Source organism: Chrysoperla carnea, chromosome 4 (assembly GCF_905475395.1).
Source record: "Chrysoperla carnea chromosome 4, inChrCarn1.1, whole genome shotgun sequence".
NCBI lineage: Eukaryota > Metazoa > Arthropoda > Insecta > Neuroptera > Chrysopidae > Chrysoperla > Chrysoperla carnea.
Genome location: NC_058340.1, coordinates 36,854,537 through 36,926,625, shown reverse-complemented (window position 1 = coordinate 36,926,625; position 72,089 = coordinate 36,854,537). Strand labels below are relative to the sequence as shown.

The 72,089-nt window shown below is 28.3% G+C and overlaps 4 protein-coding genes across 5 annotated transcripts; 3 read left to right on the top strand and 1 right to left on the bottom strand.

Moving 5' to 3' along the window:
* Positions 1-11,205: 11,205 nt before the first annotated feature.
* LOC123299055 lies at positions 11,206-12,071 on the top strand. Its single transcript, XM_044881202.1, has 2 exons — positions 11,206-11,309; positions 11,762-12,071. The coding sequence occupies exons 1-2, from the start codon at positions 11,234-11,236 to the stop codon at positions 12,016-12,018; spliced, it is 333 nt and encodes a 110-aa protein (XP_044737137.1). The 5' UTR covers positions 11,206-11,233; the 3' UTR covers positions 12,019-12,071.
* A 5,006-nt stretch (positions 12,072-17,077) lies between these two features.
* Positions 17,078-19,001, top strand: LOC123298635. The gene is made up of 2 exons (XM_044880726.1): positions 17,078-17,178; positions 18,502-19,001. Exons 1-2 carry the CDS (start codon positions 17,103-17,105, stop codon positions 18,792-18,794), a joined length of 369 nt encoding a protein of 122 aa, XP_044736661.1. The 5' UTR covers positions 17,078-17,102; the 3' UTR covers positions 18,795-19,001.
* A 6,921-nt stretch (positions 19,002-25,922) lies between these two features.
* LOC123298702 lies at positions 25,923-27,391 on the bottom strand. Its single transcript, XM_044880794.1, has 2 exons — positions 27,316-27,391; positions 25,923-26,260 (listed from the first exon to the last, which is right to left on the bottom strand). The coding sequence occupies exons 1-2, from the start codon at positions 27,389-27,391 to the stop codon at positions 25,974-25,976; spliced, it is 363 nt and encodes a 120-aa protein (XP_044736729.1). The 3' UTR covers positions 25,923-25,973.
* Positions 27,392-53,740: 26,349 nt separating this feature from the next.
* On the top strand, positions 53,741-67,917 carry LOC123297604 (toxin Tbo-IT2-like). 2 transcript variants are annotated; one of them, XM_044879344.1, is made up of 3 exons: positions 53,741-54,131; positions 64,150-64,219; positions 67,520-67,917. In XM_044879344.1, exons 1-3 carry the CDS (start codon positions 54,035-54,037, stop codon positions 67,680-67,682), a joined length of 330 nt encoding a protein of 109 aa, XP_044735279.1. In that variant the 5' UTR covers positions 53,741-54,034; the 3' UTR covers positions 67,683-67,917. The 2 variants fall into 2 exon arrangements, with proteins under 2 accessions (XP_044735279.1, XP_044735280.1); XM_044879345.1 differs by having other exon boundaries at positions 53,747-54,131; positions 67,547-67,911.
* Positions 67,918-72,089: the final 4,172 nt, after the last annotated feature.

Here is a 72,089-nt window from a genome sequence, read left to right as displayed (position 1 = left end):
TGTGTTTTACGAGAACAAATAAACTTTGACAAAAACATTAGTTTTATGTAAATAAAATGTATTATTATGGCCAATAGAAATTTTGAACATTTTATAAGACTCAAAATAAATAGTGGTATATATTTATGTGCGTCACACAATAGTTTTGTTTATACTTACTTATGAAGTAAATAATAAACCATTACAAATAATGTTTCAATTGTTTTATATACAGGGTGCCCACGATGACCGCATATTACAAGTTTCTGGAGAACCAGGCATTATAAATATGAAAAAATTGGTATTCCACCATAACTGATATATATCCGCCTAAAATATTTTCAAATTTGTGGCATTTTCGGTTATACCAGAAAATGACCCTAAATTGTTATTTCAAATAGAATGCCCTCTATAAATTTACATAACTCGCTTAAGTCAATAATTCTGAGTATCTTTTGCAATAGATTGACTCCCCTTAATCGTTAAGGTCTTCGAGTTTTTTATTACATTACGATATTTATTAAAAATTTTGCAGCAAATAGAGGTGTTGTAAAAATGCTTCCATAATAATTAAGGTAAAACGTTCATATTCAGCTTATTTAAGAGTTGAAAGGTGCTGCGACACGTGCAAGTTTCTCTTTGAAGTATCTGAAATATCACTTTCATTCAACAAGTGTTAAATTGGGTCAAAATCATTTTTAAATGGGACCGCCAGTTTTTTATTTGATAGTTCGATTTTTTACAAAATTACCCTATTAAGCCTAATTGGAATCTCCTACCTAATGTAGTATGGAAGTTACAGCCTTTTCACGTCTATTTGCTGCAAAATTTCTAATAGATATCGTTTATCTCGAAAACCTTAACGATTAAGAGGAGTCAGTTTATTACAAAAGATACTCAGTATTATGGACTTAAGTGAGTTATGTAAAAATAAATAGGGCGTTCTATTTGAAATAACGATTTTAGGGTATAACTGGAAGCGTCACAAATTTGAAACTGTTTTAGGCGGATATATACCAAGCAGTTATGGTTGAATACCAATTTTTGATTTCTATAAAGTTTGGTTCTCCAGAAACTTCTAATAAGCGGTCATGGTGGAGCACCCTGTGCATGCTTATAGATATTTTCTTTTGCTTTAGGATATTTAATACATGAAACAAAATTTTCAATAAAATATAATTATATAACTTGTAAATCTTACTATGTATTGTTTTATTAATCCCACTCAAATAAATACTTAAAATAATAGTAAGGTATGTGGGGAATTGTATTCTAATATTATGCTTTATGTGTTGGCTGTGTTTGATGTTAAACTAACGTATTTCTGCTTACTTCACTCAACAATTTCAAGTCGATAAGTCTAATGAAACAGGTAGAATTGAGTTTCAGTTTAAATTGAAAACACGGAGCCGAATAAGCGTGGAATGTTCTACCTAAGTTGAATCATCCACCATACCTACTATAAAGTTTCATAAAATGGTAAACTAACTTCATTTTCAAATTTTTATTAATTTTGCACATTTTGAAATGGATACTACACTTGGATATCTTAAAAAAATTATTAGTATCTAAGATAAAAAAAGGAATATTTGGTTTTGTGCCAAATAATTTTTTTAAAAACGTATTTAAATATTTAACTCATAAAAGTTCAGTTGACAGATAGATATATGTCTAAGAGAAATGAAGTGATGTTTTCTCAACGAACCACAAATAAGGTACATAAAAAACCATTTCATAAAGGACACTATTGTTTTAAGTAGCATCATGTTACATAAAAAGAATCTTGCCTTGAGTGTTAATTTTTCTATGAGTTACTAGAGTCTCACGTATTTATATAGGACAAACAATATACACATTATATATCGTAAAGTGTTGTTCCTTGGTTTCTTTCCTTTCTGAGACTGTTTGAAAGATGACAACTCTATATGAAGACAAAGTTTGTTTACGAGAAGCGTAAACAAACGTATTATTTCGTTCTTTGTTGTAGGCATGTACCGGTTAGCGCAGTAGAAACTAAGTTCTATTCAACCGAGTATCAAAAAAAGAAATCGAAGTAACTGCACGCTAGGGTGAAAGGTTGCCTATAAGGGAAACTTACAGACTTTCCTATGTTTTAATCACATCTGCAGTTATTCATGAAATGAACTAAAGAACGTTGAGTATATCTTGTAGCTGAATTGCTAATGATTATCCCAGGTTCACTAGGATCATGCTCCATGATACATCTGACAGTAGATTTATTATATAATCTGAGTTTTTATCGATATAAATTCGAATATATAAATTGTCAAAAAATATTCTTAGTTTGTGAAAATAGGTACGTTACTCTTCCATATAGCTCGTATATAACTCATAAGAATCACACATATAGGAAGACATTATATTCCTTCATTCTACAATGTAGTTTTTTTATGATTGTTTTCGCTTTTATTCATCATAATGTCATCCGTTATCACACATTCATCATAAAATGAAGTATGGACATCATCAAAGTTAACGAGACATCCGAAGGAATCTTCAAAACACACACATTTAAAGAAAAAACTATATAAATAATATACATTGTCTTAGAAAAAATATACACCGTACTGGCAATCATATTGCAAATGAAAGTAGTATCTTGATATAATCTCTATCTATATCTCTAATATCTCTATTGAGCACCTAGCAAAAAATATCTGCGAAATGAGATCCGTGGAAAAATATTTCTTCGAAATAAAATATATTGATTTGAAGCGATTTGATTCCAAAACGAAAGTGTTGTCAAAAAACTGAAATTTTGATTACCATAAATTAGTTATTAAAAATAGCCCTTTTTACATGATGGTATATGAAGAAGTCATAATAAATGTTGATTTTTATTCAATAAGTGCTTTTAAAAATGTTACCATTAGCATAAAAAACTTTTATCAATAGTCCTTATGTTTTAAACTTAATAATCATACCAAAATTAAGGACTGTGCATGAAAATGAAAACCCTTTTTTTTAGTAAAAACACTGACTTTCATAGTTAATTTCTCATAAACCGTACAGAGAATCGATATGAATTTTTCACAAAAGACATGATTGATTGATATATAAAATTTCAAATTTTTGGTATCATTTTCATTTTTACGGTATTGAAAGATCATAATGTCAGGATATTGGCTCGACACAGGACATTTAGTTGAAAATTTCCAATACTGTCTTCTTATAGATTTTGTAAACAAAAAAGTACTCATAAAATATAAGGATGGAACATGTTTAAGTAATAAAATACAAAAACATAGAAAATATTATACCGGGATGTTTTTTAAGTAAGTACAAAAATAAAGACCATAATCTTGAATCTTGAATCAATTTTTTGAAAAAAAATGTCATATGAACACTAACCCTACTGGTACACTAACACATGTCCACTAATGTCACTGGTAAAAATAAAAGTATTTGTAAAATTTATCGATTTTTTGCGATTTTTTAAGGGTAAGTGGTACCCCTTTGAAAAAATCGAGAAAAACGAAAAAAAATTTTTGCTTTGGAATTTGATGAAACTCGGTGGATGGGGTAATTTTGATCCAAAAAGTATAAAAATCAGGTAAATTTAATGATTAAAAATGCAATATTCGATTTTAAGAAAAATATGTTATTTTTTCAATCTTTGAGGGAATTCGATTAGCTAACGCAGAGTCAGGTTATCAGCAAAAAATTTTCTGTTCTGGATATTTTGTTTACGAATATTAAGCCATATTTTTATTAGCATATTTCATAGAAAATGATATAAAATATGATTAAACAGCATATATATTATGAACGAATCATAAATCAATAAAATGTATATATAAACATTTATACTAACTACTTATAAAATAACAATTATGACTGATTAAGCGAAAAAAATATACAGTTATTATCGTATACGCTTGAGCTACACAATGAACTTTTTATTATATCAATATTACTTTCATACAATTTCAATTATGTTTATGTATGTGAAAAATGATCATATAAAAATTGTACTGAATGTACCAGAATAGGGTATATTCGGTAGTGAAAATTAAATTATGAAATTTGATAAAAATTAAAATTTATGTAGAAATGTACTTAAATATTTTGATTTTGAGTCAGAAAAGCATGTAATTGTTTTATTTTATTAAAATTAAAAATCGTAATTTTTAAACTGTGACCTAAAACACGAGCCAGCCCTGATGTGATGTCATATAGGCATTAACTGCCAGTTCAGTGTAAACACTGATGAAGGCAAAAGTATTGATACAGTGGTAGAAGATTTTTTGACAGAATCAAGGAAAAGAAAAATTACTCATATCAATAGTAGTGGATTATGGTACGAGGTCCGCTATGGGGAGAATGAATTACAGCTTCGAAATGTTTTGAAGGAGTGACTGTTGATAATACCAATATTACGTCACCATAATGGATGACAGCGTTTTTGACAGAATAACAAATGCTTAAAATTTAATTTAATTTTATGGCAAGAAAGCGTGTTAATTTTGCTAGAATTAAATTTTTTTCAAAGCGGAATGCTTGTCGCTTTTGAGATGACCATCCAAACCATGATGATTACCAAATTAAAATTTTTACCCTTTATTAAAAAAACTCTTAAAATAAAATCGACAAATCTAAACGCGGCAAAAGGAATTTCAACATCAAAGAAATAATGTACTATATCCATATTGTTTGTATACCTATAATCATTTCACGGCACTTCCACCATTTTGTAATTTGAATTTGATTTTTATATATACAGGCAGGCACGATTTATTCTGAAAAAGGAGGTAACCCTTTATAACTTTCTATAAAAAAAAATTTTTCATCAAATTAGGTGAAATTTCATTTCAAATTATTAGCTTTTTACGTGTATAATTAAAAATTTTCATATGCGCAGAAAAAAAGGGTGATTTGGGAAAAATCAACGATTCATCACCTTTTTCCTCAGATTTTGCAATTTATTCAAAAATCGTGCATTTAGAGAGTAAAAAGATCCACCCAAAGTCATAGTTTTTTAGTTAATTGAAAAATTGAAAAAAATTTTTGATTTTTTCGAAATTTCACCTAGTTTTATTGGAGTAATATGCATGGGCGCAAAATCATAAAATACCTATTATGACGATCCTGTCAAAAAGAAATTCGAAGTCATCGATAAACCCGATATATCAAATACATTAACTACGTATTGACATGTCCTGTATATGAAAATCTAATCATTTACAAAACAAACAAAATAAATATTATACAAATTGAAATGTGAAGTCAAGTAGGCAACAACAGAAAATATAAGTCGATTCACATCACATCATATAATGAAAAAAAAATTATATTTATCCTTCATACTAGCAATAATAATAATATAATTAATTATATTAAACTAAATACAGGGTGGGACAGAGAAGAGTGCGAATTTGAACGCAAAAACCCACGAACCCATCAATTTTTCCAAATTATTTGTTATTATCTTAAAATGTAAAGAAGCATTTAAGAAAATTAGATAACTGTTATTCAAAAAATAATCATCCAAGTGCAATGGGAGTTAGCATGCACAATTTTAAAATTTAAACACATGGTTAAGAGTCTTGGGAGAAAAAAATGGGAGAAGTATTTGCGTTACTATAGGTTCGCATTCCCATTTATATTAGGTATTAAAGAACTGCCGAAGTATCTTTATTAGTATTTTTCTCAGCATGCTCCAAATACATTCATATATACAACATACCCAAGGGAAAATTATATGTACTGATGTTTCAAAAGGAAATACACACTGTTTCTTTATTACAACGTTAGTGTAAATCTACAAATAAAATTATAATTAAAACTAACGGATTTATTTCAATATATGAATCAGATTTTTTAACCAATTATTTTTTGGACTTGAGATTTTGTGGACAAAAGAAATTATCATAAAACTAATTAATGCAGCAATTATAAATTTAAGATCGATTTCTGTTATGAATGAAAATAAGTCATTTTATTTTAAAAATTATTTTATTTTTATAATGACACTTTTAATGCCCTCGTGTACCTCGAATCACTGCAGTACGTCGACTTGAGGCTCAGGTGGGTAAATTGATCAATTTCTTTAGTCGTTAATTCTTGTTTAAATAGGATGGTTTACTGTACCAGGCTACTACTAAAAATAAAGCGCTGGATGATTTTTATTGAACAATTTTTCCAAGAGCGTCAACCTAATAGGATTGGAATGTTTTAAGCTAACTTTATTGTGTCGTCTACACTATTAACATAAAACCTTGTTGTTAAAATCATAAAAAATCATTATTTTGCATTTTAATGTAATGAGAATCGCCTTTGATTATATTATAATCATGTAGACAATTTCTTCTGCTTCTGTATGATTTGTCTCATTAAAGTCTTGTTTATCACAAATATAATTTTATTTTATTATTACATAATATGATTACTTAATTTAACCACAAGTAAACAAACTGAACTAACTCTCTGTGTGAGTAATCAAATTTAAATACTCACATAGCCTCCATGCTCAACTATCATTATAAACATAAATTTTCTGGCAAAACAAAAATTTATTTAATACTATCTGACCCCGTGAACCTCGGTTTCACGTAAAATTAATTTATTTGATAATATAACTTTTTTTTTGTTAATTCTAAATTAATACCTGCAGTTCTAATTTTTCATTAATAATAAGTTAATACTATTGCTTAGCCCACTCGCTTAGCTCACCCGTTAGTCAACCCCCACTTAGTCTGCCCGCTAAACACAAACTTTACTCCTATTTCTAGGACAATTAGACATGTTTTCTAACTATTACAGTGCTTATATATAAGGAATTTGTGCACTGTCAGTTTTGAACTTTTAAGTTTTATTTTCTATCTATGGAAGCTATAGTTAAATAAGGTTACAAAAAATTTGCGCCTTTTGTTTTCCTAATAATGATCCAACTCATACAAACGATACAAACGCAAGTTAAATAAAAGCTTGAAAAAGTAAATTCTAAAGCCAGACAATGCTTGTGAATTTAAAAAAAATTAGTGAACGAAATCCAGATAACAAATTCTCAAGATTCTGATTTTGATAAAATGAGTGAACGATATATAATTTGTATACAGAGGCAAGAAAACTAAGCAAAACATTAGAACGTTTCCATGTAATTGTGGATCTCATAAACGATAGCTTTGTTGTATATGTACTGTATATGTGCATGTTTATTATCATATTTTTTTAATATCACAGTCCTATGTAAAACGAAACACTAGCAAAATGGTTATAAAAAATGATACTAAAAATATTAATAGACTAGAAGTGCCTGCAGCTTCGCTTGCATAGTTTATATAGGAATGAAATGATTTCCTAAGGTTAAAAATCTAATAATCGTCTCAACATGTTCTTAACATGATGGCTAATAAAAGTTTTCTTGGTTTAAGAAAATATTTAATTTTTAAGCGGTCAAATAATTATTTCTTTGAATTAAGTATTGAGATCGTTGATTCAAAAAATATTTACTTGTAAGAATATGAACAGTCAAGAAAAAGGGTTTGTTTTAATTCACTAATTATATATTATCCTTTCACGACAATCCCGTGACGTTTTACTGGATAAAGTCGATTCAGCTCAACTTATATTCCTGTCTTACATTCCTTATATTGCATTTGCCCATTTACTCATATAATCGCGAATAATGAGAAATCTAGGGATTGGTAAGCTTGAAATGTTTTTGCTAGATAATATAAAATTATAAACTTTCTTCTGGCGTGCTTATTAGGGGAATTACAGACAATTTTTACAAGGTTAGGCACTTCAGCATCGAAGGAAATTGAAATGTTTATGAGCGTTCATTAAAATTAAGGCAAATTTGCTAAGAAACCGTATAGCTAACATAAAAATTTCCATTCTATTATCGGAAAACGAAGAAGTCGTATAAGTAAGTAAGAGCTGCAAGCGGGTATAGATTTCAAATGAGGACGCGATCTTTTAAGGATGCATGGAGACTTTCTGAGTTGATTCCATTCCAATTCAAAGTACGATAATGATATCGTGAGTATCTACTTCACAAAATATTTAATTTTACTTATTTGCTCTTAACCTTATTACTCTATTATCTATAATTCTCGAAATTGTATTTCTTGGAGGGTTGTTAAAGGTAAGCATGTTACTAAAGAAGATTGCTACTGAATTTAACACTCGCAAAGTTTAATCAATTTTTACTTACTGCATTGACAATGTTTTTCTATTAAGGTAGACAAAAAAAATCGCCGAAAACACATAAAAAACTCGATTTCTATAACTAAAACTACAATACAACTGCTAAAACTGCAATTTTTTTTATCAACAAACTTTTATCAAATCACCAAAAGGTTGACAAAAAGCATAAAATTCCTACTTCTTTATGAGCGCACGGTCTATTAAATCGAAGGAATAATTCTAAGATAGAGTAAAAACAATAACAACAGAAACAACATCAGATAATAATAAAATATGATTCAATGGGATAAAAAATAATATTGACGCAGGGTTACAGGTCACATACATGCACTCATGGGACTTATCTACAAGTCCTCTGGATTGGATACACTATCCTATATAGATATAGATGATATACGTGCATTGTTTTACTGATTATACAATGAAGTTATCCTGTATACTTTGTACACAGTAATATAAAAAAGGTGGTAGAAATGGGCTGTTCTGAAACAAGCACTTAAAAAGAGCAGAGTGATATTGGAATAATCATTAATGGCGCCAAGCAGTCATAGGCCATAAGTGGGCTATTCGGTATAAAAGAAATGTGAAAAAAAAGCGCGGATGTTTTGTTCTATCTCCGACGGTTTAAAATAAGCAAAACTCAAAATTTTAACATTTCTGAAAACCATGTAAACTTTTCAAGCATTATATCTCAAAAGCTATTAAACATATGGAGCTGTGAGTTGGCTTCAATTGTTTCAAATTTGATATATTTTCAAAATGATAGTAGCAACTAATGTCAACAACTCCAAGTTTTTGAATTGAACTGCAAAAACTGAAAAAAGTTCGAAAATTTTGCTGTTTTTCACGGATTATGCAGGTAGCACAACTTTTTTTGCTCCCCTAAGGGGTCCAGATAACATCAAAAAGGTCATGGTTTAGAAGGTAAATTGTTATAAATTTTATTTTCTACAACTTTGGTTATTGAATAGATTTAAACTGGAAATTCTGATTAATACAAAGGTAAGCTAATGGCTTTTTTTCTTAATGGTACATCGGATCCATAAGCAATTGGCCTTCTCTAAAGCAATAGTTTTGAGACACATTGTATATATACTGGTTTGTAGAAAATACTAGATAACTCTACAAAATGTAGCTATAAACAATATAAAATAATTACTTGAATTGTGTAAATAAAAAAATAAAAAATAGAATAATGTTCAAGTATTATACGAACGTAACTGTATGAATGGAAAGAAAATCAGGAAAATTCCAGTAAAACTTCTATACAATACTTTTTTAACATTCCAAATTTTTTATCATTTTACTAGCTAAGCCCTGCTATGTTTCTCTTTTGCTTTGTCTGATATTAATTATTAGGGGAAGAAATAATAATAGTATAGAATCACATCTGACATTTAGTTATTTTTAAATACTTTCCGTTCTCGTGGAAATTTTGGGGTATCAAGTATAAAAGTATTTTTCTAAAGTAAGTCAGTTTTTTAAAGTAAAACTGTTTCAAAGAAAAATTATCAAATCGTATCAAATAAACAGCGTGGATTGGACCTTGACCTTCAATGCCAGTTAAAGGTCGTTTTCGTTATAGGTAAGAATTAGATTTAATGAAGACCCTTGTTTAAATTAGAAAAGTTGTTTCTTATGAATGTAAACATGAATGTGTTTCTTATGTGTGTTTTTCTAATGTAAAACGCTATTTATACATGAAAGTTCCTGAAAATTTCGGAACTTTGTTTGGTCATAACATAAGCTTTTTGGTCATGGAATGCTCTTGTGATTGGCAAAGTGAGTTATATCTAAAACGTCTTCAACACCGTAAATTGCCGCAAAAATTTTAAAATTTAATAGTTCCATTTCCGCCGAAATTATTCGTATTTTTAAAAAAATGTTTGTACTTTTTTGCAAGAAAATTGGTATTTTTAATGATGTGACTTTCACCTGCTGCCGTTTATCATTTGTTTTTTGTAAATACAGATAAAATTGTAGCAAAGAAAAAAAGATATATTTTTGGAAAGTTGAAATTCAATTGGTTAAATTCGGAAATTCTTATATAGGTAAATTTCAAAGAATAATTAAAGTATTTTAAGAATTATTTGCCATGAACATGTTTTACTGTACTTTATTTTCATGGAAAATTTTCTACTTCGAGTTTTATATGTAATGAGTGCATGTTGATTAATTTTAAAGTAAATACAAACAAATCAGAATACCATATGGAATCCATAAAAAAGTAGCAAAAATCTTTTTAAAAGAAAACAAGTTTTTATTTAATACATTGAACCAGAAAGTAGAAAATAATTATTCTCACTCAATTTTCCATATAATAAAGCTATACGTGATTGTTAATTCAAGATAGGATTACTTAATGCTATTAATCGATTGATTAAATTTTTTAGTTTTACTTTTGGGAAAATCATTTTACCATGCAACAACAGGTGGCTTAAAAATACAATAATAGGCTTGTACTGGCTTTTAGTAGGCATTGAATAAACAGGTGAATATTAAGAAGCCATAGAAATTTATAACAATACTGTTCAAATGAATGAAAGAACTATGAAATTAAAAATATCGTATTTTTATAATAGTTTAGTCATTCCAAAGATCGCTTTTTTGCTTAAGACTTTACCCTACGTAGACTGTCATAGGTCTGGTCGAGCTTTCGCGTAGGCGCGTAAAAGTCATACCAAGCGTTGTTTATGTATGATGGAGTTTTTTATCTCAGTTTTGATTAAAACTGAATTGAACATCATTAATAATGGAAGAAAATTTTCTTGAAATCAGAGTGGCCCTCCCTGCATATGAACAGCGATTTAACGATTTTTTTAAAGTTTTTAAATTGATAAAAATGTAAATTTCGTATTTTTAATGCACTAATTACTAGAATAATATGGTTACCTTTTTTTTATTACTTTTTAATTGATATATTTTTAGCGGATATTTTAATTTGCCAAAAAGCAATAAAAATTACTGCTAAAATAGGTTTAATGGGTTTAACGAAATCGTATATAAAGAAAGTTGAATTGGCAGTATCACCAAATTCACAGTTTGTTATATTGGTGAAAAAATTAAAAAAAAATTACCAACAATGTTTTCGATTGTAAAAAAATGGACTACTTTTGTTTTTACTGTTAGCCTTTTGGTAGTTCATTTTCAAGGATCAGGTAAAAAAAATTCCATTAAACGCTTATTATTTTACAAAATACAACTGCTATTGTCCGACAAAATCCACATTATCAGCGGAAACGGAAACCGAACTTTTGTTGTATTCTCTTATTCCGACCGAATCAAAAACCGAAGTCTATCAAGGATGTGTTAAAAATGATAATATGCAGTCTCGGATTTTAGGGGGCCTCGAAAGAGTCTCTATTTCGATATACTATCTAGAGCTATTTTCATAAAATTTTTCACTTTTAATAGCTATCTTGTTGTATACTATGGAATAGTTAGAATGTAACAAAATCTTTTAAAAGTGTTGTCCATGAAATAAAAAATTTTCACCATTTCCTAGGCAAGATCAGATATCGCATAACTGTCTCGACTACAGAGATATATGTTTTAATTTAAAAACTTTACATTGCAATATTTTCTGATTATACCTGATAAATATTTTCAGATTCTTCCGCTATGAATGTTGAAGTTGAAAGAAATTTGATTGAAGAACCCGATCAATTATTACCTTCAAATGAGTGGAAAGGCAGAGGATCAGATAATTTGGCAGGCATACTAAATGAAAAACTTAACGATCTAGAACAAAATACTGAACCTGTCGTAGAGGGCGCAGCTCGTGGTCTAATAGATGTAGATGTACAAGCTCAGGTAACTGAAATACTTGATGCTTTAAGTAAAGTAGTTCAGCAATTATTAGGTTAGTTAAATAATTCGAAATGGAAATTGAGAATGTAAATTTTAAATAATGATGTGTAACCAACAAATAATTTTTATTTTAATATTGCAATAAATAAATAAATAATTTGAATGAAATCCAAGTAAATTTTTTCTGTTTTATTTTATCAACGGTATACGGTACAACGGTAGGGTGAGGCATATTTTGCATATTTATTATTACTAATGTCTTTGCGCTATTGTTATTTCGTCCATAGGAGCATAAGGATGTACCCAAAGAAGGATTAAAAAATGATGTTTTCTTAGGATCGTCTTTTAATAAACAGGTAATTTTTGTAATAACCAGTTACGGTGCTAAAAGTATTGATTTCGGCTGTTAAAGTTAGCATTTTTGAACATACAAATAGTATACCTATTGAAGTTATACCTGTTAAAGGGATGTTTTATTTTGTCATAAGAATAACTTTCATAGGATTAATTTGGAAAACTAATATTCATTTGTTAAAAACATGAAAAATATTTTCCTATAAAGAAAACTATAACAAGCGAAACACGTTTTTTGATAAAATACATTTTGTGTGTTATTTTTTCTGAAAGTGTGTATCGAAAAATTTTACTCAAGTTTCGCCTAATTTTCCCATGTACTTACAGATCTACCATAAAAATTTGAAACGAAAGTCTCAAATAGTGACAGAAATTAAGAATTATGTTCGAGGTGAATGAAATGAGTTGATATACATTCATTATCACAAAATGCACTAAATTTATCAAAATTTAAAAACATAATCGAAATCAAAATTTAAAACATTGAAAACTTATTAGCCGTTGGTTTTATGTTTGAGATTAGTAAAGTACAAATGTTATGCTAATCATCTAGAGATAAATAAGTAAGCTGAAGACTAGATGAGTTTTAAATCTGATTTTGCTTTCAAAAAAATAAAGATAAAATTTTCTTGCAAAAAAGTAAAAATTTTTTATTGTTTTGATTGTCTATTGTTGACCATTGCATAATGTTTTATAAACCATATTAATCGTTAACCATTGTCGATTAATTTGTTATACCATGTTCCTGTTTTCAACGCTATAATAAGGTAAGGTTTGCCATATGAAAAGTGATGTATCTTGAATCTAACAACATGATTATTGAATAATCATTTTAATTCTTAATGGATTTGAAAATATAGGTAAAACGAATTATAAGCGAGAAAAAGAAGTTTTATTCACTTCAAATCATTAAAAATACCAATCGATGCAGTTGTAGGCCCATCGTACTGAATTGCGTGTAAGGGAAATTTCAAGGGAAATTCAATTACAAACCTACATTCTATGATGCTGTCCATTAGATTGAAATATAACGGTTATATTTCGAAGAGAGTAAATTTAGGTACAATCTTTGTTGCATAACAATGTGATCAATGGTCAATAACATTGAACCATGGATCACACTCCATATACCTCGATTAACCCGTTTTTATATAAATTCACAAAAAAATACACTCTTTTGAGGAAGTGCTAAAATTGACAAAATTATTGACTAAACTAGATTGGCTGATATGCTAAATATTTTAAAGGATTTTCCTAAATAACTCAAAAACCGTTCATTTAATCCAAAAACGTGTGATATCACAATAAAACTCTAAGAGGTTCAATTGTTGTAAAAGTAATATTATCCGAGCTAATTATTTGCATTATTGCTCCCCGAATTATCGCATAACTGTCTCCAAGAAATAATATTTGATTCTTCTTTATTATTAAACAGTTTCAATTGGTATTTTTATTCATTCGGGGAGAATGCGACTTCTATTTTTTTATAACTTATTACAAAGGAAAAAATAATTCTAAAATTTACCATCTAAGGTATACCTACCTATTAAGGTTGTTAGATTAAAGGTGTGCCATTTACTTTGTAGGTATACTTGTTACGTTTAAAACTGAAAAATAGCAACAAAATACCCACTAACATTCAATGAAGTGATTAACATTTTCTGCAGTGATTTAGGTACACAAAAATTTCAAAAGGTGAATTCAAAGCTTAAAGCTTTTTTCAAAAATTTATCTTATGGTAAATAAGAAATTAAAGAATTATTTTATCTAATCGTAAATTCTAATATTTTTAAAGAATTATTTTATCTAATCGTAAATTCTAATATTTTAGTTGAAAGTTATAAATTATTTTTAAAAAATACAAAAAAATGAGTATATCCATGCACAAACAAACATTTCTGTTTACCTACATTTCCGACTAAGCCAGGAAAAACCTTTATAAAGATTTATAAAAACATACATCAGAAAAGGCCAAAATACCAATACATTTCTAAAATAGGCTAGCTTAGTACCCGAAATGTTATAATAGGGAATATTTATAAAATTGAAATTTGGTTTAAATATTTAACTTTATTGGCTGCACATTTCAACTAAACCATTATTTTAGTAATTAATTACGTTTTTATTACTTAAAATTAATTAATAAAAGTACAAATTCAGTCAGAAAAATTCAAAATTTCTAAAACGGGAAATTTAAATTTTTAAACGGACGTGGCATCATAGTACTGGCTTGTCAAATTTGTTGACATACTGTATGGTATTAATTACTTAAGTATTTTATTAGAAAACTTAATGATAACGAGTGTAAATTCTATGTCGTAAATTTATTTTTGTAAAGTGTAAATTATACATTGAACTGTCACCAATTGACAGATCACGTACTTATACGTCATCAACAGAGAGCGCCAAAAATCTGCGTTAAAATATTTCAAAATTATAATGTATTTTAAAAAATTTTTTCACTTAAATACAGCATTTTTAAGCAGTATTTATATTTTTACTTTGTTATAACGGTGTAAACAATGAATTAAAAATATAAAAAAAATACATGAATATTCCCTATTTGGATATAATTGATTTATAAGTGCTGATTCCTCAGCCATATTTCGGTCTCTTCGGTTCCGTTTTCATTTAATTAAATCAATATCCTAAAAACCTAAAATTGATCATTTAATGCCAGGGCCCAGTATGATTACCTTTAATGGATACTGGATTATTATGATAAGATTTAGAAAAAAAAATACATTATTGGAGTTTATAGAATATTCTATTCATTCTTTAAATATTAAAAACAAAAATCGAATGTTGTATATATAATATCATTCATTAAAATTTCCATTTTCAGTTTTTTATTTCCCACCTGTAAGTTGCCCCACTACAGGTGCCAATCCTCCGCTAAGTATTTGAGTTAACTGGGCAGTTACATTTGCATCTACCAAAGACCCCATTCGTTGGGCACCGCTTTGAGGAGCTTCTTTGGACGGTGATAAATTACCAAGCAATCCTTGAATAGTATTCAAATCATCTAGTCCTGGCCTTTCCTTGTCATTTGCAGGGGTTGAGTCTGAAAACAATTTTTAAGAAATAATAGAAAATTTTTTATGAATGCTTAGTTAAGTATAAGGGTACTTTAATCTTACGTATACACCATGGTCCCGGGTAAATGAAGAAATGAGTAGAGGTGGGAAATCGCTGTTAATAGCCCAGTCGATCGGGGCAAAGTAAAAAACTATGTGCCTCACGAATCCACGCTTGAAAAGTTTTTGTTTATTCATGCTTGATAAAAACAAGTGTTTTGTAAAGGGGTTCTATGAAGAACAAAGGGCGGATGGTAGTTTCACAATTAAAAAAAAAAATGTTAGGTCCTCCATAAGCGACAAAGGGTCCCCGTTAGATTAACGACGACTAAAAACATAAAAAAATGAGTTTTTTTGGTGGCATTTGAGGAAATTGGTAAGTAGATCACATACGATTTTGTCATTAAACAGTTAAGGATCTAATCAAATTGCTCAATCTCTGTTTATAGTGTGCAACATTATTTGAAAAAATATTTTAAGGTGAATTCCTTGCAAAAATTAAAAGTTATTTTTTTCAGATGTGCAATTTGAAAATGAAAAATTTCGAATAAAAAGATGTTTATGAAGTTTTTTCTTATTTGTATTCAAGGAACCTCAATTTTTTCAATATTATTGTTATAACTTTTCATTTAAAGCTTAGCTTAGCTAAATAAAATCTGAATAGATCAATGAATTATTTTTTACCTGATCCTTGAAAATAAACAACGAAAAGGCCAACAGTTAAAACAAAAGTTGACCATTTTTTTGCAAGCGAAAACATTGTTGATGACTTTTAAATAATTTGTTTTCTCTATAGTAGCAAAATGTGTTTTGAGTTTGAAAATATTGCCAATGTGATTTCTATATATACGATTTCTCTAAACACATTAAAGCTATTTGGAACGAAGTTTTTATAGCTTTTTTTGAAAATTTAAATATTTACGACAAATGTATCAATTAAAAGGTAATAAAAATTTGACCATTCATTAAAGTAACTAGAACATGCCACAAAGGATATTTACTAGAGTGATACCCACCCGCTTCGCTGGGTTTAAAAGTAAAGATTGATAAAGATTGCTCTCGCTTATTCCCTTTCTATAACACTCGAAATAATGGTAAGGATTGTTTTACACAGGTAAAAAAAAAGTATGGTTTTCTATTTTTTTAAATGTATAATAGTCGTAATTATTCATTGAGTATATCAGAAATGGTGGCCGTGAAATATTTTATATTGACCATTTTTACAGAAATCTGTAATTTTTGGAAATGTCAAATTAATTAATTTTTATTTATTTTTTATTAATGTATCTTTATAAATTATATCTCATGTGTTATTCTTAAGTATGAGCTATATTGCTGTACGGCTTTATTAAAAACCATTCGCTACTTTTATCGTGCAAGCGTAACCAGCAAACAAAGAAACAAACAGACAAACATGCTTACTTTTGCATTTATAATATATAGAGATAGAGATAAGAGTCATCAAGGGTCATCAAACACATTATTTGAAATTTTGTGCCATTATCTCTAAGTCTATTAGTCATTTGGATAAATTTTTTTCATTGCTTTTTAATTAAAACATATTAGTAAATATTTAAATTAGCAAAAACAATAAAAAGAGTTTTTGGGGATATGTACGAGTTTAATGTGTTAATGAAATTGTATATAAACAAAAAATTTTCAAACACAAACGACAAATTTGTTATTTTAGTGAAAACAAATATACCAACAATGTATTCGATGAGCAACAAATGGGCAATTTTTGTTGTCATTGTTACCATATTACTGGTTCAACTTCAAGAATCAGGTAAAATTTCATTTGTAATTTGGAAATGTTCAGCTGAAAATGAAAAAAAAATTTGAAATATTATTAATCAATTTATCATCTTTTTATACGCTTTTTGTGAAAAATTCATATCGATTCACTGTACGGTTTATGAAAAATTAACTATCATAGTCATGTTTTTACCAAAAAAGGGCACATTTTTCATAAAGCGTACCGAGAATCGATATGAATGTTTTAAAAAAAATACCTATACAAGGGTGATTAATTGACAAATAAAATTTTAAATTTTTGTTATCATTGATTTCAACCCTTTAAGATATTTCGATACTTTAAAAATGTAAATGATACAAAAAATGGTAAATTTTATTAATCAATTCATCATCTATTTTTATACGAATACTAATTTCATATCGATTCTCTGTACTGTTTATGTGAAATTGACTATCAAAGTCAGTGTTTTTACCGAAAAAGTTTTTCTTTTTTATGCACAGTTCTTAATTTTGGCATGATTATAAAGCATAAAATTTGAGGAATCTTCATAAAAGTTTTTTTTTTTTTAAATGTAAATGGTAAAAAACATTTTTAAAAGCACATATTGGCTGGAAAAACAATAATTATTACCATACTTCTTCATATACCACCATGCAAAAAGGGCTGTTTTTAATAATTAATATCTCGGAAACCGTACAGAAAATCGACTTGAAATTTATACAAATGGAGAATTAAATAGTCATTAATTGACACACAAAATTTAAGTTTTTTGGTAAGGGGCTGTACTTAAATTACGTAACGCATTTAGAACGACTTTTCAACCCCTACCTCCCCCCTATGTAACAGATTGTAACAAAATATTGAACCCTCCCTCTATGTAACTGATTGTAACAAAATATTGAGCTCACCCCCTACCCCTGTTTTGTACGTAATTATGTTTATTAGTATTATGGAAATTAGGGTTAAAAATCTTAAACCATTTAACCAGGTTGAAAAGGAATTTGTGTGTTGAGTAATCTCTTAATACCAAAAACGGTCGCAACGGCTACTTTCAAAATATTAAAAGTAAGCTACAGTCAAGTCAAGCGCGCGAAATTTGTAATTAAAATTTTTTTTAAATCATCAAAATTTTCGATAATTACGTACAAGCGTTGAAGGACCCCCTCCCCCGTACTATAACAAATAGTAACATTATGATTTGATCCCCCTACCCCTAAATTTGTTACGTAATTTAAGTACAGCCCCTAAACACTTTCGTTTTGATATCGAAATGCCTAAAATTATTAACGATTTTCTTAGGAAGTTTATTCTAGTTTATATGAAACCTTTGTACAAATTAAAAATTATTTTCAGATTCGTCTGCTTTGAATAATGAAGTAAAGAGACTTTCTAGAAATGAAAGGTCTTTACTAAATCTAACCGTAGGTCTTAACGATGAAGTTCCCAATATCCCTTCCAACGAGGTAGCAGGTAGAGCACTTAATTCATTAATCACAACTTTGCTAAATCTGGAAGATGAAGTACAAAATGCTATTGATAGTGCAGGGTCAGATAGAGTAGCATTTGGATCGGCAGTAGAGGATCCATTAGCTTTAAGCGATGAAGTACAGAATGAAGCGGGTGCAAATGATCTCGCACGCAACTGAAAGCTTAATAAGGTTTGGCAATGAAGAACGAAATACAACCGATAATAATCAATCCTACCTGTTCTTGTTATTAATTGTTTTGCATAAATTGTTGTTAGCTAATGAAATAAATGAAAATTATTTCTGATAAATGGAACTATAATCTAATAATGTCTATAAAACCATTTTGTTTTAATCTTTAATTGTAATAAATAAATTAATATTTTATCGATGTGTTTTTAACTCAATGTTTGGTGATTCATTTTAACAGCTTTTAATAGCTTCCTATACAAATAATCGAATGTGGACAACGCACACACACGGGAAGGAGTACTAAATATATTCTTACTACATTCTTACTTACTCTATTTCTCTACAGGATTGTTCAATAGAATGTTATCACGTAAATGGTAGAAATTTTGTTTAAAAAGTGGTTATCACAGAAATGTGAGAGACACGCTGTCTAAAAAGATGAAATCACGTAACTATGGTGAGACAAGTATTTGAAGAACATATAGTTATAAGAGTAATTTTTAAATATAAGAGTAATATTATACTATACAGTGTGTTGTACATTTTAAAAGTATCCACACTTAATAACTCTTGACCTGATGTGATTATTGTTTTGAGAACGGGAACGGAAACTATGGGAACGGGAAATATTTTAAAATACCTTAAAAAGCGATGACAGTTCGTACGGTAATTTTATTTTTTAATCGAGTCAAAATAGCCAGAACTAATGGAAACCTGTCGCTTTTGTCAATTATTTGCAAGTGTAATTTGGCAAACTATTTTAGGCAAAGATATTTTTTAACGAAAAAATGTCGATTCTGATTTGCAAACTGTAAAATTAAAATCCAATGCTTACTCGTTTGAAACAAAATGGTTATTCGAACAGGAAATAAATAGCAAAAGTTATCTAAATTTTCTATGCGGAAGTTTTCGAGTTCATATGATAATTTTCAAATTCATTTTGTTTTATCAGTCGTCATGCTAACCGTTGTCATCTCATGGTAAAAGCCAAATTATCAGTGAGTAGTAGTGATTAACAAGTCCATTTCAAAAAAAAAATTATGAGTTGTGAACAAAGGGATAAGTGAAGACAGGACAAGGGAAGGCTAAAACGCGGTAGTCTTTGTTTTTAATGGAGAAATTACCCAGCAAAGCGAGTGAGTAACTGCCAATTAATCTAAATTCTTTGTATTTTTTAAAATCCACCTCATCACTCATTTTTAGAGGATCGCGCTACTTGGCCACTAAAGACACTGGATTGTGCGTTATTTAAATGAAAACCTTGTTGTTATTTATAATGCAATTTATTTATTTATTAATTGAAGTAAGACAAAATTTTTTGTCTATCTACATTAATTATAGATATTCTGTTTACATTCCCATTCCTCCCATACCCATCATCATCATTTGTTGCATCATATCTTTAATCTCTTCTGATATATCATTCTGAGCACTTGCATCACTTGTTAGATCTTCAACTGTGGGAAGACTACCTATACCTGACATGGAACTTTTCTCATTGCCATTGACTGGGGATGAATCTGAAAATAATTTTTAAGAATTATTAGTAAAATGGCAACCGAATTATGCAAAAATCTGAAAGAGAAGAATTTTCATAGATAACAATGCTCGTACCCATAGGCCTCCCTAGGATCAAATTATTCGGGGAGGGGGGCACCAGTAGTATAAAAAAAGGAACGTTTATTGAAGAAAAAAGTTGTAGTTAAATAAACATGTATACATTTATAAACACGTATAAAGTATTTATTTATGGAAATTAAACAAAAAAAGTATAACAACACCATTAAAAAGCAAGTGAAAACAAACAATTGACTGATTTAATTGTTGAAATATCATGTATAAGTATTTATTTATGGAAATTAAACAAAAAAGTATAACAACACCATTAAAAAGCAAGTGAAAACACACAATTGACTGACTTAATTGTTGAAATATCATGTATATACAGTATTGATGATGCAATCGTTTGTTTTTCGACGTAACGTAAATGAAGAAAGATATCCACTCTTAGATAGGCACACAGATATTCCCCTATAATATATACTATAAAATTTGCACCTAATTTGCGTCCTCGTGGGTAAACAGTCATATTCACAAAAAAATTATAATATTAATTAGAATAATAAAAATGCAGCATTTCTTAAATTATAAGAAAAATAAAAATTAAAAATCTGCCCATCTTAATGTAAATCAATTCGTCTAACATGCATATCAATGACCATGATGGCTTTCAATGGCCATTAAAGCCAATCCTGCTAGCCTATTCTCTCTCATTTTACTCCTAAAATAGATTTTCAGACGTCTTAGTGACGAAAATGACCTTTCAACCGTTGCTGTGGTAATTGGCCAGGAAAGACTAATCTCAAAAAAATGTAGTATGCATGGAAGAGTTATAATTAAATCATAATTTAAAAAAAAGACCAGCATGCTTGCAAAGTGACGGTTTTTCGTGGTGGTATCTTGAGAGTTCCTAAAACAAGTTATTGCAAAGGCTCTATATATTTTGTATCCATTTAATCGGTAGAAAGAATATGATTCATTTGAATTTGTATAGTACTTGTTTTTGTGGGTTTGATCCTTGTGTGCATCCTCGTGATGCACAGGGATCAACTTGTGCATCCCGAAACATTTTTTGTCCATAGGGGCATCTGTATTTTTGTTCATGGAATCTCAAATTAAATTTTTTTGCAATATTAATGTTTCACCTTGCGTAGGGGCAGTTAAAATAAAACCTCATCTGAATAAAATTAAAATTAATTTATGAAACATTAACAAGAGAATGGAAAAAAGACCATATATAAATATATTATACATTATTAAAGAAAACAACACAAATAATAAATTATCAAATTTTTTTACCTGATCCTTGAAAATAAACCACCAAAAGGAAAGCAACAAACACAAAAGTTGTGCATTTGTTAAATATCGAAAACATTGTTGTTGATGTTTTTAAAAATGTTTGTTTTCACTAAAAGAACGAAATGTTATTTGAGTTTGAAATTATTGCCAATGCTAGTTCTTTATATACGATTTCGTTAAACGCATTAAATCAATTTTGATGGAATTATTTTTGCTTTTTTAGTCGAGTCAAAATAGCCAGAACTAATGGAAACCTGTCGATTTTGAGGCAGGTCGACGAACCGATTTCATTTTTTTTAGAAAATACGTGTGAATATGTGTAGATAATAATCTCCATACTTTGTAAGTGTAATATGGAAAACTATTTTAGGCAAACCTATTTTTTAACGAAAGAATGTTGATTCTGATTTGCAAATTGTAAAATTAAAATCCAATGCTTACTCCTTTGAAACAAAATGGTTATTCGAACAGGAATATATAGCAAAAGTTATCTTAATTTTCTACGCGGAAGTTTTCAAGCTTGCTAATTGCTATTATAGTGTGAAATATTAAAATTTAAGAAAATCCAGGTGGATCCAAGAAACACGTTAAAGATGATAAGGCAAAAGTATAATAATTTTTTGTGAATCTGAAATAAATTTATTTTTTGATGTCATATATTTATTATTAATCCAAATTATTATACATTAAAATGAGTACATAGCCTACAATTTTTTTAATATTATATTTTCGCATACTTCAGCGCAATGGCAGATTGTTCATCTACGATATAATTTTAAAACGATAGTTCAAGTCGGAAAACTGCCTAGAACAATTACTAACGCGATTTCACGTGTTCGAAGAAATAAAGAGCTAAAAAAAGAACTTTATCGATCGATTTTTATTACGGAGGCGCTAATTTTTGAAACTGCTTGAATACTTTAGTTGATAAGTAGTAATATTGAACCTACATTTTGCATTTGCACATAATTGTGATCAGCGTTTACTTGTATGGTTTTATTGACTGATTAATTATATATTTTAAATTTCCTTTTAAAATACCATCATTTTTTCCTTAAATATATGTCATACTTGATCTTTTATTCTGAATTATCCAATCGTCATATCCGAATCGAAGATATTATCGAACTTGAAAGCCCTCTCGTGGCGATTTTAGGCCACATTCGTGGTTTATTTTTGTTAAATATAACAATTTCCAAATTTAATAATTTTCCATATTGGATCCGTGTCGGTACCCATATGGGGTTTTACCACTGGGCAGTGCATCGGCCAATATCGGTGGCCGAGCTTCCGAGCCTCGGCCAAATTCCGGCTGAGCACATTACCAGCTTATGGCCGATGTTCGGTTGTCCATTTACTGTATGATTACCAATTTACTGAATTAACCTAAGTTTGTCAGTTGTATTAATTTTTGAAGTATTAAATACACTAGATAAAGATACCTAAGATAAGCTATTTTAAAATAGCAAAATAAAAAACATAAATTTTGTTAAACAACTTAATTTTTTTACTCTTATCTAGGTCCTAGGAACTCCAGAAATATGTCATTCTTATTATTCATTGAAAAAAATTTTTCTTGTAAAACAACATCCAATTTTTAAAAAATATATAAATTTTGACGTTATTTTTTACGGTTTCAAAAAAATTTATAAGTTCAACTTATGCATAATACTTTAACAATAGAACCAAGAGAATTTTCACAGTATGTTTATTTCTACTATTAAAATCATGGTAATATAAGTAAGGTTAGGCATACGAACGACAGCCGTGACTCGAGTATACTCTCTATAGAGAAAATTGTCTCTGGCGCCACGGTATTAACCGAACTTCGGAAAATCAACGGTAACCGAGGATCGCCCAAGGTTCGGTCTTCGGCAAAATACTCGGTCACCCCATATGGGTATGAATTTTCAAGTTCTTATGTAGAATTTGACTTATTTACAGATGTTTTCTAGTGCACTTTCAGAAGAAATCAAGTCGATTTGTAAACCTACCATAAAATCAGCTGCTATTTTGGCACCACTATTTTGCAAATTTAAATTTTTATTAAAAATGTATCAATTAAGAGACAGTAATAAATTTTTCCACTCATTAAAGTAATTATAACATATTCAAATGATATTTACATTTTTATCAATTTAAAATTAGAAAAAGCATATCAACTGGACACCGAATATTATTTACTTAATTTATAGATGTTTCATACACATATACAGGATTTAAACGTTACGCTCGGAAGCGTCATGACATGGAGGGTGTCCTATATGGTAAATTTTTAATTATCATTTACTTCAAATAAATAATTACGATCTTTAAAATGCATGTAACATATATTCTTAAGTAAGAATTTAGTTCCAGGAATGTTAGTCAAAAAGTTCGTGTGTAAATAACTTTAAATAGTTTTCTGACGAGATCCTTAAAAAAAAAAAAGAGAAAATCAAGGAAGCGAAAAATCAAAATCGATTATCGAGGAACAAGTGAAAGGTTTGTTATTTGTTGTACGATATCTAATCCACAAATATTTTCATTAAAGCTATGTATGAAATATTGCAAATTTTTATAACATTTTTTCTGAAAATTTTCAACGATAAAAACATTTTCAATATTTTTTGCGAAAAATTATTTCTATTGCTTATAACGAGTTTTTTTTTGGCACAAAATAGTAATGTTAAATATACAAATCCAAAACTAACGGGCAGGGTATCAAAATAAAGGAAATTAAAAGGAGATTTATAATAATAGATACAAGTTATATGTTTAAATTTAATTAGGAATAATAAATTGGATTAAAACGTTTTAATATAGTGTTATGCAAGGGTTTTTTTAGTGCAAGTATACTAAAAAGTATAAAATAAAATAAAAAACGAGAGGTGTCGTGGGACATCCTAAGTTCCACGGTAGAAACTATGTTCATATCCCATGGAAGAGCTATTTTCCTATCGCTTACTATTTTACTCAGATTTGCTTTGATTATCTTGCTGGTTTGAATGATTGATTGTGTTATTTCTAATTTTTAAGATAATTTTGTGTTTTTTTCTTTAGCCGATATTTTAAAAAATATTCAGCGCAACTTGTAGCCGAATTGTTTAAAAAAAAAACACACACAATTGAAATTTTCTTGTACTTGCTTTAAATTATATCTATTAAGTTTAACTTCTGATAACTCACTTTTTTTAATGAAAAAACATAAATTTTAGACCAAAAAAACAAAAATTGTCAGATTTTAAAATATTTTTGCATATTTTTAAAATTTATGGCAAGCTGAATCGATTAAAAAAGTTTTTGTTTCCTCTTGTGGATGGGCTTTAATTGTCTCAAATTTAAAATACTTTCAAAATGATAGTAGCAACTTATGTAAAAAAATTGTGCAGTTTTTCAAGGATTACGCAGGCAACAAAATTTTTTTTTTTGGGTTGCAAAACGTAGTTTTACACTTCTTTAAAGGGTCCAAAAAAGTGGCTTTACAACGCGTTTCTCTAGGTCATTGAAAACGCACCAACGTTGAAACATTCTAATGGTTTACTAGAATACGTGATGAAAATACTAAAAATATAAATCTAAATAAAATTAAAATTTTTTAATGAAACGTTTTTTTATTCTTTAGGAGCTGGATTCTCATTTTGATTCACATCTTCTGATAGAGGGTACAGCATCACCATATGTAATTTCTCCAACTACAGAGGGTCAGCAATAAAAATATTACCAAAAATACTCGTGTTTACAAAAAGTACATTGTTGGAATTTATAGAATAACTATTTTAAAATAATAAGACAAAATTCTATTGTTGTTAAGGTGCGTATAACATAAATTAAATTTCCATTCAATTATTTAATTGTTTTTTATCTTTGTAATAATTCTCCAACTAAAGGAAGGCTATCTGTACAACCAAGAATTTGGTTTTTCATTGAAGCTCTTTTTGAACAACGCCCTTTTCAAATAAGACAATTTACCTACGAGAGCGAGAAATATTTTAAAATAACTGAAAAAAGAGATGGCAGTTCGTATGAAAAATTGATCATTTTCAAATTCATTCTGTTTTATCTGTCGTCATCCTAATCGTTGTCATGATAAAAGCCACATTATCAGTAAATAGCGCAGGCTGTACTTTATTTAAAAAATTTAGGGGTCCACGTAAAAAAAAACCATGAATTGTGAGCAAAAGGGGGATAAGTGAGGACAGGACAAGTGAAGGCTATAACGCGGGAGTCTTGTTCTATGTTAAAAAAAAAACATTTATTCTTTATAGAATAATTTATTTATTTATTGAAAGCAGACAAAAATTTTTGTCTAACTACATTTAACCTTAATTACATTCCCATTCCTCCCATTCCTCCCATTCCTCCCATCATTTGTTGCATCATTCCTTTAATTTCTTCATTTATATCATTCTGTTTAAATTCTTCATTTATATCATTCTGTTTAAATTCTTCATTTATATCATTCTGTTGCATTCCTTCTGGTGCAATTGTCACAGAGTCGTCACTTTCTGGACTCATAGTATTACCACACAGCTTCCCCTTCATACCAGTAGGATCTGATTGCATCATATTCATAGTACACATCTTATCCATCATCCCATCCATAGGAGCTGAATCTGAAAATAATTTTTAAGAATCATTAATAAAATGTCAACCGAATTATAAAAAGTGTATGGGAACAATCTGGAAGAGAAAAATTTTGTAGATTGTAATGTCCAATCGACTCTAAGTTTAGTAATCATTGAACAAAATATTATCCTGATTCCATTAAATCAGTCCCGGATCGAGAGCAGGGTGGGAGGGCAAATCGAGATAGGTACTTTATGCTACACAATTTAAAATTCTTTGAAAATAGATACTTAAAATAGAATTTAAGCAGGCTGTACATAAGTTAAAAGAATAATTTTCGAAGCGGGGCATGCTATGTTTCAACCACATGAACAAATTTATCCTGGATGTATTCGACGTTTTAATGTTTCCCTTAAAGCCACACAAAATACCCAGGTCATTGTGAAATACAATCGAATACAATTCAGTCGCATTCTAAATGTTGTACTTGTGATATTTTAAGTACCTGGGAGACTAAGGTCTGCTCGTTATTTATTTTAAATAAAACCTATCTAAATCGCTTTTTCGCACTCGAAACTACCTGCATACTAAATTTAATGTAAATCTTTGGACCCGTTTCCGAGAGAAAACGACGTTTTCTTAAAATGAAAGCTAGCTAGATCGATTTTTCGCACCTAAAAACCCCTACATACTAATTTTCATGAAAATCGTTGGAACCGTTTCCGAGATTGATGATTATACAAACACAAAAGATTATACAAGCCTTAGATCAATCAGTTTTTTTCGAGATATACGATAGTAAAAATTTTTGAAACCAAATTTATAAATTATCGAAAATAAGAAACCATTGTTATGAATGGAACTTGTGAATGGAGAAAAAAAAACAATTATCTAGAAACCAAACTCTAGGCCATTAAAAACGCGTCAGTTGAAAAATTCTAATTGTTATTACTATAACACGTGAAGAAAACACTAAAAATAAGAGTTGCTGTTACAAAAATATGGCCTACGGTTACAAATATTAACTCTACAATGCATACGAGAAGTTGAAATGAAAGCTCATATAACTAAAATTATAAGTTTTTAATGAAAACTTGTTTACCTGTTCCTTGAAAATAAACCACCAAAAGACCAACAACAAACACCAAAGTTGTGCATTTGTTAATAATCGAAAACATTGTCGTTGACGTTTTAAAAAAGTATGTTTTCACTAAAAAAACAAAATATTATTTGAGTTTGAAATTATTGTCAATGCTAGTTCTTTATATACGATTTCGTTAAACGCATTAAATCAATTTTGATGGAATTTTTATTACTTTTTTAGTCGTGTCAAAATAACCATGGGTTTTGGAAACCTGTCGATTTTCAGGTCGACGAATTTTTGTGGCAGGTCGACGAATCGACTTGATTTCTTTTAGAAAATAATAGTGAATATGTGTTGATAAAATTGAAAAAATGAGAAGGCGAAACAAAAAGAATAAAGTAGATGGTTTTTTAGATCTGGAATTACGATTGGTGTGCAAATTGTAATATTCAAATCTGATGCTTCCTCGTTTTAAGGAAAATGGTTATTTGAAAAAGAAATAAGTAGCAATATTTTCTAGTGTGAAAAGTTAATAATAAAGAAAATTTAGGTGCATCCAAAAAGCACGGTAAAGATGAAACAGCGATTTTATAATATTTTTTTGTGAATTTGAAATAAATTTTTTCTAAAGAGTTTTTTAATGTCATCTAAAACTTTGTTAACCTTATATTTCTGCATACTTTAATACAGAGCCGTGAAAAACCAGCACGATTTTATAGGTTCTAAGAAATAAAGAACTATAAAAAGGCTTTATTAATCGATTTTTATTACGGAGGTTCTAATTTTGAAACTGCTTACAAGCGTAAAATTTATTATTCCACTTTTGCTTCAGCGTAAAATTGAAAAATTTATTTAAAAAAAAAATCAAGTGGATTAGAGGACCTTCCATAAAATCAGCACAAAAATGCTATCTTGACAGTACTATTTTGTTAATTTAAATTTTTGAATTAAAAATGTATCAATTAAGAGGTGATAATAAATTTGGCCGCTCATTAAAGTAATCATAACATTTAATATTTACATTTTTATCAATTTTTAATTAGAACAAGTCAAAACAAACAATAGACTGATTTAATTGTTGAAATACCATGTGTAGATAGTGTTGATAACGCAATCGTTTGCTTTTTAAGTCATGTAAGTAAATAAAGATAGTCACTCTTAAACACAAAGTAATAAGAGTATCTTGCTTTTCATTTCCTCAGTAGGAAATATTAATAAACAACCACATACATAATAACAATAATTATATACTTGATATAATACAATACATGTACTAATGCTTTAACCTTATTTTCACTTTTGTTCTATCTCAAACGGATTACAATATGGGTTCTATCGTCTCAAGATCCAATTCACCTATGTTGCTCATTTAAGAACTTAGCCACACTTTTTACATCCTGAGCACGCTTTAAAACCTTCACTTTAATATATCTTTTCGTTTTTCAAATATCGTGTCCACACACAGAAAATGGACTAATTAATCTTACAAACTTGGGACTAAACTATGATACTTTGATATTTCATATATACATGGTATAAAAAGTATATCTACTGGACACCAAATATTATTTATTTAATTTATAGGTGTTTCATACACATACCACATTTAAACGTTACGCACGGAAGCGTCATGACATGGAGGGTGTCCTATATGTTGATCAATTTTTAATTATCATTTACTTCAAATAAATCGCTGTTTCTAAACTAATTACTTTAACATATAATTTTCTGACGAGGCCCTTTACTGAAGAAAATAGAAGAATCGAGATATGGAAATTGTTTATCGAGGAACGAGCGAAAAATTTGTTATTTATTGTGCGACATTTTATCCATAAATATTTTCATATATGCTATGCATGAAATATTGAAAATTTGATCACATTTTTTCTGAAAATTTTCAATAATACAATCATTTTCAATATTTTTTTGCGAAAAATAATTTTTTATTGCTTCTAACGGTTTTTTTTAGTACAAAATAGTAATGTTGAATAAAAAACCAAAACTAACGGGCAGGGTATCAAAATAAAGGAAATAAAAATGAGTTTACAAAAATAGATACAAATTATGTGTTCACATTTAATTAGGAATGATAAATTGAATTAAAAAGTTTTAATATAGTGTTCTACAAGGTTTATTTTTGGTGCCGGAATACCAAGTATAAAATAAAATAAAATAAAATACGAGAGGTGTCGTGGGAGAGCAAGCTGAAACGACTAAAAAAGTTTTTTTTCCTCTTGTGGGTTGGCTTTAATTGTTTCAAATTAAGATACATTCAAAATGATAAAATCAACTCATGTAAAAAAATTGTGCAGTTTTTCACGGATTAAGAAGTTTCCATGGTTTCTTTTCGAGATACACGAAAGCAAAAATTTTTGATTCGAAATTTGTAAAATAGAAAAAATTTTGCTTTTGTTTACTCCTTTCATAGACACTAAAAGTTGGACATTTAAATATTCTGTCGAAATTGAAAAGCCAATATTATGAAGAAAATTTCAAATTAAAAAAATAACGAATTATCTAGAAACTAACTCAAAATCATTAAAAACGCACCAACGTTGAAACATTCTAATTGTTATTACTAGAATGTTTGATAAAAATACTAAAAATATGAATCTAAATAAAATTAAAATTTTTTAATGAAACGTTTTTTACTCGCTAGGATTTGGTTTCTCATTTTGATTCACACCTTCTGATAGAGGGTACACCATCACCACATGTAATTTCTCCAACTACAGAAGACCAGCACCAAAAATCACGCGTGATATTTACAAAAAATACATTGTTGGAATTTATAGAATAACTATTTTATTTATTTCTTTATAAATATAAGACAAAATTCTATTGTTGTTTAGGTTCGTATAAAATAAATTAAATTTCCATTCAATTATTCGGTTGTTTTTTATCCTATAACCCCTCCAACTACAGGCATGACACCCAATATATCAAATTCTTCTGCTGGAATTGTCACAGATTCTCCATTTTCTGGACTCATAGTATTACCACACAGCATCGCCATCATACCCGTAGGTTCTGATTGCATCATACTCATAGTACACATCTTATCCATCATCCCATCCATAGGAGCTGAATCTGAAAATAATTTTTAATAATTATTAGTAATATGGCAACCGAATTATCAGAAATGTATGGGGACAATCTGAAAGAGAAGAATTTTGAAGAGCGTATAGCTCGTACGGCTCTAACTTTAGTAGTCAATAGTCATAGAACAAAATATTAGCCTGCTTCTATTCAATCAGTCCCGAATCGAGAGCAGGGTGGCGGGAGGGGGCAAATCCTGATACTTTATGTTTACACAATTTAAAATTCTTGAAAATAGATACTAATAATTTTAAGCAAGCTGTACCTTAATTAAAAGACTAATTATCGGAGCGGAGCATGCTATGTTTCAACCACATGAACAATTTATCCTGAATGTATTCGACGTTTTAATGTTTACTTTAAAAGCCATTCAAAATACACCGGCCATTGTGAAATACAATCCAGCCGCATTCTAAATATTGTACTTGTGATGTTTTAAGCGTTTAATCTATAATTGTTCAATTCATCAAACATATAAAAAAGTCATATATCATATATCATTTAGGTTATAATAATATTAAAGAGTTCTAATTTATTAGACAGTTTTTATTTTTCCAAAAAAATTTCACGTATTATTATATTTGAGAGATTTTTTTACAAATTTATTTCAAACGCCGAATAGAGGGAGCGCCAATATCATGTTCCTGATCCGGTAAAAAAAAGTAAATTCAAATTCAATTGAATGCAATGAATACTTCTATTTAGTTGTTTTTGAAATCAAATTTATTAAATAGTAGAAAATTTGTTTTGTACACTCAGAGCATTTAAAAAAAAAAAATAAATAAAATTATCTAGAAATTAAACTTTAGGTCATTAAAAACGCGGCTGTTGAAACATTCTGTTATTATTAGAACACGTGCAGAGAACGCTAAAAAATGACTTACTGTTAAAAATATTAACTCTACAATGCATACGAGAAGTTGAAATGAAAGCTCATATAAATAAAATTATAAGTTTTTAATGAAAATTTGTTTACCTGTTCCTTGAAAATAAACCACCAAAAGACCAACAACAAACACAAAAGTTGAGCATTTGTTAATAATCGAAAACATTGTCGTTGACGTTTTAAAAAAGTATGTTTTCAATAAGAAAACAAAATATTATTTGAGTTTGAAATTATTGCCAAGGCTAGTTTTTTATATACGATTTCGTTAAACGCATTAAATCAATTTTGATGGAATTTTATTGCTTTTTAGTCGTGTCAAAATAGCCAGAATATGTGTAGATAAAATTGAAAAAGGCGGAATCAATTCTAGGGAAACAATTTTTTTTAACGAAAGTAAACAAAAAACATAGAGAATAAAGTAGTTGGTTCTTTAGATCTGGAATTAAGATTCTGTTGTGTAAATTGTAATATTCAAATACTATGCTTCCTCGTTTTAAGGAAAACGGTCTTTCGAAAAAGAAATAACTAGCAATATTTTCTAATGTGAAAAGTTAAAAATTAGGAAAATTATAGGGGAACCAAAAAGCCCGGTAAAGATTTTGCCCGGCAAAAAACAGCGAATTTATAATCTTTTTTGTGAATTTAAAATAAATTTTTGTAGAGAATTTTTTGATGTCATCTAAAATTTGAAGCCTTATATTTCTGTTTACTTTAACATAGAGTCGTGAAAAACTAGATTATATACCCGAATAATTCTGATGATTTCTTTTAATGGAAAAAATGGTTAAATTGAGATCATAATAGATATAGTTATATCTTATAGATGTACACTTGATCGTCTGTCTACATCACAATTGATGTACAGTAGTTCTTTGTACATCAGAGTATGTATGAACATCAACTTACATAAGCGTTAATCAGTATTGAATCATTTATATCAACAGACGTAGTATAGTTCATCTGTAAGCCTTGGAGCTTACAATAGTCAAAGAAAATGAAAAGGAGGATACGAAAGAGAAACCTCATTGCAGGAGAATCTGACGAAGGCATTACTTCTTCATAATTTGGTCAGGAAACATTGAGAGGTGTCAATAAAATGTCTCTATTGATCGATTTTTATAACGGGGGTGTTAATTTTGGTAAACTGCTTAAAATTTGTTAAATCACCTTTGCTTCGGCATAAAATTGAAAAATTTAGCTGATTAATTTGTATATCCGTATAGCTATCATCGAACTTGAAAATTCTTTCGTGACGATTTTAATTCTTTTTCGCCGTTTATTTATGTTAAAAATAACTATTTCCAAATTAATTAATTGGGCATATTGGATCTGTGTCATTATGAATTTTCAAGTTCTTATATTGAGTTTGACTTACTTTCACTGTAGAATTGTCAATTTACAGATGTTTTCAAGTGTACTTTAAAAGAAATCGATTTGTATACCTACCATAAAGTCAGCTGCTATTTTGGCACCACTATTTTGCAAATTTAAATTTTTATAAAAAATGTATCAAGTAAGAGGCGATAATATATTTTTCCACTAATTAAAGTAATTATAACATATTCAAATGATATTTACATTTTTATCAATTTAAAATTAGAAAAAGCATATCAACTGGACACCGAATATTATTTTCTTAATTCATAGATGTTTCATTTACACGTAACACATTTAAACGTTACAGGCGGAAGCGTCATGATATGGAGGGTGTCCTATATGGTGATCGATTTTTAATTATGATTAACTTCAAATAAATTAAGATCTTTAAAATGCAAGTAACATATATTCTTAAGTAAGAATTTAGTTCCAGGAATGTCAGTCAAAAAGTTCGTGTATAAGTAACTTTAAATAAGTTTTCTGACGAGATCCTCCACAAAAGAAAGTCGAAGAAGCGAGAAAGCGAAATAGTTATCGTGGAACGAGCGGAAGGTTTGTTATTTGTTGTACGATATCTAATCCACAAATATTTTCATATAAGCTATGTATAAAATATTAAAAATTCTTATAGCATTTTTCTCAAAATTTTTAAGGAATGATAAATTGTATTAAAAAGTAGTATAATACAAGGTTTTGTTGTATTAAAACAAATTAATATGCACTAAAAAGTAAAAAATAACGATAATATAATGTAGTATCAATTATTGTTATTTTAGGAGTCGGTGTCAAGATGCCAGACAAATAACTATGACAAAACAGTTTTCTACCTTAAATTGGCTGAAACCGACTCCAAAAATAACAATAATTGTAACTACATTATATTATCGTTATTTTTTACTTTTTAGTGCGTATTAATTTGTATTGAAATCGTTTTTTTTTTAAGTAGGTTTTCTAGATTTGAGTTGATTTTTTGATTTTTGCTTAACCTGAAATACACTGACAAATTTTTCACTAAAAAAAGCATAATTGAAATCGGTTGGCGTGATAAACGATGTGTTATAGGTAAAGTCTAGGCTAGGAACTATAAATTTAAGATATTTTGTAATATATATTATTGATGATAAATTAAACTTGCTATATATATGCATATAAAGTTCTATACAAATTCATTATTTTCAAATTCTAACGTTTTGTTGCTAACCGTTGTCATGGTAAATGCCACATTGTGAGTGCTAAGCGCAGGCTGTATTTTCAAAAGAAGGTGTCCACGTGAAATTGCCCAGCAAGTGAGTAACTGCTAATTATTCGTAATTCTTCGTACTTTTAAAAACCCACCTTACCACTAATTTTTTAGAGGATTCCGCTGTTTGCCAACTAAAGGCACTGGATTGTGTGATATTAAAAAAAATACATTGTTGTTATTTTTAGTTTAATTTATTTATTTATTCTTTGAAATAAGACAAAAGTTTTGGTCTATCTACATATAACATTTATTATAGCTTTTCTGTCATATCCATTCCTGACATTCCCATACTCATCATTTGTTGCATCATATCTTTAATCTCTTCCATTAAATCATTCTGTTTGTCATTCACATTTGCATTTGTAATAGATGCATCACTTACTTGAGGAAGATTAGCCATACTACTAAGACTACCCATAGACATTAAATTTCTCTCATTGCCATTGACTGGGGATGAATCTGAAAATAATTTTTTAGAAGTAATAGAAAAACCGGTCTTTGAATCCATTAATTAGTTAATTTACAGAGTTTTTTATTTCTAAATTTCTTCGATTTATTGAATGTTGCTAAAAATGTAAAATCTATATATATAAATGTTATGTTCGTTTGTGTATTGCTTATGAACTCAAAAAATTCTACATCGATTGACCTCAAAGTTTTACACGATATGAAACCTGCTTCGAGGATGGTTTTTATCTATATTAAACCCCTAAGATTTTTGAATATTGATGTTACGTACACCTTGCATATGAGAAGTTAAAATGATAGCCCACCTACATAAAATTATAATTTACTAATTTATAAACATTTTTACCTGCTCCTTGAAAATAAACCACCAAAAGACCAACAACAAACACAAAAGTTGAGCATTTGTTAATAATCGAAAACATTGTTGTTGACGTTTTAAAAAAGTATGTTTTCACTAAAAAAACAAAATGTTATTTGAGTTTGAAATTATTGTCAATGCTAGTTCTTTATATACAATTTCGTTAAATGCATTAAATCACTTTGGATGGAATTTTTATTACTTTTTTAGTCGTGTCAAAATAGCCAGAAGTAATGGTAGCTTGTCGATTTTGTAGCTGGTCAAAGAATTGATTTCTTCTAGAAAATACATGAGAATATGTGTAGATTAATATTCTACATACTTTGGAAGTGCAATTTTCAAAATTGAAAAAGGCATAGATAGTATGGCAAAATAGTTTTTTTAGATTTGTTATGAAAATTTTGAGTGGCAAATTGTAATTTTCAAAGGAAAATGGTTATTCGAAAAGGAAATAAATAGCAAAAGTTATCTTCGGAAGTTTTGGAGATTGCTAAGTACAATTATGTGAAATAATTAAGAAAATCCAGGTGGATCCAAGAAGCACGGTAAAGATGAAACAGCGAATTTATAATTTTTTTTTTTTTTTGAATCTGAAATAAATTTATTTTTAAGAGTTTTTTGATGTTATATATTTATTATTATTCCAAATGAAACTATTTTAACCTTATACTTTTTGCGTGCATACAATTGAATAATTTAGTTGATAGGTGGTAACGTTGAATTTACTGTTTTGAATGTCCACATAATTGTGATCAGTATTCAATTTTATGGTTTATTTACATTTCAAATTGCATTATTTTTTCCTTAAATATATGACATACTTGATCTATTATTTTGAATTATCCAATTTTCATGTGCGAATAGATATCATCAAACTTGAGAACTTTCTCGTGGTAATTTTAGTCCACTTGTTAGTAGTTTTTTGTTGTTGATATCCCTTTGAATTTTCTTGTCCTTAGACAAATTCTGCTTTACTTACACTTATTTACAAGTGTATTTTAGTAGGAATCAAGTCGATTAGTGGGCCTATCATAAAATCAGCACAAAAATGCTATTTTGGCACCACTATTTTGCAAAATTTGAATTTTTTTGAAAAATGCATCAATTAAGAGGCGATAATAAATTTGGCCACTAATTAAAGTAATTATAACATATTCAAATAATATTTACATTTTTATCAATTTATAAATAGAAAAAGTATATCTATACTGGACACCGAATATGAATTACTTAATTTATAGATGCTTCACATTTGCCACATACCTTAACGTTACAGATCATCTGAAACAAATGGCAGAACTTCACAATACGTAAAATGTATAAAAACTCTCATATGGTGATCAATTTTTAATTATTATTTACTCCAAAAAAAAAAAAAAAAGATTTTAAAAATGTAAATATTTTTTTGAATAAGAATTTCGTACTTTAAAATTGAATTTTCTGACGAAGCCCTTTACTAAGGAAAATCGAGGCATCGAGAGATCAAAATTGTTAATCAAGGAACGAGCAAAAAGTTTGTTATTTGTTGTTATTTTCAATTCGCAAATATTTTCATATATGCTATGTATGAAATATTGAAAATTTGATCACATTTTTTCTGAAAACGATTCAACGATAAAAGTATTTTGGTACAAAATAGTAATGTTAAATCAAAAACCAAAACTAACGAGTAGGGTATCAAAATAAAGGAAATAAAAATGATTTTACAAAAATAGATACAAATTATATGTTAAATTTAATTAAGAATGATAAATAAGGAATGATAAATTTTAATATAGTGTTATGCAAGGGTTTTCTTTTGGTGCCGGAATACTAAAAAGTATAAAATAAAATAATCAAGATAAAACAAACAATTGACTGAGTTATTTGTTGAAATACCATGTATAGACAGTGTTAATTACTCTGTCACATTATACATTCATACATATCACACAATCATACTGATATTCAAATATAATACTTATACAATTTGCGCCCTCACGGGTAAACAATGATGTTTACGAAAAAATGTTTCAAACAAAAATTATTAATTTTTGTATAAGAATTTAAAGTTTTGTTCTATCTTTAACGGTTTACAAGATGGGTCCTACGGACTCAATTGACCCATATTGCTCATTTACGAACTCGACCTCAAATTTTACGTCCTAAACACGCTTTAAAAATTTCAGATTGATATTTCTTTTCGATTTTGAGCTATCGTGTTGACAGATAGACAGTCGCACAGACGGACAGACAGAAAGACGGACAGACAACCGGAAATGGGCTAATTAGGTGATTTTATGAACTATAACAAAATTTTGTTCGTAGCGTCAATATTTTTAAGCGTTACAAACTTAGGACTAAACATAGTATACCTTTATATATATTACATATATACATGGTATAAAAACGGTAAGTGTTGTGGGACATCTTAAGTCCCACGGCAGAAACTATGATCCTATCCCAAGGTAAAGCTTACTATTTTAGTCAGATTTTTTTTGATTATCTTGCTGGCTTGAATTGATTGTGTACATGTACAATTTTGTAAGATAATTTTGTGTTTTTTTCTTTGGTCTTTATTTTTAAAATATTCAGCGCAACTTGTAGCCGATTTGCTTTAAAAAAAAAACACACAATTGAAATTTTCTTGTACTTACTTTAAATTATATCTATTAAGTTTAACTTCTGATAATTCACAACTTTTTTGAATGAAAAAACATAAATTTTGGGCCAAAAAAATGAAAATTCACAGATTTCAAAATATTTTTGCATATTCTTAAAATTCATGGCAAGCTGAATCGATTAAAAAGGTTTCTGTTTCCTCTTGTGGGTTGGCCTTAATTGTTTCAAATTTAATATACTTTCAAAATGATAGCAGCAACTAACTTCAAAAATTGTGCAGTTTTTTACGGATTACGCAGGTAACACAACTTTTTTTTGGCTTGTAAAACGTAGTTTAACACTTCTCTATAGAGCAAATACCATTCCAAAATAGTGGCGTTCCAACGCGTTTTGCAATTTTAGTTGCTTTTGTTTGGAAGATTTTAATGGCGTGTCATGGATTTTTGAATGGAATATACAAAGGTTGTACAAATATTAGGTTAAGAAGTTTCCATGGATTCTTTTCGAGATACACGAAAGTAAAAATTTTTGATTCGAAATTTATACAATAGAAGATAATTTGCTTTTTTTTACTCCGTTCATAGAAACAAGAAAATTGGACATTTAAACATTTTGTCGAAATTGAAAAGCCAATATTATGAAGAAAATTGGTAAGTAAGATAATAAGAAATTATCTAGAAACTAACTCTAACTAATTAAAAACGCGCCAACGTTGAAACATTCTAATTGTTATTACTAGAATACGTGATGAGAATACTAAAAATATGAATCTAAATCAAATTAAAATTTTTTAATGAAAGGTTTTTCGTCCCTAGGATTTGGTTTCTCATTACTTTCTGATAGAGCGTACAGCATCACCATATGTAATTTCTCCAAACACATGCGTGATATTTACAAAAAATACATTGTTGGAATTTATAGAATAACTATTTTATTTATTTCTTTATAAATATAAGACAAAATTCTATTGTTGTTTAGGTTCGTATAAAATAAATTAAATTTCCATTCAATTATTCGATTGTTTTTTATCCTGCAACAGTTTCAACTAAAAGAAAGCCAAATTATTTTGCTTTATCATCCTGTTTAATTTCTTCTGCTGCAATTGTCACAGATTCTCCATTTTCTGGACTCATAGTATTACCACACAGCATCGCCATCATACCCGTAGGTTCTGATTGCATCATACTCATAGTACACATCTTATCCATCATCCCATCCATAGGAGCTGAATCTGAAAACAATTTTTAATAATTATTAGTATGGCAACCGAATTATCAAAAATGTATGGGAACAATCTGAAAGAAAAGAATTTTGTATTGCTCGTACGACTCTAAGTTTAGTAATCATAGAACAAAATATTATCCTGATTCCATTCAATCAGTCCCGAATCGAGAGCAGGGTGGCGGAAGGGGGCAAATCCTGATACTTTATGTTTACACAATTTAAAAATCTTGAAAAAGATACTTATAATTTTAAGCAGGCTGTACATTAATTCAAAGACTAATTATCGGAGCGGAGCATGTTAACCACAGGAACAATTTATTACGAGAATGGAAATGAAAGCTCATATAAATAAAATTATAAGTTTTAAATGAAAATTTGTTTACCTGTTCCTTGAAAATAAACCACCAAAAGACCAACAACAAACACAAAAGTTGAGCATTTGTTAATAATCGAAAACATCGTTGTTGACGTTTTAAAAATATATGTTTTCACTAAAAAAACAAAATGTTATTTTTTGAAGTTATTGTCAATGCTAGTTCTTTATATACAATTTCGTTAAACGCATTAAATCAATTTTGATGGAATTTTATTGCTTTTTTAGTCTTGTCAAATAGCCAGAAGTAATGGAAACTTGTCGATTTTGTGGAAGGTTGACAAATAGACCCCATTTCTTTTAGAAAATACGTGTGAATATCTGTAGATAAAATTGAAAAAGGCGGAATCAATTCTAGAGAAACAATTTATTTTAACGAAAGTAAACATAACGAATAAAGTAGCTGGTTTTTTAGATCTGGAATTACGATTCTGTTGTGCAAATTGTAATATTCAAATCTAATGCTTTCTCGTTTTAAGGAAAATGGTTTTTCGAAAAATAAATAACTATCAATATTTTCTAATGTGAAAAGTTAAAAATTAAGAAAATCATCCAAAAAGCATGGTAAATATTTCGCACGGCCAAAAACAACGAATTTATAAGCTTTTTTGTGAATTTAAAATAAATTTTTTTAGAGAGTTTTTTGATGTCATCTAAAATTTTTAGCCTTATATTTCTGTATACTTTAACATAGAGTCGTGAAAAACTGGAATGTATACCCGAATATCTCCAATGATTTCTTTTAGTCGAAAAAATATTCGATATTCGGAATTTAATCTGTAAAATTGAGATCATAATAGATCTAGTTATATCTTATAGATGTACACTTTCGTCTGTGTATATCTACCAATATCCCAATATCACAATTGATGTACAGTAGTTCTGTGTACATCAGAGTATGTATGAACATCAACGTACATAAGCGTACATCAGTATTGGTCAACATTTATATCAACAGACGTAGTATTGTACATCTGTAAGCCTTAGAGCTTACAATAGTCAAAGAAAATGAAAAGGAGAATACGAAAGAGAAACATCATATCAGGAGAATCTGATGAAGACATTACTTCTTCATAATTTGAGAGGTCTCAATAAAAGGTCTCTATTGATCGATTTTTATAACGGGGGTGCTAATTTTGAAACTGCTTACAAAAGTAAAATTTGTTAAATCACCTTTGCTTCAGCATAAAATTGAAAAATTTAGCTGATATATTTTTATATCCGTATAGATATCATCGAATCCTTTCGTGACGATTTTATTTCTTTTTCGCCGTTTATTTTTGTTAAAAATAACAATTTCCAAATTAATAAATTGGGCATATTGGATCCGTGCCATTATGAATTTTCAAGTTCATATGTAGAATTGTCAATTTACAGATGTTTTCAAGTGTACTTTAAAAGAAATCAAGTCGATTTGTATACCTACCATAAAATCAGCTGCTATTTTGGCACCACTATTTTGCAAATTTAAATTTTTATAAAAATGTATCAAGTAAGAGGCGATAATATATTTTTCCACTAATTAAAGTAATTATAACATATTCAAATGATATTTACATTTTTATCAATTTAAAATTAGAAAAAGCATATCAATTCTGGACACCGAATATTATTTACTTAATTCATAGATGTTTCATTTACATATGAGACATTTAAACGTTACGCTTGGAAGCGTCAGGATATGGAGGGTGTCCTATATGGTGATCGATTTTTAATTATCATTTACTTCAAATAAATTTCGATCTTTAAAATGCAAGTAAAATATATTCTTATGTAAGAATTTAGTTCCGGGAATGTCAGTCAAAAAGTTCGTGTATAAATAACTTTAAATTAGTTTTTTGATGAGATCCTATACAAAATAAAGTCAAGGAAGGGAGCAATCGAAATCGTTTATCGAGGAACGAGTGAATGGTGTGTTATTTGTTGTACGATATCTAATCCACAAATATTTTCGTATAAGCTATGTATGAAATATTGAAAATTCTTATAACATTTTTCTCAAAATTTTTTCAATATTTTTTTGAAAAATAACTTCAATTGCTTTTAACGAGTTTTTTTTTCCAAATTCAAAAATTTAGTTAAAAAAAAATTTTTTTAATTTTAATAAAACATACTTCGAAAACAGACAGCAAAATACTTCGTTAAATTTCAAATTAAAATTGATAGGAACGGCTGGATTTATAGGAACGATAATTTTATGCCCCATATGTTTTTATATCTATATCTAAATGTTCAATTTCCAAACATTTTTTCACGCAACAATAACGGTCCTATTCCGCCAGTTGTTCGTCTAATGATGTATGGTGTTTGTCGAACATTTCGCAAACGTTGATCTGGCGTGAGTCTGTTCATTATAAAATGGCAAATCAAACTAAACACCAAAAAGTATTGCCAACTCAAAGATGAAAAGATGTGCTCTAAGGAAAACATCCTTTATCTAAGAAACAATGCATTTTAGAAAAGATATAAAAGTAATTTTGTTGCTTAAAATGAGCTTCTGTACTGATTACAGATATACTTTTGAAAATTTTAAAACCCTTAGAAAGAGATTTTATTCGTCTCCTAAGAGTTTTTCGGTTACTAGTATGTGTATAACTTTTTATTTTAAGTTATAAACAAGTGATTTCAAGCTGCGTTAGTAAAATCGAAGCATCCTCTAATATTTCTGAAATAATGCACATTTTTAGTTTCCACTTACTCTGCTATCAGGGAAAATTTGATACTAGTATAAAAAAAAATCCACACTAGAAATTAATATTGTTCTCTTGGTGTACAGGTGCAGGAATACAAAGACTGCAATCCTATCATATTCATTCCCTTTACTTATCAGAGGCTTAAAAACATATGCAGGTTGAATTGATAACCTTCTCCATGTTACCCGACTGTCAAGAGTGGTTAAATTTTTCGCGAGTATCTTGAATGTATGTGTGTACCTATGTATAATTGTTTGTAAATTTCTTTTTATCTTGTATCGTCCAAACAGCTCGATGGATTTCGACAATTATTGTATCGTTATATTCGTCTAAAAAATGATTTAAATACCTGCGACCGAAAAAAACAAACAAAAAATGAAGGATTTTTTATGAGAAAGAGTAATATGTTAAAAAAAATCAAAACGAGTAGGGTATCAAAATAAAGGAAACAAAATGATTTAAAATAAAAGTATATATAAATTTTTTGTTTACATTTCATCAGGAATGATAAAGTGGTATAAAGTGGTAGTGGAATTGTATTATAAAGTGGTATAATACAAGGTTTTGTTGTATTAAAACAAATTAATATGCACTAAAAAGTAAAAAATAACAATAATATAATGTATGTTACAATTATTGTTATGTTTGGAGTCGGTGTCAAGGTGCCAAGGAAATAACTATGACAAAACAGTTTGCTACATTCACTTGGCTGAAACCGACTCCAAAAATAACAATAATTGTAACTACATTATATTATCGTTATTTTTTACGTTTTAGTGCGTATTAATTTGTTCTGAAATAGTTTTTTTTGAAGACGGTTTTCTTGATTTGAGTTGATTTTTTGATTTTTGCTTAATCTGAAATACACTGACAAATTTTTCACTAAAAAAAGCATAATCGAAATCGGTTGGCGTGATAAACGATGTATTATAGGTAAAGTCTAGGCTAGGAACTATAAATTTAAGATGTTTTGTAATATATATTATTGATGATAAATTAAACTTGCTATATATATGCATATAAAGTTCTATAAAAATTCATCATTTTCAAATTCAAACGTTTTGTTGCTAACCGTTGTCATGGTAAAAGCCACATTATGAGTGCTAAGCGCAGGCTGTATTTTAAAAATAAGGGGTCCACATCAAAAAACTAAAACCCATGAGTTGTGAACAAAAAGGGGATAAGTGAGAACAGGACAAGTGAAGATTATAGCGCGGTAGTCTTTGTTTTAAAAGCTGAAATTTCCCAGCAAGTGAGTAACTGCTAATTATTCGTAATTCTTTGTATTTTTAAAAACCCACCTTACCACGAACTTTTTAGAAGATTCCGCTGTTTGGCAACTAAAGGCACTGAATTGTGTGTTATTAAAAAAAATACATTGTTGTTATTTTTAGTTTAATTTATTTATTTATTCTTTGAAATAAGACAATAGTTTTGGTCTAGCTACATATAACATTAATTATAGCTTTTCTGACATATCCATTCCTTACATTCCCATACTCATCATTTGTTGCATCATATCTTTAATCTCTTCCACTATATCATTCTGTATGACATTCACATCTGCATTTGTCATAGAGGATGGAGGTACATCACTTACTAAAGGAAGATTACCCATACTAAGACTACCCATAGACATTAAATTTCTCTCATTGCCATTGACTGGGGATGAACCTGAAAATAATTTTTTAGAAGTATTAGGAAAACCGGTCTTTGAATCCATTAATTAGTTCATTTACAGAGTTGTTTATTTCTAAATTTCTTGGATTTATTGAATGTTGCTAAAAATGTAAAATCTATATATATAAATGTTATGTTCGTTTGTGTATTGCTTATGGACTCAAAAAATTATACTATAATATATATTAGTAGATAAGCTATACCAGTCCGGGCCCACTTTTGCTCATTTTTACATGTTATTTCTTATGGGAAATTCTAAGGTCCATTTTGCACTTTTTTGTTCCTTTTTTATGTAATGCTGGTTGCCTAACCTTAACGCATACTTATTATTTATGTATGTATATTGTATTCAATTACAACCCATCTGAACCACACTTGTTAACACACTTACATCATACTCTTTACTTACCATTATTTGTAATTTAGCATACGTAGCGTACGTTGGTATAATTGTCAACATAACTTCTTCATGTATTAACAGCGAATATTAATAATATTATATGGATTGCTTAAAAAAATTTTACTTACTACTATAAGATTTGAACGCGGGCCCTCATGAGCGGAAGTCTACTATGCTAACCACTCAACCACAAGACCTTGTTACAACATAGACAAAAAAAGTTAATAACTTAAAAACGTTTTTACAAAAATAATTTAAAATATTATATTCATGAAGGTCAAATATTATTTAAAGTGTTTTGTAAAAAGAAACTCAATTACATTATTTAGATTTTTATTTTATTAGTAAACAATATTGATATACAGTATAATAATATTAATATATACTAAATTATAAATAGATAGCTAATTTACAAGGTAATAATAATTCAATGGTTAATTATGCATTTTTTAATTTATTGGTAGATTTTTATTTTATTGGTAAACAATTGATATACAATACAATAATATTAATACTAAATTATAAATAGATAATTAATTTATAAGATAACAATTCTATTGCTAAAAGAAAACTCTAATTAATTTGTTTAATTATATGTAAATAATTTAATATATAAGTTTCTGCAAGTCCTATGACAAATTTTAAAACATACGATTTTGTTTTTATAAATGAGCATATATTCAATTTGTTTTAGAGGTTATAAAAATTAATTTTACGTTACACACACACACAATCACACCTCAATGAGATGACATTTTAAAAATCAACAAAAAAAACATTTTAACATAATATTAAATAGGTAATAATTAATTAATTAATTAAAGTTTACACTGATTTTTTAACAATATTGAGATTATTGAGATAACTTATGAATTCAAGAATTTCACTATAAATGATATTAGCATCGATCTCTTCAATGAATAAGTGATATTGTCATGCTTACGAATTAACTATACATTTTTTTTCTTTTTGATGCAAGGTTCATCTATATATTCAGCTTTTCGTTTATAGGTTGTAGTATTCAAAGAATAGTGACCCCAGGGTAGTGTATCATAGGAACCAGGTATAATATATCGCTTATCATCATAAGGGCTTAGAGCAATTTTTGTCTGAGTTTGGGTGTAAAGCTTAAGTTTATCAGATTTTATGAGGTTTTGATCAACTGATATCTCTTTAAATTCCTCCAAACATTCAACATAATCTTCAAATGTTATTTTCGTACTAAGAACTGACCTTTTAACTCCCTTAGCTTTTTTTGTTAACCCAAGATTATTTGGTTCTTGTTTAATATTCCCATGATTAAATATAGCATCATCAAGTGATTTTGATTGTTTTTCTAGAGGGGTTGCTATTTTTAATGTATATAATTTTGATCGTAATCCTACAAAATGAGTCATAGGAGTTCCATTGTTTTCATCCTTCATCATACCAAGCACTTTCTTATTAACGCAAGGTATATTATAAACATTAGAAGGATGGTAATCACTGGTATCAAAATACTTGTGACAATCTCTTTTTATCATTTCATAGGGATCATGGTTTTTAATTTCGTAAATAACCGAGTCAGTATCTGTATAGATAGCGGTAGAATCATCACCCAGCTGTGGAATCATATAGCCATAATGAAAATCATAAATTGTAGTTTTAGCTAAATCTAAGATTGCCATACCAATATACAAAGGCTTATTGAAGAATATCTCCATCTTTTTCAACTCAATAGCCACCAAGTTTGAATTGAAAATTGTACAAGAATGAAATTGGGGTTTAGATATATAAGCTTCTGCCCCATATCGACCCTCCCATTTTGTAACAAGCTTTACATTAGAATGTTTCCTAATATTTTCCATTGTTTTTCCAAAGACGGCATTGTTCATTAATTTATACAAATTTTTCTCAAAATCATTATTAGCATTCTTTCGTAGTTTAAGCAATGTAATATGACACTTGAAATTTACATAATAAAAATACATGTTCAAACTTGTTTGAATGGACTTTGATCTTAAAATAATTTTACACGTGTCAGCTATTCTCAAGAATATGTTGAAATAGATTTGACCTTGAAAAATATGATATCATCATCCTGTTACAAGTTCAAACTTGTTTGAATAAAAATACATGTTCAAACTTGTTTGAACATGTTTAAACTTGTTTGAATCGCATTAGATCTTAAAATAATTTTACACGTGTTATGAGATTAGAATAAAGGTTTTATTTAATAAAAATCTTTATTTTTTTTTTTTATACAACACAAATATGTTCGCAAAAACGGTCCACTATGACAGATTTTTTATTGTTACAAGTATGTTCATAAAAACGGTCCACTATAAAATAAGACTTTTTTATCAATATATGAATCGTGTAAAGAGTCGAACACTAACCACCTGACTTTAACGTTGGATTCACGTTTAGCTAAGACCTTTTCCACTAAATAAATGTTTGGATGGTGAACTTTTTGTAATTCTTCGGCATAGAAACCACCCTTTATATCTTCGTTGCTGTTATCCTTCAATAAATATACAGGTCTCTTTCTAAACAGACCTGTTTAGAAACAGACCTGTTTAGATACAGACCTGTTTAGATACAGACCTGTTTAGAAAGAGACCTGTTTAGATACAGACCTGTTTAGATACAGACCTGTTTAGAAAGAGACCTGTATATTTATTGAAGGATAACAGCAACGAAGATATAAAGGGTGGTTTCTATGCCGAAGAATTACAAAAAGTTCACCATCCAAACATTTATTTAGTGGAAAAGGTCTTAGCTAAACGTGAATCCAACGTTAAAGTCAGGTGGTTAGTGTTCGACTCTTTACACGATTCATATATTGATAAAAAAGTCTTATTTTATAGTGGACCGTTTTTATGAACATACTTGTAACAATAAAAAATCTGTCATAGTGGACCGTTTTTGCGAACATATTTGTGTTGTATAAAAAAAAAAAATAAAGATTTTTATTAAATAAAACCTTTATTCTAATCTCATAACACGTGTAAAATTATTTTAAGATCTAATGCGATTCAAACAAGTTTAAACATGTTCAAACAAGTTTGAACATGTATTTTTATTCAAACAAGTTTGAACTTGTAACAGGATGATGATATCATATTTTTCAAGGTCAAATCTATTTCAACATATTCTTGAGAATAGCTGACACGTGTAAAATTATTTTAAGATCAAAGTCCATTCAAACAAGTTTGAACATGTATTTTTATTATGTAAATTTCAAGTGTCATATTACATTGCTTAAACTACGAAAGAATGCTAATAATGATTTTGAGAAAAATTTGTATAAATTAATGAACAATGCCGTCTTTGGAAAAACAATGGAAAATATTAGGAAACATTCTAATGTAAAGCTTGTTACAAAATGGGAGGGTCGATATGGGGCAGAAGCTTATATATCTAAACCCCAATTTCATTCTTGTACAATTTTCAATTCAAACTTGGTGGCTATTGAGTTGAAAAAGATGGAGATATTCTTCAATAAGCCTTTGTATATTGGTATGGCAATCTTAGATTTAGCTAAAACTACAATTTATGATTTTCATTATGGCTATATGATTCCACAGCTGGGTGATGATTCTACCGCTATCTATACAGATACTGACTCGGTTATTTACGAAATTAAAAACCATGATCCCTATGAAATGATAAAAAGAGATTGTCACAAGTATTTTGATACCAGTGATTACCATCCTTCTAATGTTTATAATATACCTTGCGTTAATAAGAAAGTGCTTGGTATGATGAAGGATGAAAACAATGGAACTCCTATGACTCATTTTGTAGGATTACGATCAAAATTATATACATTAAAAATAGCAACCCCTCTAGAAAAACAATCAAAATCACTTGATGATGCTATATTTAATCATGGGAATATTAAACAAGAACCAAATAATCTTGGGTTAACAAAAAAAGCTAAGGGAGTTAAAAGGTCAGTTCTTAGTACGAAAATAACATTTGAAGATTATGTTGAATGTTTGGAGGAATTTAAAGAGATATCAGTTGATCAAAACCTCATAAAATCTGATAAACTTAAGCTTTACACCCAAACTCAGACAAAAATTGCTCTAAGCCCTTATGATGATAAGCGATATATTATACCTGGTTCCTATGATACACTACCCTGGGGTCACTATTCTTTGAATACTACAACCTATAAACGAAAAGCTGAATATATAGATGAACCTTGCATCAAAAAGAAAAAAAATGTATAGTTAATTCGTAAGCATGACAATATCACTTATTCATTGAAGAGATCGATGCTAATATCATTTATAGTGAAATTCTTGAATTCATAAGTTATCTCAATAATCTCAATATTGTTAAAAAATCAGTGTAAACTTTAATTAATTAATTAATTATTACCTATTTAATATTATGTTAAAATGTTTTTTTTGTTGATTTTTAAAATGTCATCTCATTGAGGTGTGATTGTGTGTGTGTGTAACGTAAAATTAATTTTTATAACCTCTAAAACAAATTGAATATATGCTCATTTATAAAAACAAAATCGTATGTTTTAAAATTTGTCATAGGACTTGCAGAAACTTATATATTAAATTATTTACATATAATTAAACAAATTAATTAGAGTTTTCTTTTAGCAATAGAATTGTTATCTTATAAATTAATTATCTATTTATAATTTAGTATTAATATTATTGTATTGTATATCAATTGTTTACCAATAAAATAAAAATCTACCAATAAATTAAAAAATGCATAATTAACCATTGAATTATTATTACCTTGTAAATTAGCTATCTATTTATAATTTAGTATATATTAATATTATTATACTGTATATCAATATTGTTTACTAATAAAATAAAAATCTAAATAATGTAATTGAGTTTCTTTTTACAAAACACTTTAAATAATATTTGACCTTCATGAATATAATATTTTAAATTATTTTTGTAAAAACGTTTTTAAGTTATTAACTTTTTTTGTCTATGTTGTAACAAGGTCTTGTGGTTGAGTGGTTAGCATAGTAGACTTCCGCTCATGAGGGCCCGCGTTCAAATCTTATAGTAGTAAGTAAAATTTTTTTAAGCAATCCATATAATATTATTAATATTCGCTGTTAATACATGAAGAAGTTATGTTGACAATTATACCAACGTACGCTACGTATGCTAAATTACAAATAATGGTAAGTAAAGAGTATGATGTAAGTGTGTTAACAAGTGTGGTTCAGATGGGTTGTAATTGAATACAATATACATACATAAATAATAAGTATGCGTTAAGGTTAGGCAACCAGCATTACATAAAAAGGAACAAAAAAGTGCAAAATGGACCTTAGAATTTCCCATAAGAAATAACATGTAAAAATGAGCAAAAGTGGGCCCGGACTGGTATAGCTTATCTACTTATATTATATCGATTGACCTCAAAGTTTTACACGATATACAACCTGCTTCGAGGATGTTTTTTTATCTATATTAAACCCCTACGATTTTTCAATATTGATGTTACGTACACCTTGCATTTGAGAAGTTAAAATGATAGCCCATCTAAATAAAATTATAATTTATTAATTTATAAACATTTTTTACCTGATCCTTGAAAATAAACCACCAAAAGACCAACAACAAACACAAAATGTGAGCATTTGTTAATAATCGAAAACATTGTTGTTGACGTTTTAAAAATGTATGTTTTCACTTAAAAAAACAAAATGTTATTTGAGTTTGAAATTATTGTCAATGCCAGTTCTTTATATACAATTTCGTTGAACGCATAACATCAGTTTTGATGGAATTTTTTTGCTTTTTTAGTGGTGTCAAAATAGAAAGAACCGATGGAAATTGGCCGATTTTATGGCAGGTCGAAGAATTGACTTGATTTCTTTTAGAAAATACATGAGAATATGTGTAGATAAAAATCTACATACCTTGGAAATGCAATTTTCAAAATTGAAAAAGGCATAGCCAGTATGGCAATATCATTTTTTATATACGTAATGAAAATTTTGATGTTCAAATTGTAATTTTCAAAGTAAATTGGTTATAGCAAAAGCTGGGATCTACTCGGAAGTTTTCGAGCTTGCTAAGTACAATTATTATGTTAAATAATTAAGAAAATCCAAGCAGATCCAAGAAGCACGGTAAAGATGAAACAGCGAATTTAGAATTATTTTTTTTTTGAATCTGAAATAAATTTATTTTTAAGAGTTTTTTGATGTTATATATTTATTATTATTCCAAATAAAACTTTTTTTAACCTTACATTTTTTCGTGCATACAATTTAATAATTTAGTTGAATTTAATTTAGGTAATTTTGAATTCACTGTTTTGAATTTCCACAAATTTGTGATCAGCATTCAATGTTTATTAACATTAAAAAAATTTTTAATAAAAAGAAAACCAAGTTCAAAACAAAAACTTGTCCAAAATAAATTAATATGCACCGACTCCAAAAATAACAATAATTTTAACTACATTATATTATATAATTATATTATCTTTTTTTTTTCTTTTTAGTGCATATTAATGTATTTTCGAAAAGTTCTTCTTTAGGAATCGATTTTCTTTTTGTTAAAAGTTTTTTATTTTGTGATTTTTAGTGAATCTGGCGAATTTGGGAATCGGTTGGCGTGATATGGAGTTATTCGTCCCCTTGTCGTGAAAAAGAATCATCAAAAGCGGTTCATCCAGTCGAAAGCTCTGAGATAACACACATAAAAAAACAAAATAAATAAATAAACAGTCGAATTGATAACCTCCTCCGCTTTTGTTTGAAGTCGGTTAAAAATAGCATAATTTTTTCCTTAAATATATGACATACTTGGATCTATTATTTTGAATTATCCAATTTTCATGTGCGAATAGATATAACCGAACTTGAGAACCTTCTCGTGGTAATTTTAGTCCACTTGTTCGTTTTTTTTTTATATAAACGTCTTTGCATTTTCTAGTTTTTAGATAGATTTTGATTTACTTTCACTTACTTACAAGTGTTATTTAAAAGAAATTAAGTTGAGCGGTGGATCTACCATAAAATCAGAACAAAAATGCTATTTTGGCACCACTATTTTGCAAATTTTAATTTTTATGGAAAATGTATCAATTTAGAGGCGATAATAAATTTGGCCACTAATTAAAGTAATTATAACATATTCAAATAATATTTACATTTTTATCAATTTATAATTAGAAAAAATTATATCTATACTGGACACCGAATATGAATTACTTAATTTATAGATGCTTCACATTGACACATACGGACAGAAGCGTCATTAACGTTACGGACAGAAGCGTCAAAGAAATTAGAAACGAATGGATATACGAATCCTCAATACGTGAAATGTATAAAAATTCTCTACATCTTTGTTAACAGCCACATAATCGTAATTTTTAACTAAAATTTTTAATTATGGGGATCATTTTTTAATTATTATTTACTCCAAAAAAAAAAAAAAACGGTTTTTAAAATGTAAGTATTTTTTTTAAATAAGAATTTCGTAAGGCGAAAATTTTCCAAAGACTTCGTGTATAACTTTATAATGAAATTGAATTATCTGACGTAGCCCTTTACTAAGGAAAATCGAGGAATCGAGAAATCAAAATCGTTCATCAAATCATCAAAGAACGAGCAAAAAGTTTGTTATTTGTTGTGTGATATTCAAATATTTTCATTTAAACTATATATGCAATATTTAAAATTATTATAACTTTTGTTCTAAAAATTTTCAACGATAAAAATTTTCTCAATAATTTTTTCAAAAAGTAATATAAAGTGCTTATAACGGGTGTTTTATGTAGAGGTTTTCTGAAGGGGTTATTTCGCACGATCTAGTAAAAATACAAAATTTCAACAATTTGTAAGCGATACTCTGGCATGCTTCCATTAATTAGTCTACTTTTGGGAGAAGGTGAAACCAGTTTTAAAAAGAAAAAAAAAGTGTACTAAAACATACTTTTGTCCACTCTGTTGGAAAGACACAGGAACAAAAGGAATTCAATCCGAATTGAAAAAAAAGCAATATAAAACAAGTGAAAAGGAACAATTGGAGTCAATTGTTGAAATACCCTAGTATAGAAAGTGCTGAATATCAGCGCTTGTATTATTTTTTTGTAAATTAAAAGAGTTTAAAAAACCAACACAATTATGGCAGCCTTTTGGCCGCCATTTATTTGGTTTTCGAATATTTCGAAAATTGTCGAAAGTATTTTTTAGAATTTTTGTTTAGTCGTGTTTCGAGAATATTTAACAAGTCCATTTGTAGAAGCTACTTTCAAATTTTCAACTCCCGGTCTTTTAAAGTTTTGGTGAAAGTTTTGACACCAAAGTTTTGTCATAATTTGCGCCCTCGCGGGTAAACAGTAGCGTTTACGAAAAAATATTTCAACAAAAATATTTTTTATGATTATTTTAATGAAGTTTTCAAATTTTATTATGAGCTTGTAAGGTGTATTATATGAAATAAAACTACAAATAGAAAAAAATGATAATAATCATGAAGTAAGTAAAAATAAAAGCAATAAAAACTATTACAATAAAAACATTGGAATATTTATTTATTTATTACTAAATGATATTTAATTTTCCGGCAGCCATTTTGAATGTTTACCACCCTTTTGTACATTTTTAGGGCTAAATTCGGATTTAGGTACTTTGAAAAACCCTAGGACATAATAGTTTTCTTAACATACTTATTTAAACTATGTTTTATATTATCGGGGATCGAAATAGAAATTTCGGATAAAAAATGAATTTTTTGTCCGCCTCTCTGAATTTCCTTATTTTTTTTTGGCTCCCGATCCGGTCCGGTCCGATCCGATCCGATTACGCCCATTAGAATACTATTTTTGTCACCTACCTATGTCATTTGAACTGCCATCACGACTCTAACGGTACCTTAATATCAAAGCAACTTCTTCTACACAGTGTGCAATTGTTTCAAATGTGATTGTTTAATAATAACTCGTGTTAAATGATTATTGATTATTTATTGAATAATAATATTACAACATAAATTAAAAATCATTCTACATTAGGCTACTATTTTTAACCGACTTCAAACAAAAAAGGAGGAGGTGTTTTTATGTGTGTTACCTCAGAACTTTCGACTGCGTGAACCGATTATGATGATTCTTTATCTATTTGAAAGCTGGTACTTCCCGTGTATTCTCATTTCATTTTGGTCCAGTGCTGACGATGACATCCATTAAAAAATCATAAAAGTCTTAAATTTGCATTAAGTATGCACGACAAGAGGACGAATAACTCAATATCACGCCAACCGATTTCGATGATTCTTTTTTTAGTGACATTACAAATTAAAAAACAAAAATTCACTATATTCACTATTACTAAAAATCACAAAAAAAAGAAAACCGACTTTAAAAGAAAAACTTCTCCAAAACAAATTAATATGCACTATAAAGTAAAAAAATAACGATAATATAATGTAGTTAAAATTGTTCGGTCAGAGTTGTTTTCTTGGGTGAAACCGACTCCAAAAATAACAATAATTTTAGCTACATTATACTATCGCTATTTTTTTTTTACTTTTTAGTGCATATTAATTTGTTTTAGAAAAGTTTATCTTTTGAAGTCGGTTTTCTTTTTGTTAAAAGTTTATTTTATTCTTATTTTTATGAAAAGAATTTTGTAAGAGCATTTAGTATTTTTTTTTACTATTTTTGTCCTCAATTTTATCAACTTCTCGAAACAGAAAAACCTTCAAGCTTAGATATATATAAACTTTTTCCTTATTTTCGGACAAAGAATCACATCTTAAACTATTTTGCAATATTAATGGAACATCCTGTAAACATTATCGGTGCAATAGCCACGTCTATTTTTGTTTGAGATGAAATTCGCCAAAAAATACATTCTCCAGTATTCATATATTTATTATATATGTGTGTGGGGGTGTATATGATTCTGTAGGCGTCTTAGCGAATGCGTCGTCTCTGCACATAACATACATGCTAGGATTGTTGAGGTGCGGCGCGGTAGATGGCGCTGTACGTATATGTATATATTGGTATCGTAACAGATATATTCGTGTCGCGATGCTTAATTTTCATTCATTCATATATTTGTAAGCGTTAGAAGTACAGCATAACAGTGTTATTAGAGAACGTACATAATATTACGACATTCATTTCCATCATATCACAATTATCTGTTAACACGCGTAGACGACAACACCTTTGATCGATTGTCACTCTGTATATTTAGTATTTACAAAACTCAGTGACACCTGTTGGTTTTTTGGATTTGACTGAAGACGAATTAAAACTGCATTTTGTATTTGAAAAGTATTTTTGAAGTTTTGAAAAGTTTTAATTAACGAAAAAAAAAGTATCATGAGGTGTACGTGGTTTTTCTTAGCGTTTTTAACAGCCATTATATTTTCAATATTTATACCGGGACCGGTTAAGGCTGGTCCGTATCTGGAAGATGGTAAGTTTTTATGTATTTTTATTAATCGATGCATAGGTGTTTTTTAAAATTGATATTTGCAAAAAAAATAAAAAATAAACAAATATGTCAGGCACAATAAATGGTTTCCAACAAAAGTTTTATTAGAAAATAAATTTTTCTTAATGAATATTTTTTGTGATCTGGGCAAATAAAAAACAGATATTTTTATTGATTGCTTATACTAACTAAGTTTTATTCAAACACGAAATCATTGAGAATTTTTTCAAATTTCCTTCTTACATTTTTTGCAAATGTCAAATTAAAACAAACATCCTGTATTTTATTTAATACAGGAAAATTGTAAATTCATCTCAAAGCCCAGAAAAATTTTTTTAATTGTAAATAATGTGTCTTCAAATTAGCGACGAGTTACTTATCTCTCGAATAACGAGTAATTGGTATAAAAAAGTCGTATAAAAACTGATCTAAGTAGGTATTGCGGAGAATTTGAAATTATATAATTTTATGTTATGTGTTTGGCTTTATATTTCATTCAAGCCTTTATGATAGTTTATGAAAAATTCTGAAACGTATTATAAAAACTATAAAAACGACCTTCTGTTAGGTTTTTTTTTTTGAATTTCATATTTTGGTATTTTGATTAGATAAATAATAATTAAGATATTAAACGTTTTGGGACTCTTCTGCTCAGAAAACAATTAAGAGTAAATATTTTCTCGATAATATGTCGAATGAAAACAAAAACTATTGAAAATATGTTTGCCCGACAAAAAGTTTTCTACAAAAATATTTACTATTGATCTAAAAGTCTATATTGGTAGGAAAAACGAATGTTTTTTCATCGATAGGATTTTGCTTAAATATTATTTTCATGAATTTCACCGATTTTTATTTATTCCATTTGATTTTCTTCTAATATTATTTATTGCAATTTTTATTTCATATGTAAAATTCCTAAAATGTCTGAATTAATTCATTTTGACATTCTTAATTTTTTCGAAATTAATTTTTACCTTTTAATCAGACTGTAGTTATTCATAAGATTAGGCAAGGATTTTCGGTGTAATTTTCCGTGGGAACTATGTGACAGAAAACAATATATTATGATATTTTATGAAAGGTTGAAGCAAATCAGGATTTTTTAACACGCTTTTATTAGCCTGGAATGTATCTATGTATCGATGTAACAGAATTTTTGAACGAGAGTTTTACCCACTTCAAAGCGTCGGATTCGGTTGAAACTTCGTACACTAATTGAAAACTGGTGAAAATACTATAATTTAATAATTTTATCCGATTTTATTGATTAGGATCTTATGGATTAACGGAAACATCTGAAAATATGGACATTTATTTGCGCTCCCACCATATTTATAATGAATTTTTGATAAACATATAATGGTTTAAAAAACTAAAAAACACATAATAAATACTAGTTTAAAAAAACTACGCTTTTGTAACAAGCTGAACTAAAAAGTAGAAAATAATTAATCAACCATCTGTCAATAAAATATTTATAATAATTGAAATTTATCACCCTTAGCTTTTTTACAAACCTAGTTTTTTTTATTTTCATTTTTTTTAAATTAAAAGTTAAAAAGATACGTGCGATGAGGAACTCTCAGTTTCAAAAACAAATTTTGTTTAAAAAAAACTTTCCTAGAAAAATCTCAGTTAAGGCATCGAACTTCGTATTCCGCATTGGGAATATATATTTTGAGTATTCAATAGAGTAAATTGTATTGTGCAGTTTCATTTTTTCTGTTAAAATCACCCGATCTATAAAAAAATAATTTAAATTGTTTTCAAAAGCTTGTTAAATAATTTATTTTGTTTGTTTTTATAATTGATTTAAAAAAAAAATTGAATTTTTTTTCAATTAAAAATAATATCAAATCGAAATTGAATCTCAGAATTGGATTATTTATTTTAAACTAAATATTTTTTTTCATGTATGTAAATAAAAATTGGTAATGTGCTTTGACTTTCATATTTTCATGATTATAATTAAAATTATTTCGCAATAAAAATTTAGCACCACGGTTCAAATTGATATTCAAACGATTTAATTATAAATACGGTTTCACAAAAAGTTACTATTAACTTGAAGGATACTTAAGACAAGGGATGTCAATAAAACTAAGAACATAAAACCTTTATTTAGAATTATTCATGATATTCATAATGTTCTTGAAATCATTTCCAAGAAAATTGATATGTAAATTACTAATCTAATGACAAACAATTGTTAAAGCCAACACCCAAATCTTTTTGGAACTGTAAAAATCTTTACTAGTATGCAAGATCTGAACGTTTAAAAATGCTAATTAAACAAAGAGGAAGACAGCCACTAGTGACGCCATATGTGAGTACTGCTATAGAGATCACATATAAAACTTTGTTTTGCTAAAAGGAGATGGAAAACCTTTGAATAGAATCTTTGATTGCTTCTTCGTTTTTAATCAATTTTAATTTCATTTTCAAATTTTGTCATGGAATCAAGTCAAGTTTTACCTCTTTTTGGGTAATATGGCCAGTTCGATATCAGGATTATCCTCTATTTAAATATTTTACGTGTAAACTACTTTTAAATTTTAGCGTGCAAACAGCAACAATATTTTAAAATACATATATATATCTATGAGAAATATCACTTGTATAATTGAAATTTATAATTGAAACACCTTAAGCATGTTAAAATCTATAATAATAATGTTGACATAATAAAGAGCTTTGTTTCGATTAGAATAATAACCCCGTAAACCAAAGTGTTTCTAAGTTATACATAATTTTTTTATTTGTAATGAGCATATGGAAAATCTTGAATAACATAGAGGTATTAATAGAGACACGAGATTCTATTGTCAATTAATTTTCCATTGTTATTTCAAATCAAATTATAATTAATGACTTATCATTGAAAACACTAACTAAATAACTTGTATCGTAGAGGAAGAAGTACCAAGAATCAAAATTAATATTTAAGTGTTTTTTAAAGCTAAAATATCAAATTGTCTGTGAATTTTTTGACTCTAATTCCTCTGTATTTTTTGTTTTATCACGAAATTATAGCCCCAAAATGTATGTATTTCGTCTGTTTCTTCCAAATTTCTAAACTACTTCTCATAATTTGACAAATGAGGTATCGTTAAAACCTTCTTGATCCGCCGCTAGTTTGAGGCAATGTGACGTCATATCAAATGAAATATGGCACCTTCTAGAGGACATAAAGACATGTACTAAAAACAAATTTTGATTTGATGATACCGTCTTAGGAATCAAATGGTGTAATGAGCACTTATTTTTTATGTACATATGTTATACTTTATCACAAAATTACTCCAAACTAGTTTAAATAAAATAAAGTTCAAAAACTAAATTCCCACCTACTACAAAATCAAGCTCTTAAAAGTATGAAAACAAGAAAATATTGTCCTCTAAAATAGTTATGGTCAGTAAAACCGTTTTTAAAGTCGAGGAACCTCTGTTCCGTTCTGTGGAAAACTTTTTTTTATCTTTGAGGTCCCTCGTCTGTAATGATGATTTTACTTATCATAACAATTTCAGCCGAAAATGTCTATAATGTCTAATAAATAATGGCGCATTTTTTATGATCATTGCATTGCTGTTTTTACTGCTTGATAATGATTTTCTCCAAAATTTTTGACATTTATAACGACGTGAATGAGCTCCTATTTCCCACCCTCTCGAAAATTTCAACAGCCTATTTATTAAACTTTAATAACCCGGGAGTTCCATTTGCGAAATGCAAGTTACTCCTGAAAGAGGATATCTTGAAAAAGGCCAATCTTGGATGGAAGGAAGAACGTACTTGTGGTACTACAAGACAGATATGGTCTGAGTACAATTGCAGGCGTTCCGAAGGTCTTATATCACTTCCAAGGGCTTTCACAGGACACTGGCTGGGCGGCAAGCATGCTGAACGCTTTGTGGTACAGAAGTGAAAAGGAGGAGACAGTGTCTCATCTTCTCTGTCATTGCCCAACTTTTGTCATGAGGAGATGGTCTTACTTGAGCCAGCCTCTCTTTGACGACCAATCCGACCTAAAGTCAGTCGACGTTCTCCTGCTGTTCTTAAATAGCTCCAAATGGTTCATGGCGTAGTGGCCGGGGATGAGCCAACCCTTTTACGGCAACACAACGGACCCTATGGTCTAAGTGTGTCCCACCCCAAGACAGCCACTCTAACCTAACCTAATCATTTATTAAACTTTTGCTTCTTTTCTTAAATAAAATAAAATCTATAAAATAATATTTATAATAATTACTTTGAGTATTAATTAATCCATTTTTACGTTGTAATAAATAATGAGTGTTTATAATCACTTTAAATGAATTCATTTAAAAATTAATGAATTAAAAGTAATTTTTATTTACTATTTACGATTAACTTTGAGTAAAACAATTTTATTGAATACTTAATATTCATTATTTCTGAATGTATTATCCTTTTAAATTGATTTTGTAAATATGGGTTGTATTTACAAAAATCGATTGGTTTAATTGATTGGTGTAATAAAATATTGTACCACCTATTATAAAATAAATGGATAAAATTTGTTTTTGAAGATGGATTATTTTAGTTAAATTATGGTTCTGTACCTATTTTGAAGTACATAACATACTTTTCACATTTAAACAAATAAATATATCGAACCTGTATGGCAAATAAATAATTCTTGAATACTCAGAGTATTTAGAAGTTCAATTAATTCAAAAGAAATTATGCTAAATATGCTCAAATTACTGGGACAGTGAAATTTATGATTTTTACAATTCAATGAATGGAAATCTATATCTACCTTCACTTTCGCGTCCAAAGTTGCCTTTTACAATAATTGCAATCAGATTAATAATAAAAAATGATCAAAATCTTTGGCAGTTTTAATTTACTTAAAAAAAGTTTTAGAGACAGACCGACAGACCCCTTGTTTTATTAATTGTTTTAGAATTTGAAAAAGTATGATTTTGATTTAATTTTGATCCACAATTTAATTTTGGTTGTAAAGTGATTTGGAGTGACTTAATAATCCAAAGATTCGAATATTATGTGGATTTTGCGATTGAACGACATGTTCTCGATTTTAGTCAAATCTCAGAAATTATTCATTAAAAGAATGCATTTCTATATATCTTGTATAGGCTCGCAAAAAAAGTCACTGAGAACATTAAAATATAAACAACCTCATTCCTACGAATTTAAAAAGGGTCAATTTCTGTACGATAATTAGAGTCAAATTTGCTGTGACAATTAATAGCCTTCTCGAAAAAGCTTGATTGGACAGAGGAATCACGTTGTCCAAAACTTTAGCCCCGTTTTTCATTCCCTTTGGAGTTTAATTTTGGTAAATTCTTCCTTATCAGATCCTTACGTTATACAAAGAAACAACCTCTCCAAGTTTCAGGTCTCTGCGGTCAGTGGTTTAGGCTGTGCATTGATCCATCATTCAGGACAAAGCATTTTATATGTATAGATAATTTTTGCACTCAACATTTATTAAGATTTTAAACATTAATTAAAAATTTTTCTCACTCTTTCATTTTAAAAGTTGAAAGTACATGTTTTTGATTGGGGTTCAAGATCGTATCTTTTTTCGCGGAGATACATTTTGTTATAAATACGACCATTTTTTTCAAAATAATTCTATCTGAAAGAACTTCCGTGCCAGTGACTGTATTTGTGGACTGATGAAAGAAATTTAATACGGAACTCTAAAACTTTAATCAAGTAATAAAATAAAAATGATGATAGATATTAAATACTGAATGAAAAGTTTATACTATAAGCAAATATTGTAGCCAGTGGCTTTTATTTTAAATCGTAAATAGGTATTAGATATCGTAAGAAGCTTGTATATTACATGAGTTTATACGTTTCTTATTAAGCAGATAAACTAACATCAAGTTACAGACTGTGAGTCCATAATGAAGCGAAACTTCTATGATTCGTTACGTCTGCCATTTAGAGATTATAATAAAGGTAAATTTGATATCAAAGAAAAGTAAGATTTTAATTATGGCTTAGATTGAATTTATGTAAATCAAGTTTTCAATAATTTGCTGTATATGTTTAAAGAAAGTCATTTCACAACAAACACAATCAATACCTGCAAAAAAATGGCAGAAAGCTTACATTTATTGAAAAAAATGAAAAATTTCGCTTTTCGGAAGTACCTGTCATTTATTTGTACGTCTTGTTTTGTCAATGGTTTTATTTTTAAAGAAAAAAAAAAGAAGAAAAGATCAACAAGAAAATCGAAAAATTTAATTTCAAATTTTACACTCGAGCAACGATTAAGTCCATTATTTTCTTTATTGCTAAACTCATTTTAATTAATACTCAAAAAGGTAGATAAAAGGAATAATAAAATTTCATTATAGTTTCACGGCTTATTAATATTTAGTTATGCTTTTAGGAAACTCAGAAAAACTAATAAGAATTCTAGCAGATATAATAAAATTCTTATATCCGCTATGCTGGACAGTTTTCTTATATATTTCTATCTCCCCTTTCTTATCTGTTTGTACAGCCTTAAACCAAGAAGAAGTCTTCCGGTTTGGCTTCAATTACATTATGTTCATATAAGAAAAACTTTTGCTTGATAATTCTTTTTTTTCCAGGAAAAGGCAACTTAATCACTTAGAGGCAATCACAATTGATTTTAAGAATTGCCATCTTAGATTTACAACCCCTATAAAAAAATATATTGAAGAGAGACATCATTTATTATAAATCGTAAGACAGAAAGGGGCTTTGTTAAATGATTAATACATACTTGAAATGTTCGTGAGTGACTTTCTATTGCCGATTCTACGAAACTTCTCTCTAGAATTTTTTCCAAAATGTGGCGTTTTCAAATAAGCTTGCCAACGTCAAATTAAAGCTATTGGTCTGAAGAAACGCAATAGGAAATTTATTTCAGATCGATAGCTTGAAAATGCCGTTATCATGCTCATTGAAAATGCTACACTTTCAACAACAAATGCTTAAGCATCCTTTCTGTCCCTGTTTAGAAAATTTATAAGGACAAATTTATATTCAAAACGTTTACGTTAGTTAGTTTGAGAACAAATTTTTACCGTTACAAATTTATAAAAATGGCTTAAGTTTTAAACCGTTTCTTCTCTCTGGTAGTTTTCTAGTTATTTAGATATAGACATGTGTTTCTGTCCCCGTAATTTTTCACCTTGTTCATTTCCTTGATCGGTAATATTTTTCTGTACACTTTTAAGGTTAAAAGGTTATTTAATTTTCGATCCAAATAAAAATAAACTTTCAAATTTTCTCCCTCACTAAGGAGTATTTTTAATTCCGGTAAAGGTCATTTAGCTATAAGGGTTGATTGATTATATTGTACGTACTCCACAATATTTTTTATATTAAATTTTTACTATTTGATATTATTTATTTCCTTTCATTCAATATATTTTCGATTAGGAACATATTTATGTTACTTGACTGTTTCAATACGACAAATTTATTTATTAATTCTTATTTTATTAAATTTAATAACTTTCTTCGTTCATAATATAGTTTTATGGAGCAATAAAGAAACGACATATGGGAAATATTAAAATTGAGTTATGGGAAACATTAAAAAAATTGTAAATTCACTTATATCTTCTATCTTATTAAAATCGAAGTGATGTTCAATTGAAATTTAATTTTCATCTATGTTAAAAATAAAATTGTTAAAGTGAAGATAATAAAAAAAATGTATGCATGACGTTAACGTAATCTCGGTTTTGATGGAGACTCTATCCAGAGGAAGGAGAGGCAAGATGAAAGTTACAGAATATGAATTATAAGAGAAAAAATTTGATGCCTCCCGACTACTAAAAGAACATTGGTATGGCTTACGTTTGTAACAAACACCTGAACCACTGCAAAACTATTGAATTTTTGTGTGATTTTAAAAATAGTGTTAGATCAGTTGACGAACCAACGCGAACAAGAACCAGGGAGACTCAAAGTTGCTTGCTCCTTTATTTCGTAAGTGTCTGTTTTTAGCTCGAATATTACATAGATGGACTATTGATTCAATTTTTAAGAGGGGTAGCAGCTGTTTATACCTCTGCCCTCTTACCTGCCACAAGGGTACTTTCCCGGCCCTTCAACGATTCATGGAATACAGGAAACAAAATAAGTGGTCAGGTAGTGATATATTAGCACGTCGTTTTGAATATAATACCATGTTTTATCCGAATCAAAGGGCTGACTAGCATTTGTATTACAATTGATCAGTGTGGATTACATCTTAATTCCCATTATTCAAGACCTTAATTATACTTGATCATCCGTAGACCCAAAGCAAATATTATTTTTGGATCTCATGGATTCAGCAGTTTTTCCGAAAAAAAATTTCGGTGACCTACAAGCCTCGCTAAGTCCTCGCAAACTTCTTGCCACTCTAGTAAAAGAAGATGCTCTTTTCAGCGGACATCTTAAGATCTGAAAGTAACCTTCTAACAAAACGAACCTATAAATACAGTATACCTAATTTTAAAGTCCTTAATACAACTGTTAAATACACTAAAATACTTTGAGAGTCCATTACAATCAATATTATCGGTACTAAGTTTCTAGATTGATAAAGGTGTATTCTATTATATCATCGCAGGCAATTTTCAATTCTAATTTTACTTGTTAGCAATGTTGGCAGCATTTTCTTCTTAGAAATAAAAAGTAAAAAAATCTTTTTCAATAGTGTATTTGTAATGTTACAGGTATTTTTCAAATGAGTAGCATTATTACTTTAAAGTTATTTCTCGACATTAATGATTTCCCAAAGCGAATCTTTGTTGATAATCCATCTTCATTTCAATGAACTACACAAATGCATTATAAGCAATTGCAGAAATTTTTTGATATACTTTTAAGGTGCACACACGTTTATGCAAATTCTACAAGTATGCTTGAGCAACCTTTAACGAATGATAAATTTTGTTATGTGACAGTTTTGTATATATCATTAAAAAAAAAATTGAAATCTATACATATATTTTACCTCTGTAAAACAATCTATACCCTTATTTCGATTGTTATGGAAGGGGCATAAGTAAGAACAATATGATGGTCTTTACTTTTAAGTCCAGTGAAGCGGGCGGGTATCAAACAAGTGTTTTTATAAAAATAAGCTGTATTATCATATCAAAGATTTAAAAAAAAAAAACAGAAATACATTTTACTAGAAATGCAATAAAAATATTATTGCTATTTTTTCTGTAGCTACAATTTATTTAATTAATTAGAATTATTTAGAAGGTTTGATAATTTTAATCATATTACAAATTTGCATTATTTTCCTATCCAAACTGTATATTTTGTATTTATAAATGTGACTTGGGGATTGTACTGACATGACAGCTCACTGAGATTCGTGTAGTACCTACACTTTTTCTGCAGATCTTAATGAAAATGATTTTTCTTTATAGTTGACATTTTTTCACGTCTTTTGAAGTCATTTGCCAGGAGTTGGTAATTCATTACGACGTATTACTTTTATAAAAATACTATAAAAGGTTTTTTTTTCTTCTCCAAAAATTAATTTTTTTGCTATCGTAGAAGGATATCTTAGTAAAAAGAGTGCTTTATATGTTTTTTGAGTGGTATGGGTAGTCTTTTTGGTGTTTGTTTGTAATATTTTTACACTTTTCATTTTTTTAAGATTTTAGAGATGAAAGGTAATTTGATCGAAATTGTTCTTAACTATATTTTAAGAAAATCTGCTCATCCGTTAGAAGATTATCGCTTCTTTTCTAGTTGTTATCGGAAATGGAACCCTAAACATGAAACATAGCTAAGAACATTCTCAATCAAATTTTCTTTCAAACAAAAAAATCAATTCGGTTTATAAATTTTTTTTAGCCGTGGGTTAAAAACAGAAATTGTCCGAAAATATCTGCAACGTGTTCATGCTGTTCACTCGACATTATTGACACAAATTTTGTTTATTTAAATAATTTATGAAAACTATTAAAATCATATATATATATAATTTTTGAATTGTTTCAGAGGATGGTTTGGAACAGGATGACTACACAGAAAATGCAATTGAAAATTTACTGCAAAACGCTGCTCAAAAGTGAGTAATTAAATTCATTAAAAAAAAAAACATTAAAGATTTCAACGAGACGAATACATTCTACTTTCTCAAACACAGACAAATAAAATATTATTTCAAAAAAACACTTCTTTACCTGTAAAAGCTAATTATTAATGTGAAAATTATTTCGCGTGTTTAGTAGTATTTACAATTTAAAATATTTTGTTTGTCTGTGTTAAGAATGTAAGGAAATAGATTACAAATATTTTATATTTCTGGTACTAGAGAGATAATTCGGTTATTTCTTGCCTTATTAAAAGAAATGAAGTATAGAGTGTTTTTTAGAGGTTCCCATCTTTCAATGAGTAACTCTCGTTTGTTTAGCAGGCGCCTGAGAGACTTGGAGAGTATAGAAAAAAAGTTACGTCAAGGAGCGCTTGTTCAGAAAAGCTTATAGATAAATATTGCGTTTATAGATTAATGTTGCCAGAAAACCTATGGGCCAATATATAATGATGCCAATTTTTAACCTTGTTAGCACTTATACCACTCGTTTTTTTTTTAGAAAAGCATCTAATTTAACTTAAACGGTTCTTTGATGAAATAAACTAAAATTTTTGTAATCTATGAAACTTCGAATACATTATAAATGTAGCAAACTATAATTGGATGTATTTTGCATGAAAATCTTGGAATGAATGTTCAAAATATTACATTTTATTAGAAGATGGCTGCTTAGGTAAAATTACGTTGTATAATTGGATAATTGAGAAACAACTTTTATAAATAAGTTTATAAAAATTGCAAAAATTTCATAGAGTAAATTTTAAAAAAATGCATGTATTCTTGATATTGCTTGACATATGATTTAATACTTTCAGTAGTAATTTTGCACAAATGAAATGTGGTTGAAAGGGCGTTAAATTAGAAAAAAATATCTTTACAGATCATTTTAAAGAATACTAAGCTATATTCAGTCATATTCTAATGTAGTGTATATTCCTTCTCCTTTGTTTAAATTGAAAATAGTAAATATAGATGTTAATAATCTTTAAAAAAATTTGCTTTTTTAGTAGATAGAATAAATATATGGCAAAAAAGTGTGGCTTTACAATTACTTTTGGTAATTATTTTAGTTCTTATGTATAATTAGTCTAAATATCACACTAACACACAAATTTTTGCTGGCGAATTCTAAGCTGTAAAAAACTTACAATAAGACTATTTAGTAATGAATTCTACATAAAAAATGAATTGATTGCAGTTTTTCTTAAGTTATTGTTTTTCAAGCGTTAGAGTAAATCCATTTTAAAATTTAATTAACTAAGTTAATGTCGTCACCAACAGAGCTTATAGTTGTACGAAATTGTGAAATTGTTCATACACTGCTCCATGTTTATACTAGTTTTTTTATGATTTCTTACTCAAAACGAGGTGATGATTGACAGCGCCAGAAAAATCACAGGCAAAGTTTGAATAGGAAATTTTCCACACTAGTGCATCAATATGCGTTATTGAACAAAAATATTTGTGGATTTATTGTTCGTATTTCCTTCTGTTATTTTTTTGAGAGATACTCGCAATGTATGCTTTTTTTGCAGTGGGTAACGATTTAAAAAAGCAAGTGCATTTAGGAAGGATTCATTTTCATATCTCAATATGTTAACTTTCAAAACATTATCAAAAAATTTGATGAACTGCTTTTTGATTTGTCTTTTTTTAACTTTTAACTTATTTGGTATAAAACTCCTATAATATCTCTGCATAAAAGTTTCATTGTGTAAGCAAAAGTTGAGAAATTTTTAGATAATAATTTTAATTTTGATATCAAAGCTATGATTTGTAGTTATGATACATTTACGGAAGAGTTTATATATTATTTTACGCTTATAAAAATGCATGCTTTTCCATTCACAGGCACCAACCAGTAACAAAACTATTTCTCCTATAGTACTTCTAGGTATAAATCGAAATTGTAAAGGATTTTATGTGGCGTTTAATGTATAAATCACGTTTGGTATGGTAATTTTTTTATTTTTATTTATTTTACAATAATTTGAAAATCACTCCTTCAAAGAATGAAAACAGAATACTGCTATGTCAAAAAGTATCAGGGCTTATAATTTAAGGCACACCATCTTTGTGCAGCCAAAAATAATAATTATTTTTCTATCTTAAAAGTAGATCCTCTTGAAATAAATCATCATTGTTGAGCTTGCGCGGTAATTTGGTTTAATAGCTGAAAGTAATTCATAAAAACATAAAAAAGGTAACGCGAAGCAAAATTTGAATACTCAATAGTTGATCGATAATATTTATTATGTTTTTTGCATTAATTGCAATTAAAATTTTTGCTCAATAGTCTAAACAATGATCCATTATTGTCATACATAAATTTTTCTTCCACAATTTTTGTCGTTTGGGGAGGGAAATTTTATAAAGTGAACATAAAAATTTTCTAAAATTGGATTTTTTATTAACCGTCTGTAATTTCAGAATAAATATTACGTAACAACTTCAGCTTTTAAAGTACCTTGATCTATTCTGATGCCGATTCATTCCTTTGAATACAACACTCGCATACCTATATCCAGTAATGATTACAGCCTTTTTTAATGTTGTGTGTGCCAGAATTGACACGAGTAATCTGTCCAAAGCACGACTTTTGCAGTATTTGTTAAACAATTAATTATGTTTTTTGGGACACGTCGAGTTTTGATTGAGACGTCCGATAATTCTCCAAAATATAGCATTCGGTTTTTGAGAACACGTGGGAGCAAGTGCCTTGTCTCTGGTACTATTTGGACAGAATGTTAATCACTTTTATACATTGAACGAAAGTATTAAAAGAAAATTTTTTGAACATAAAATTTTACCAAACATTTAAACAGTTGTATGTATCTCTGCGAAAAATCATCGAACTTGGTACAACTATAGCTCGTTTGAAAACTTTTATTTTTCTAATTTAGTGATAACATTTCTCATTCTTTTCGCCTTCCGTTCAAAGCGGCAATGGGTAATAAACATTTTAGAGCATTTCAAATGAGCTAGAGTTGCTCCAAATTCGATGATTTTTCGCAGAGATGCAGCTGTTTGAAATTTTGGTAAAATATTGTTTTAACAAAATTTTCCTTTATAACTTTGGTTCAGTATATAAACTAACAGTAAATTTGACGTTATCACTGAATGTCTTATAGATATTTTTAATGTTTAAGTGTAATCAAGCTATTTATTCCCATTTTTCAGTTTTTTTTTTTAATACTTTATTTTTAAAATTGTTGTAGACGCTTTGTATGTTTGAATTGATGTCTTCTTGAAAAATTTCTAATTTCCTTTCAGACGTTCTTCCATTATTTATCTTTACAGACGTGCTTGTATAAGACGTGGTGGAAATTGTGATCATCGACCAAACGATTGTTGCTACAACAGTGCATGCCGTTGTAATTTATGGGGATCAAATTGTCGGTGTCAGCGTATGGGCCTATTTCAAAAATGGGGTTAAACCCAACATCCGACAAATTTTAGTATACATTTTGTATAGAATGTTTCTTTTTATACCATCAACAACATCCATCACGTTTATGGTATAATGGAAACTCCATAACAAAATTTAAACGGCCTGTTTGTATTTTATTCACGACCTTATGCTATGTACAACTGAATTTATTCAAACAACGGACACACTACACATGAAAAATTTTTAGTAATTTAAGAAAAATAAATTATATTTAAAAAAAAAAAAAAAAGAAGAAATATTTACAAAATATTTTTAATTTCAAAAAGAATTTTGAATAATTTATATAACAAAATCTATTTTTCGGTGATTATAAGGAATAGATTATTCTCGCATTGTTTATTAAAACATTTCTTAGGTAAGTATGAGAAAATCTCAAAAGAAAAATATACTCCCCTTACATTAAATAGATTTTATGCTTCACATAAAAACTATGTACGCTATACCAAAAACAAAAAATTAAATGCATGTTAACAAGAAACTAACTAGTACATATGTTGGGCGATTTTAACAACCATAAAAAAATTATTTTGTGTACCATATTTATTAAATGTATTTAAAAAAATATATATATAAATTACAAAAAAAAAAAAAAAAAAAATATAAAAAATAATCATCTCTTTCTGATTGGTAAATTTTCCAGCCAATTTATCAATCATAAAGCATAGTTTTAAAATATATCCTTGTCTGTCTTACATAAGAATCCAAGTAATATACATGACTTATTAATTCTATTATATCTTTTAAACTATATTAATTGCCATTATTACAATATGTTCAGTTTGTAATATCAAAATATGTTGTGCTTTTCTGTTTTCTAAAAAACCACAAAAATTAATGTAATTTCTATTTAAATAAAATAAAAAATAAATGAAATTGTTACGTAAAATCTTCCTCGAAAACAAAAAAAAATTCAAACAATTTTATTTATTTTGTAAAAAAACATTTTTTTGGACAAAATCTAAAAAAATATTATTAAATATTTAACAAAATGATGATTATTATATTTAACATCGTAAATATTGTGTATATGAAGAACATTAAATTAATAAAATACATCAATTGGCCGATATTGTTTTTTCTTTTCATATTTTTTGAAGACCTTGTACCTAAATTTTTCTTTCAGAAGTTGTAATCAGGTTTGTATTTGGAATCTGCGAAGTTGTTATTTTCATAAGAAATAAGCCCGTGCAATAGTATTGCCTTTGTGGTAGTGAAAATATAAGGCGTGTTATAAAAATATAAAAATTATAAAAATATAAAGGTTTACGTAAAAAAGTTATTCTTTATAAAGATCTCTGATTTCGAAAATATTGACAGCCAGATATTCATTTTCGACATCGAATGTACAGAGTGCCAAAATTGAAAAGGCTCTATTTGAATGTTAATGGCCGTTTAGAAATAGACTATTTAGAACAGATAATGAGGGAAACGGTGCAAAAAATCACTCCCGAGATTGGTAGGAGTGTATTTAAAAACTATACAAAAAAAAAAAATTTCTGTAATAGTGTACCATATTTTAACACAAGACTACTAATGAGTTGGGTATTAGGTAAAGATATCGGGCATAGTGTGACCTTAATGTACTGTATTTGCCATAAAAAACTGCATGCTAAATTTTGTTTGCTAGAAGGAGATACAAACAAATTCTTAATGGCTTTGATTTTTCTTCCCTTCTCTGCTATTTGCTACATGAATGAGCTTTTATTAAAGCAAAAGTAAATAAATAAATAAATTGTAGATAAGCTCTATTGATCTTAGTTCAGATAATAATGAATAGTTTATTGCATCCTTCCACCAAGAAATTTTCCAGATCACCTATTTCCAGAACTAAATTTTTGGTTTATTTGGAAAATCAGACATATCAATAAATGTAAAAGATAAATCCATTTATTATTTAAATGTGCTGCACCATGTTCTTTAATACCGAGAAACTGCAATGTTAAAGATACTCGTATAAATAAAATATAATATTTTCTTAGAATTTCTATGTTTAATATAGGTAGTTCGACGCTTGACTCGAATAAACACAAACAGTACTTTTGAATGTTATTTCATAGAACTTGAATAAAACAATGAAATGCTTCATTAGGTTATAAGGGGGGAAATATATCAATATCTGTTCTATATAAGAAAAGGTGTAGTGCCTAAGATAAAAATTGATATTTGTGTGTTTTTAAAGACATACATAAAAATATAACAATGAAAATCTTGAATATTGAAAATAGTTTTGTTTTTCATGATAATACCAAGTCAGATAAATAATAATTTTGTAATAAAATAGAAATTATGGTGGAGGCGACGTGAAGGACATATAATAATAATCCGATCAAAATAATATAAGTAAAAAATCTCAAGTTCAATATTTAGAATATTAAATTGATTGTCGCTGAACCGAAAAAAGAGTTCAAATCAAAATGGATGCCAAGTGCAGTCGATAATCTTGAAATTTAATTATAAGAACATACATTCTAAAATAAATTTAAAACACAATTTCTTGTTTTTTCTACTATTTAAAAATATAACTACTAAAATTTCATCAGTAGAATTATTTACATAAAGCAGATAACTTTAAACCTAAGCAGATAATTCAAGATATTATTGAACTTTAAAAAGATAAGAGCGCATTGCCAATAAAACGCCCCCTTCCCCTCAAATTGAATAATTTTTTATTTTCTGATAGCTATTTGATCGACAATTTTCAACTTTTTATATCTTCTGGAAATAGGTTCGGCTTTCTATCTATTTTTCAGTTAGTCAGTGATAAAAAGACCGATTTGTATACGCTAATATCTTAATAGCCGTTTGAGCTGCATTTTTGAAATTTGGGGTTCTAGTTAACCTAAAAGGGAATTAATAAATATATCAAATTTCATGTGTGCTTGTATAACAGTTAGAAAAGCACAAATTTTTTTTGTAAAATCTCTATTTATCATAATAAATCAAGAGCACATTTCTAGAGCTATAACATAAACTTTATATTAATGTGGTATGTATTTTTAGTGTAATCCATAATTATCTATAAAAACACCACTTGAAACGAACTATGGGATACCAGATAAACTAATTCCTCCAACAGATGAGAAAATAGTGTTCTACAACCATTTGATTGTGCAATTAGTTTATACCTAAATTAAATTACACTTTACATTTACTTTAAGTTTTTCTAAAGCCATATAAAAGTTTTCTCGCACACAATTTTATTATTATTTACAATAAAATACTTCACATCCAGTTAGACTTGGAAATACTAGCCACAATATTCAGGTGGATTAAGAGTGTATTCTGGTCTAGAAGCCTCTATTGTAGGCACTTTTCAAACTTACATTATAAGAAAATGAAAAACATCTGTGTATAGCCATTTGTTCATATGATATTTATTTTCATTGTAAAAATACAAAATTAAAATTGTAAAAAAAATTAAAATTCTTCGAAAGACAGGAAAGTTGAATTGGCGACTACAAAAAAAACACGGCACCCTGCTTGACATGATTCCAGCTCATTTGAATCAAAAAAATCTGAATCAAATCACTTGAAAAATTCTTAATTAGTAAAGATGTCCTTATCGTATAAAACCTCGGTTAGAAGAAAACACACAAAATGACGTTAAAATGGAAAAAAATCATTTTAACCCCTTTTTGACCTTTTCGAATTTATTTAAAATATTTTACCTGTAAAAATAGGTAAAAAAATCCATTTATTCTCAATTCTAGACCAAAACCTCCTTAAGAAAACTTATAGCAGGCTTAACTTTTGTTTTGTTACAGACTCTTTTTTTTGAATGAATCATTTTTGACCAGTCGATCAAGAATATTATCTTTTTATACTTTTTCGACAGTTTTCAATAGCCGCAAAGTCCTATCTTTGTTGAGGATTGGAAAGAATGGCTTGTGATTACTCCCTTCTGATAAGGTGATTATCATGTATCTTTCATAATAAGCACGTAATCAGACCAATTAAGGCTCACCATACTTGTAACAAAGAATTTGATATTTTACGTCAGTATCACCCAGTCTGTGTGTGTCTTTACTACTTTGGTGTTTTTATATAAAATTAACAAAACCATATAAATAAATATATAAACATCACATTTGTACATTATTTATTTACTTTCAGGAGCGGGTATTTATTTATTTAGTTTCAATCTTGGAATTACTTTAAAGTTTCCTATAAGGCCCTTGGCACGATTGTATAAACATTAAAATTATTTAAAAAAGCTAAAATTATTGTCAAAACTAGATGCTCAGTTAGCTATGAAATGATTCTTTGAGATTTAATTATATTAAAGCCCTAACTGTTTCGAAAATTCAAAATCAAGAGAATACAGCTAATTAGATAAACGGGGACAAAATTCTAGACGAATCGCGCATGCTCAAACTTAAATGGTGATATTTT

Excerpts from the sequence above, each read along its gene's own strand:
- LOC123299055 (XM_044881202.1), top strand. The coding sequence starts at position 11,234 with ATGTTTTCGATTGTAAAAAAATGGACTACTTTTGTTTTTACTGTTAGC. Across the intron at positions 11,310-11,761 it reads AGTTCATTTTCAAGGATCAG|ATTCTTCCGCTATGAATGTT; the intron begins GTAAAAAAAATT and ends AAATATTTTCAG.
- LOC123298635 (XM_044880726.1), top strand. The coding sequence starts at position 17,103 with ATGTATTCGATGAGCAACAAATGGGCAATTTTTGTTGTCATTGTTACC. Across the intron at positions 17,179-18,501 it reads GGTTCAACTTCAAGAATCAG|ATTCGTCTGCTTTGAATAAT; the intron begins GTAAAATTTCAT and ends AATTATTTTCAG.
- LOC123298702 (XM_044880794.1), bottom strand. The coding sequence starts at position 27,391 with ATGTTTTCGATTATTAACAAATGCACAACTTTGGTGTTTGTTGTTGGT. Across the intron at positions 26,261-27,315 it reads GGTTTATTTTCAAGGAACAG|ATTCAGCTCCTATGGATGGG; the intron begins GTAAACAAGTTT and ends AATTATTTTCAG.
- LOC123297604 (XM_044879344.1), top strand. The coding sequence starts at position 54,035 with ATGAGGTGTACGTGGTTTTTCTTAGCGTTTTTAACAGCCATTATATTT. Across the intron at positions 54,132-64,149 it reads TGGTCCGTATCTGGAAGATG|AGGATGGTTTGGAACAGGAT; the intron begins GTAAGTTTTTAT and ends GAATTGTTTCAG. Across the intron at positions 64,220-67,519 it reads CTGCAAAACGCTGCTCAAAA|ACGTTCTTCCATTATTTATC; the intron begins GTGAGTAATTAA and ends ATTTCCTTTCAG.